The sequence below is a fragment of the Choloepus didactylus genome, chromosome 5, assembly GCF_015220235.1.
Source record: "Choloepus didactylus isolate mChoDid1 chromosome 5, mChoDid1.pri, whole genome shotgun sequence".
NCBI classification, from domain to species: domain Eukaryota; kingdom Metazoa; phylum Chordata; class Mammalia; order Pilosa; family Megalonychidae; genus Choloepus; species Choloepus didactylus.
Window position 1 is genome coordinate 74274003 of NC_051311.1, and position 72089 is coordinate 74346091.

The window sequence follows — 72089 nt, forward strand, 5'->3', positions numbered from 1 at the left end:
TTCCCTGAAGAGCTCTGTAGTTGCCCTTCTCTGTAGGTCAAATATTACTGTGGGAACTGCTGTCACTGAACTGGAATCCTTAAACACAATGGGGATCCCAAGTTGGCAGAAGTCATGTGGCAGCTGTTAATCACCAAAGACAAGGCATAGATACCATAATGGACAGTAGGCTCAAAGGAGCAGTCAAAATTATCTGACTCAAAGAGATGTATGACATTGGCTAGTAGATCATGGAGTAACTAGAAGTAAAATAGATGGGCAGTCTACTAAATTCTTGTTTGCTCTGTATAAGAAGAAGGATTCTAAGTCAAGTGAACGAGTCTAACTTGAATTACAAAAAACAGAGAGTCATGGCCCTTTAATCAAGTCCCAGATTTGAGACAGTTTATGAACCTAAAGCCCCTTGAATGAGGGGAAGGCTAGGTACCCTTGGGGTAGGACCTTGTTACACTGCCAAAAATTTATACTGTTAATCTTCCTCCCAGCATTCCCCAGGGGGACCTATGGCCTTTTACTAGGGTAACTGCATTGGGGAAAAGGAAATGATCAGATATTTTGGGGATTATCAGACACTGGCTCAGAAGTGACATTAATTCTAAGATACCCAAAGCATCACTCTAGTCCACCAGTCAGAGTAGAGGTTTATTGAGGTCAAGTGATTGATGGAGTTTTAGCTCAGGTCCATCACACAGTGGGTCCAGGGTGTCCCCAGCCCCATTATGTGGTTATTTACCCAGTTCTGGAATGCATAACTGGAATGGACATACTCAGCAACTGGCAGAATCCCCATGTTGGTTCTCTGACTCATGGAGTGAGGGCTTTTATGGTAGGAAAGACCAACTAGAATCTACCAGAACTGCCCCCACCTAGCAAAATAGTAAATCAGAAGCAATACTGGATTCCTGGAGGGATTGCAAACATTAATGCCACTGTTAAGGACTTGAAGGATTCAGGGGTGGTGATTCCCATCATATCCCCATTAAACTTTCCTGTTTGGCCTGGGCAGAAAGCAGATGGGTCTTGGAGGATGACAGTGGATCACTGCCATTACAGCTGCTGTTCCAGATGTGATATTATTACTTGAGCAAATAAACACATTCTCTGTTCCCTGGTAAGCGCTTATTGATCTGGCAAATGCTTTTTTTCTCAGAGCTGTTAGTAAAGACCACCAGAAACAGTTTGCTTTCAGTTGGCAAGGCCAACAGTATACCTTCACTCTACCACTTCAGGGGTGTATCAACTCTCCAGCCCTACATCATAACATTGCCCTCAGGGAACTTGATCATTTCTCCTTCATACAAGACATCACACTGGTCCATTATATTGATGATATTTTGTTGACTGAACCTAGTGAACAAGAAGAAGCAACTACTCTAGACTTACTGGTGAGGTATTTGCATATCAGAGAATGGGAGATAGATCCAGCAAAAATACAGGGGCCTTCCACCTCAGGAAATTTTCTAGGTGTCCAGTGGTGTGGAGCATGTTGAGATATCCCTTCCAAGGTAAAGGATAATCTGTAGTATCTGGCTCCTCCTATGACCAAAAAAGAGGCACAATGCTTAGTTGGCCTCTTAGGATTTTGGAGATAACATGTTCCTTATTTGGGTGTGCTATTCTGGCTCATTTACTGAGTGACCAAAAAACTTCTAGTTTTGAGTGGGAACCAGAACAAGATGAGGCTCTGCGACAGGTCCAGGCTGTTGTGCAAGCTGCTCTGCCACTTGGACCATGTGATCCAGCTGATCCAATGGTGCTGGAAGTGCCAGTGGCAAATAGACATGCTATTTCAGCCTTTGGCAGGCTTCTATAGGAGAATCACAACACAGGCCCTTAGGATTTTGGAGTAAAGCTTTACCATCCTCTGCAGGTAATTACTCTTCTTTGAGAAATAGTTTTTGGCCTGATATTGGGCCTTAGTAGAGACAGAATGCTTAACCATGGGCCATCAAGTTGTCAATAAGTCCTGAGTTGCCTATCATGAGCTGGGTGTTTCTGACCCACCGAACCATAAAGTTGGGCATACACAGTAGCACGCCATCATAAAATGTAAATGGTATATACATGACAAGGCTTGAGTGGGTCCTGAGGGCACAAGTAAGTTACATGAAGAAGTAGCTCAAATGCTCATGAACCCCAGTCCTTCCACATTACCTTCTCTTTCCAAGCACAGGGCTATGGCCTCTTGGGGAGTTCCTTATAATCAGTTGACTTAGGAGGAGATCACTCAGGCCTGGTTTACAGATGGCTCTGCAAGATATGCAGACACCACCTGAAAGAGGACAGCTGCAGCACTGCAGCCCCTTTCTGGGATGTCCCTGAAGGACAGTGGTGAGGGGAAATCCTCCCAGTGGGCAGAACTTCAAGCAGTGCACCTGGTTGTTCATTTTGCTTAGAAGGAGAACTGGCCAGAGGTGCATTTGTATCCTGATGCATGGTCTGTTGCTAATGGTTTGGCTGGATGATCAGAGACTTGGAAGGAGCATGATTGGAAAATTGGTGACAAAGAAGTCTGGGGAAGAGGTATGTGGATGGACCTTTCTGAGTGAACAAAAACATGAAGCTATTTGTGTCCCATGTGAATGCTCACTCAAGGGTGACTTCAGCAGAGGAAGATTTTAATGAATAAGTGGATAAGATGGTCCATTCTGTGGATGCCCGTCAGCCTCTTTCCCCATCTACTCCTGTCATTACCCAATGAGTTCATGAACAAAGTGGTCATTGTGGTAGGTATGGAGGTTATGCATGGGCTCGGCAACATGGACTTCCAGTCACCAAGGCTGACCTGGCCACAGCCCCTGCTGAGTGTCCAATCTGCCAGCAGCAGAGACCCACACTCAGTCCCCAATATGACACTATTCCCCAAAATGATCAGTCTGCTACCTGGTGGCAGGTTGATTACATTGGACCTCTTCCATCACAGAAAGGGCAGTGATTTGTTCTCACTGGAATAGACACATACTCTGGATATGGGTTTGCCTTCCCTGCATGCAATGCTTCTGCCAAAACTACCATCCATGGATTTACAGAATGCCTTATCATTCATCATGGTATTCCACACAGTGTTGCTTCTGATCAAGGAAACCACTTCACAGTAAATGAAGTGAGGCGATGGGCACAAGCTCATGGAATTTTCTGGTCTTACCATGTTCCCCATCATCTAGTGGCAGCTGGGTTGATAGAATGGTGGAATGGCCTTTTGAAGACTCAATTACAGCACAAACTAGGTGGCAATACCTTTCAGGGCTGGGGCAGTGTTTTCTAGGAAGCTATGTAGGCTCTGAATCACTGTCCATTCTATGGGACTGTTTCTCCCACAGCCAGAATTCATGGGTCCAGGAATCAAGGGGTGGAAAGTGCAAATGCCTGATATTCTATTGAAGGGGGGCTCTCCTTCCAAGCAACACTCCATGTAACCTCTCCTCCTCATCACTCTCCTCTCACCATTCCATTAGGCCATGGACTCCTCAGTACAAGAAAAGTGAAGGTTTTTTTTTTTTATTCAATCTAAGTATTTATTAATTTTGATGTTTATTTCTCATGTAAAGTAATGATATGCAACCATATCTTTTTACATATTGCCTTAAAGTGTGCATTGTCTTTGCTGGGGAATGCATTAAATTTATTTTCATTATTCCTTATGGGAAAAATTTGGTATTCATCATTTTTGGTACTCATCCTGCCTTCTGGAACCAATTAATGGTGAGTACCAATTAACAATGAGCACCAAGTTACAGAACATCAAGTTTAAGTGTGAATGTTACCTAAGGACTTGCACCCTATTCTGGAGAGATTTAGTGCATTTCTGGTTGTACACAGGACAGCAGAGTATTGGTAGGTGAAACATATGTCTGTTATTGTGTTTATTTAGAGATTAAGAATGGTTTAAGATTATGCACATAGCTGCCAAGTTGACAAGGGGTGGACCGTGATAGTTGGGTTCATGTGTTACTTTGGCCAAGTGATGGTGCCACAGTGTCTGGTCAAGAAAGCACTGGGCTAACCATTACTGTAAGGATATTTGTGGCTGGTAATAAACCAGAAGGCTGGTTTATTAAATCATCAGTAAATTGATTGCATCTGTGACTGATTACATCAATGAAAGGTGTATCTTCCACAATGAGAGAATTCAACCAGCTGTATTTAATACAATCAGTTGAAGACTTTTAAGGGAGAAGAGAGAGAAATTTCATCTCTTCTTCAGCCTGTCAGCCTCTCCTGGGGAGTTCATCAGAGACCTTCATTGGAGTTGCTAGTTCGCTGCCTGACCTATGGAATTTGGACTTGTGCATCCCTACAGTTGTGTGAGACACTTATAAAATCTCATATTTACAGATATCTCCTGTTTGTTCTGTTTCCCTAGAGAACCCTAACAAATACAAGCCCTTTTCCCAGAGAGTTGAGCATCTTTCTGATAGAGTTGGCAAGGATTCCAGGAAAAACTCTCATTGGCCTATCTGTCTCGAAAACAATTAATTTAGAAATCAATTGAAACTCTCATGCATTGCTGTTGGCCATGTAAGTGTTTCAGCCCTTCTGGAAAATTGTAGTCATTTCTACTAAGGTTGAAGAGATGTATACTTTATATTCCAGAAAAGCCATTTCCATCAGAAATGCATGCATATATACACCAATGGACATGAACAAGTATATTCATAGGAGCACTATTTGCAATAGCACAGAGCTGGAAACAACCCAAAAATTCATCAGAAGTCTAAAATAATCTCCAGTTCATTAAAACCAATGGAATCTGATGCTTTGAGAAAGAATGAACTACAGCTACTAAACTTGGATGAATCTTATAAAAATAATGTTGAGAGAAAGTAGCCAGACAGAAAAAAGTAATTTCTCTATGAATTGATCTATATAAATGTCACAAATATGAAAAACATAGATTAGTTTAAGAAGTCATTGTCCCAGTAGGATGGCATAATTAAAAAAAAGCATCATCAAGGTTGTGGAGAAATAGAAAGATTTGTACATTGCTGGTAGAAATGTGAAATGGTTCAGCCATTGTGGAAAACAATTTGGCAGCTCCTCAAAAAGTTAACATAGAATTACCATGTGACCTAGATATTATACACCCAGGTATATATAAAAAATAATTGAAACCAGTACACAACCAAATACTTGTACATGAATGCCCATAGTGGCTACTATTCACAATAGACAAAATATGGAAACAATCCAAATGTCCATCAACAGATAAATGGATATATACAAATATATAAAGAAACATATATATTTAAATATATACAAAATATATTATAGGTGTATATATATACACCCACACACACAATGGAGTATTATTCAGCCTTATAAAAGAATGAAGCATTGATACATGCTGCATCATGGATGAACCGCAAAAACACTATGCTAAGTGAAAGAAGCCATATAGAAAAGGTCACATATTATATGATTCCATTTATGTGGCATATCCAGAATAAGTAAATCTATAAAACAAATATAACTTGGTGGTTTGTAGGGCCTGGATGGAGATCAGGAATGAGGATGAGCTGCTCGATGGGTACAGGTTTCTTTTTGTTGTTGTTGTTTTGTTTTTTTCTTCATTTTTATTGAGATTGTTCAGATACCATACAATTATCCAAAGATCCAAAGTGTACAATCACTTGCCCCTGGGTACCCTCATACAGGTGTGAATCCATCACACTTAATTTTTCTTCAATTTTTAGAAACTTTTCATTACTCCAGACAAGAAATAAAGTGAAAGATGAAAAAAGAAAAAAAGAAAAGGAAACTCTAATCCTCCCTATCCCTAACCAACCCCCCTCAATTGTTGACTCCTAGTATTGATATAGTACGTTTGTTACTGTTTATGAAAAAATGTTGAAATACTACTAACTATAGTATATAGTTTGTAATAGGTATATAGTTCTTCCCTATATGCCCCTCTATTATTAACTTCTAATTGTATTGTCATACATTTGTTCTGGTTCATGAAGTGATTTCTAGTATTTGTACAGTTGATCGTGGACATTGACCACCATAGGATTCAGTTTTATACATTTCCATCTTTTGACCTCCAACTTTCCTTCTGGTGACATATATGACTCTGAGCTTCCCCTTTCCACCTCATTCACACACCATTCGGCGCTTAGTTATTCTCACATCTTGCTACCAACACCCCTATTCATTTCCAAACATTTAAGTTCACCCTAATTGAACATTCTGCTCATACTAAGCAACCACTCCCCATTCTTAAGCCTCATCCTATATCTTGGTACCTTATATTTCATGTCTTTGAGTTTACATATTGTAATTAGTTACTATCAGTGAGACCCTGCAATAATTGTCCTAATGTGTCTGGCTTATTTCACTCAGTATATTGTCCTCGAGGTTTTGTTATCAACCCATTTTTTTTAATATGGTTTTGTTCACTCACCATACATTCCATCCCAAGTAAATAATCGATGGTTTTCTGCATGGTCATACATTTATGTATTCATCGATGGGTACAGGTTTTTATTTTAGGATGATGAAAGTGTTTTGAAATTAGATATGAACATAGAAGTGGTTGTTGTACAACAGTATGAATGAACTAAGTGTCACTGAATGTTTCACTTTATTTTCTTAAATGAATTTCACCTCAATTAAAAAAAACACCATGGTAGTGATAATCTTTGCAATGGATGGTGATTGGAAAGTAGCATGAGAGGGGCCTTCTAAGGTGGTTATATTCTATTATTTGACCTGTATGGTTGTTGCAGTGTAGAATTCACTGAAAATTTGTTATGCTGAAGCCTTATGATTTATGCTCATGTTCTCTCTCTTTGCATGTGTGTATATATATATAAAATATATTCACATATATATTTATGTCATTCTCATGGGTATATATGGTTATCATATTTTAATATTAATTTGAATTTCCCTGTTGACAAATAAAGTTATGGAATATAGGGAGCATATTTTTGTGTTTATGCAAAGCTGGGGCTCTCTGAGTAAATTTTGCTGAAAACTAGACATGCAAGGCTAAAACAAGTCTTGGAAAGATCATTTACAACTGTTGTGTAGCAAGAACTCTGGAGAGTTTCTCCTTGACATGTATTTAAATTTCAAGGGAGAATGAGGCCTGGGACCTTGGAAACAACCCTAGATTGCAAAACCAGAGACACAGAAGAGTATCTATCCCCTGAAGAGATGTATTTGCATTTCAAAAGGTTAGATTGAAAACCCGGGATCCTTTCCATCCCGCCTCCAAGGACTGAAGGTTTAGTGTATGTTTTCCAGAGAGGAGAGGGATGTTAGCTGCATATTTCTCCTGTATATAAACAAAGACAATCCATTTTTTTCCATCCTTTGCTGATGGAGGGTCAGGCCACTCATGTGGGATGTTTTACCATCTGATTTTCATTCAACATCTCATGGTTAAGCACTTGGGCAAGGAAAACTAGTTTCTCTGATCCAGAAAATCATATGGACATGTTTTGGATAAAATTAATAAAGATGAATATTAAAAACTCAACACAATTTAAATATCTTTTCATACATATATTAAACATTTAAAATTAAAATTTTTTGAAGTGCCTGCTAAAGTGTTTTTCTCATTTTTCTATTGGGTTGGTATCTTACAGATTTTAGACATATGGGTAGCATTTTCATAGCAGGATAGAAATTCATCAGAAGGGGAACAATGACAAAGATAAAAAGACACAAAAGCATTAGAGCCATAAAGGGGAAAATTTAAAAAGACAATTCAAAAAACTTATAGTTTTACTACAAGGCATGTCAATAACAGTTAATGATTCTTTCTTGTTTTAGCGTTTGAGGAAAGAATAATGGTTTCAAAGTTCAAAATCACTACCTGAAATTTCTGTTATAGAAGACCAATGATTTTACAAATAGAGAACAATTAATATCTTTCTTCAGTTATCAATGGATAGATGAATCATCAAAAGTAGCCAATAGACAATATTTCTGCAATGCTTGGCATTTCTCTCAATTTCTTTCTTATACATCTTTGCTCTACATATTCAGGATCCTTCTGGATGGATTAAATACATAAAATCAACTATTGTTTTAAATCTACTATTTTTAAAGAAAAGTAAACTTGCTTTCATTATGTGAGATTCACTGTACTGTTGCAATTTTATCTCTCTGAGGAAAAAAAATCCTGCTGTTATATAGGACAGAGGCTGCAAATAAACTGAAGGGATGGCAATTCCCTAGAAAGCAAATATTTCAATAGGAAACTTAACAGCATGATTGAAAAGAGCACAGCAGTCCATTAAATTTGTTTTATTATTGTGAACTCTTTCATTCCAAACAGAAGCAATTGCCACCATTCCCCACACAGTGAAGTGGTCTTATCTAAGTAATTCCCCTTTCCTCTCTCTGCAGAACCATGAACTCCACTTTGATTACATAGATTTACTCATAGTAAAAGTCAGCTGGGCAGTTGACATTCTTCAACTAATGCATCTGAAATCCTGTTCTTTATGTGAAAATCATGATCCTTTTCTGTGAATTGCATTCAACTATATTTGATGTAACTACTTTATTTTTATGTTTTTGAAATTTTCAAATAATCCTATTATCTTATCCAGTTTTTAATTGGGCAGTCATTTTATAATTAATTTGAACTTTCTTCAGATATTTAGAATGACTACTTTATTAGATACACGTATTGCTAATATCATCTTCCTTATATTCTCTCTTGGTAGAGTTTTCTTGATGAACAGAAGTTCTTAATTTTAATGAAGTCCAATTTTTTAATCTTTTCTTTTATGGTTAGCATTTTTTTGCATTTTATATAAGGCTTCTTTCCTATTCTAAATCAGGAAGACAGTCTTAAATTTTTATCTAAAGTCTTTTTGTTGTATCTTTCATGTTGAGGTAAATGATCAAGCCCAAATTAATTTTTGTGCTTGGTGTGAGGTAGAATTCAAGGTTGTTTGTTTGTTGTTTTTCTTATGGCCATTCAATTTACCCAAAGCCTTTCTTTGAAACATCAATTCTTTCCTCACTGGATTGCCTTGATACCTTTGTATGCATGGGTCTATTTTTGGACTTTTTAAATGTCTCTTTGGTCACTTTATCTATCTTTGCACCACACATTAGGATACTCTCCTGAAAAAAAGAAAAATGAGAAGACTTGATAAGATATCAAAAGTTATTATAAAACTACTGAAATTAAGAAAGACACTAGAGTGTTAGTAATAATTTATTTATTTAATTGGGTGAGATTCTGGAATCAGACTGGACATTTAAAATAACTATGAATAATATGCTGATGGATGTAATGGAAAAAGTGGATACCATTCAAGAACAGAGGGGTTACAAAAACAGCGAGATAGAAACTCCAGGAATGAATCAAAAGGAAATGCTAGAAATAAAAATACTGTAAAAGAAATGAAGAATGCCTCTGACAGGCTCTTCTGGAGTCTGGACATGGCCAAGCAAAGAATTAAGATAAAAGGAACTGAGGTAAATAATCTTCTAGTGTGAGGTACTATGTTTATATGGCTAGGAATTAGGCTGTGTTTATTGTTTGCCGTAGCCATAGGTCAAAGGCTGAAAATTTCCTCTGATGTGCTTGTTTTTGTCTGCCATTTTCTTTGAGTTTCCTTAGAGACCTTCTCCAGTAATACTCTGGTATTTTACAGAAGTCCTACAGATGTGGTGTAAAAATGTAGAGGAGGGAAGTAGTGAGCCTGAGCCTGTGAGCTGTGACCCAACTAGTGCTCCTCATGATTTTTTTTTCCATTCCCTAAGAGATACAGGAAAACTAAAGAGGGCTGGAGTCTGCTACTTCCCTTTCTCCACGTCAGTTAGGCTCTGGTAAAATCCACATGGTTAGGCTCTGGTACACTAGTTTCTCTTAAGGACAGGCATTTACAAAGGAGAACAGAATATTTGGGGCATACTTCCTACTGTAAGCACAAGGAGATTTTTCTCCAGTCTTATATAGATGGAGCTATATAAATGGGAATTTAATAGTGGGAACCTGTTGGAACTCCTAGAAGTAAGATTTATGGAAGTGTAGGGGCCCCCTGAAAGCTGGACCTCCAAATGTTTTTCCTTCTCAGATTAGTCCATGTCTAGCAATTATCTGATTACCATAATTGCCTTTTATATATTCCTATCCAATACTGGCTCCAGCAGCAGTTTCTACTCCAAGTAGGAAAACTTTTATTCTCTCTATTTACCTCTCTCTCTATTTTGGGGAGGGTGGTTTGCCCTTGGAGTACAATTTGCTGATGGATCTAAGAAGAGTTGTTGATTTTCAAATTTTCAGCCTTTTTCTTTTGTGAGGATGGCAGTGATGATTTCCAAACTCTTTACATACCAGACTGGAAGCTAGAAGCCCAGCCGCACATTTTAATGAGTAAGAAGTTTTCATTTGTTGAGTCAAAATGTTAAGCTCTCAAAATATTTCCTTTTTATAAAAGAGGCAAAATATTTAAATTCTTCATGAAGCACAAAGTGGATAGAGTATTGATAGAAAATGCCATTGGACTGATAGATTAGGGTTAGATTGGGAAAAGCCTTATCCACATAGAGATACATCACATTCTTCATTCATTCTGTACTATTACAGAGATCTCTCCCATTTGTTCAGTTCTCCTATCAGTCTGCCATACTGAACGCCTACTATGTGCTAGAGACACTTCTGATTTAACACTCAAAATCCTTAGGGAAAACAAAACAAAACAAAAAACTATTGATCCCCCCAAAATTTCCATGTTAAAGTCCTCTTCTCTTTGTTGCCCTCTTTTTCCTCTTCCTGTTCATCTACCTCTTCCCCTTCTCATTCTGTTTCTCTTTCTTCTTCTTTATTTTATTGTATTGTATTTTATTTTAGCTAAGGCTTATGTCCATCTGTCACATTTAATCCCCACAAAAGTCTAAATGTCACAAGCCCCAAATTACAGATGTGAAGACTGAGACCCAGAAAGATGAAGAAACTTGACCAACATACTGTAGCCAGTAAGGTTGGAATAACAAACTTGGTTTCTCTGACTATAGTAAACTGTACTTCCTCCTTTCAAACAGATATGAATGAATGAAAAATAAAGAAGTGAATTCATTTCATGAGTCTTGTGTTAGTTAAAGTGTATACTTGGCATAATACATAATTAAATAAAATAAAACAGCATTTTTTAGCCATATTATTTTAGACTTTTCTCCCCTCATGAAAATTTTTCAAATTTTACTTTTTCTAAACATACCAATCATCCCTATACCATTTCTAACTGCTGAGTAAATTCTTACATATCAATAAATGCATAACTAAGTAATAATAATAATAGCAACTGTAATAATAGAGCTGTTTTGGTTTGCTAAAGCTACCGAAACGCAATATTACCAGAAATGGACTGGCTTTTAACAATGTATGTTTATTAGCTTACAAATTTACATTTCTAAGCCCATGAAAATGTCCAAATTAAGCCATCAAGAAGATACATTTTCTGAAGAAAGGCTGCTGGCATCCAAGGCTCCTCTGTCAGATAGCAAAGCACATGGACAGTGTCTGCTGGTCCTTCGCTCCCAGGTTTCGTTGCTTTCAGCTCCTGTTTCCAGTGGCCTCCTCTCTGAGCTTCTATGGGTCCTCTCTTAGCATCTCCAGGGCTTTTTTCCCTGAGCTCCCTCTCAATTTCTCTGAGTGTCTCTTTCTGAGTTTTCTAGGCTTTTTCTGTTTTTTATGCTCTTACAAAGGACTCCAGTAAAGGATTAAAACCCACCTTGAGTGGGCTGAGTCACATCTCAATTGAAATAACTTAATCATAAGGTCCCACCCACAATAGGTCTGCACCCACTGGAATGGATTAAAAGAACATGGCTTTTCCTGGGGTATATAACAGCTTCAAACCAGCACAAGAGTTTACCATATATTGGTAGATTAACTCATTTAATCATTTTTAATAACCTTAGATGTAGGCAAAATTATTACCCTTGATTTGCAGATGAGGAAATTGAGCCCAAAATGGTTAAATATCTTCTCAAGATCACAAAGCTGATAAACAACACACTGTGATCCCATTTAGGCAGTTTGATACTCTCAAGAGAATGCTGGCTCTCTATTATAAGATTCATGTCTACAATACATATGTTTCTTCATAAGAACTTATGTGCCACTTTGGATGTATTATGTCCCTCAAAATGACATGTTCTGTGATGCAGTCTTTTGGAGGCAGATGTATTAGGGTTGATTAGGCTGGAACCTATTGACTGAGTGCTTCTGTGGAGATGTGACTCAATCAACTGTGGGCCAGACTTTCATTGGATAATTTCCATGGAGGTGTTACCCCACCTATTTGTGGTGGGTCTGAATTAAATCACTGGAACCATATAAATGAGCTGACAAACAGAAGGAACAGAGAGCAACTGAGAGTGACATTTTGAAGAGGAGTTGCAGCTAAGAGATGACAAGAGCAAGATTTTGGAGAATACCATTTTGAAATGCAACCTGGGAGCAAGCAGATGCCAGCCATGTGCCTTCTGAGCTAACAGAGGTTTTTGGACACCAATGGCCTTTCTCCAGTGAAGGTACCCTATTGTATATGCCTTACCTTGGACACTTTATGGCCTTAAGACTGTAACTTTGTAACCAAATACCATTTATGGTATTTTGCAAAATGGCAGCATTAGCAAACTGGAATAACTTACCTTCTGTGAACTACATTCATACTTTAAGAAATATAGTTTATTGAGGATTTCTCTTATTAAGTATATATTAAAATTATACCAATAGCCATCTCTAGATTGAATATTCTACCTCAGATGGCCAATAAGGTAATGTTGCTCACCATGACTTTACTCCCAATGACATTATCACAAATGATTTTAAACTTCTGAGTATTCAAGGAGTCAGGCACACTAGATGACATTACCTCTATTTGAAATACAAGAAAAATTACACACATGGAAGGAAATATTGAGCAGAGATGAATTAAAACATGGCAGAGACATGATTAAATCCAAGATATTCTGATATTCTGAATGCTAGAGTGACCACTGTCTACTATAATATTTTGCTGTGAGAGTGCTATGCATCTTTATGTTAGATGTGCAAAAAATGCCATTTTTTACCAAAGAAGTGCCTATGGTGAGGCAGGTGCACTTTCTCTATGTTCCATGAAATGAACATCTCAGTGACTCATTTTTCTTCTATAGTCTCAGCTGTTGCATGTAAATAACAATTATGTGATGATTTGAAATGAAAAGGATATCCTTTCCAATGGTCTCCAATTGGTATTTTAGAACTCTATAAAGAGAATATTTAAAAGACATTCATCTATGCAGATGTCTAAAGTGGAGGCCATAAACTCTAAAATCATTGACATTCTGTTCATAAAACAAAAATCTGCTAAAGTCCATTCAAAAATGGACTCATTTTGAATTTCTCATTGGCAAATACAAGTAGTAATATACGAGGCATTTATTCTACTGACATTTTTGGAAACTTTAAGATAAGTTACAGAAGTTCAATAGCAATCAGAAAAGAAAGAGGAAGCATACCCACCTCCCAATGAATTGAATTTTAGAGTAGATTTAATAAACTGAAAAGGATGGACTATATTCCCAATAATTACACAAATCCCCATCTCATTATTCAGGTTAATTTCCTGTTCTTTATAAAAAAGATAATATTTGTAATAGGGATATATTGGATAAATTAGAAGGCTGTTAGTTGAATATTGGCAAATTAAAGTGAATGGCCATCAATCAATAATGGAAGGTTTCTGAATCACATCAACAGAAGCATTAAAAAATTGTCAGAGAAGCAAAAGCACGATATACTAATCAAATCTATAATAGAAGTGAAGATGTGATTTTCCACGTTAAAGGCTATGTACCACTGCAGCTGAGCCAAAAAAAAAAATTACCAAGCACAAAAAATACACCTTTTGTTCCATTTTTTAATAAGTGATTTTTATAACTGAGAAGAATTTATTGCAATTCATGTCCAACTAGCACTACTTTAAACAGCATGTGATTAAGTAAATCCAATGCAAATTATTCAACCAAGTCACAAAGAGATGTTTAGGCAATTATGGCATCCAGGTGAAAGTCTTTTTGTGATGCAGCATTAGAGATAAAAATTGGGTTATCCAGCCCATTTTATCATTCCTGTTACAATTCCCATAAATACAATAAATATTACTCCATTTCTTGTTGCCCATGACAATATTGGGTAATGTTTTTATTACACAGTGTGCACTTTCAAGGCCTATCTAAAGTAGTTGTCATAATGTGAAAATTTGTGATGAATATGGACCACATTTACTTCACCTGACCACAGCCTCTATGGAAAAGAAGGTGTTTTGCTGCTGACATTTTCCACAAAATATATGAACTTCAGACAATTTCCATATTCACACAACTATTGAAATATCATAAGCTAAAGTTCAGGAAAAAGTTGTGTTTATCATGTAAAATTTATCTACTTAATTAATGATAACAAGCATTTATGTTCCTTAGCTATTCTCCTTCCTCTCAGCTAAAAAAAGTAATAGTAATAACAGGTTGTGAAAATGGATGTAGCTTGAGCATCAGATATCTTTGAATATTATATTCAGCCTGTCTGCTCCCAAATGCATAATGAACTTTGCACAAGTCAAATGCTCTTGATGAAAACATGCCCAAGTTGGTTTGTGGAACTCTGCACAGCCAAGTGGATGCAAAAGATGGCACAGTTATCTAAATACCTTTGCCCGTTACTGAGGCAAACAGGGATTTTAACAGACAACCACACAATAAATTTCAGGAAATAAAAAATAACCTCCATGTTTTTTTAAATAAACTTGGCTCAAGAAGCTGACATTAATATTGCCCTATGAATAAAGAAATTGCTTCCATCTTGAGTGCTGTCATATACTTCACTGTATCCACTAGGCTACATAGGAATCTGATATTTTCCAACTTAGATTCTGAAGACATCAAGAAAGTCTCCACTGGCTACAACTCATCCATCAGGGTGAAAGAAAGAAAGAAATAGGATCATTAGTTGGTTTTCTACCCTTTTTGAGACTGTAATGACTATGACAGAATAAAAGTTCAGAGGTGAGTGGGGGGGTGGTAGGAGAAAGGAAATGTTCCTTTTATTTCCACAAAGATCATTTGCATTTCCTTCTCAGTGTGCACTTAAGTGAAGTTTCCTTCATATAATGTAAATTTTGGTAGAGCATCTATCTATCTGTCTATCTATATATTTCATTATGACCAAGTAGGCTTTACCTAATTCCATTTGATTCAAAAAGAAAGAGTTTGATTATATGAAAAGCTTATTATACAAAAAAACCACAAACAAAAATGATGAAATTTTTTTTTTAAGTTATAAAGCAGCAAAAATATACCTAAATAGAACTAGACTAGGTGTCAGAAAGTCCCTATTCTGATGTTACACCTGTCACTCTTTTACTGTGTGGTTTGGCTGAGTGATTAAACTTCTCCGATAATCACTTCTGTCATCTGTACATAAAAGAGTTGAACTCAGCCTTAAAGTTCCCTTCCAGCTTCATAATTGTTTATAATATTTCTCAATCCATGTTTGTGAGAACACTATTCCTGTAAGATATTCCTCCTCAAAAACAATTTCATGATCTAATTTATTTGGGAATTGCCACATGCCATTCATTGAATGTATAGATACAGTAATTTTATGATGGTGTGACCTGAGAATGCCTTGAGATGTCAGAGCATATGAAACATCAGGGAGAAAGACATCAGTATAGAAACAAAAATGCTTAAAATAGCAAGTGTAATGTATCATGTAAATAAAAGTTACTTGATAATGTGAGATTTGAGTAGGAGGGTTTGACCTAGAGTGGGAAGTCAATAAAATAGATCTTTAGGAAGTTACAATTGAAATGAAACATGACAAATGTGTAAGAGTTAACTAGAAAAAGAAAAGCAATGATAAAACATGATAAATGCTCTGTAGTGGCAGAGAGAATGACACTATATGAGAAACATAAAGTAGATCTGTATTACTGGGACAAAGTAAGCCCATGGAATGTGAGAAGTATGCAGGACTAGAATGTGCAAATCCTCATAGGCTAATTTTAAAAGGTGCCTTTAGCTAAGAAAGGAAGCCATTCTTGGACTCATGAAATGAAATATCTGTGTTTCAAAAACACACTTTGTTTGAGGAAAATGTGGAGAGGAACCAGAGTTGATAAGTATACACCAAACTGAAGAAACTACAGAAGTCTAAATAACAAATATTCTTAGATTGACCCAGATTTATAGTGGTAGAAATTGAGTACAGGAGACCTCTTTGTGTGATTCTCTGAAAATGGATTAAATACAGATAGAAGGAATAAGAAAGTGACAGCGATAAACCTTGGGTTGCTGGCTTGCATAACTGGAAGGAAATGGTAAAGTATATTAAAATAGACGATCTGGAATGGGGAGAGATTATGAGATCAGTTTTACATATTTTCAATTTAAACGCATTTGGAACTTTCAAGAGAATATACGTGCCTGAGAACTCAAAGGTGAAATCCAGCTTGGTGTTAAAAATTGACAAATTGTCTTTCTTTTAGGTAATAAATTACATTAATTGCAAGGGTGATATGCATTAATTACCACTCTTAAAGGGGATCTGAGAAATAGTATCTGGGTTGGTTTGAATGTTATGTACTCCATAAAAGATTATGTTCTTTGAATCCAGTCTTGTGGGGGCAGACTTGTTGTAAACAGCATCTTTTGATTAGGTTGTTTCCATGGAGATGTGGCCCCTCCCACTCAAGGTGGGTTTTAATTAGTTTATTGGAGTCCTTAAGAGAGCTCAGGGAGAGAGAGAGCTCAGAGCTGACACAGACTCAGACACTTGCAGATGTAGACAGAAACACATTTGGAGATGCTAAAACTAAGAGATGAAGCCCAGTGTGCTCTCCAGAGAAGCTAAGAGAGGCCCCCCAGATGCTTAGAGAGACACCCTGGGAGAAACAAGCAAGGATGCAGAGGAGCCAAGAGAAAAGAAGCTAAGACAGAAGCCCAGAGACATTTTGGAGAAAGCAACAGAAACAAGAAACTAACTAACTCCAGGAAAGGCCCAGCAGACTCCAGCCATGTGTCTTTCCATGTGACAGAGGAACCCCAGATGCCATTGGCCTTTCTTCAGAGAAGGTAATATCCTATTGATGCATTAATAGGAACATTTTCTGGCCTTAGAACTATAAATTTGTGAACTAATAAACCCCCATTGTAAAGACCAATCCATTTCTGGTATTCTGCATTCCAGAAGCTTTAGCAAAATGAAACAGTATCTAAGTTAATAGAGAATTAAAGGTATTAGTATGAATATGATTACAAAAGAATTCTCTAGAACAAAAATGTAAACCTTTTTATATATCAGAAGCACACACTCATAAACATACATTAAAACATAAAAACTCAAAAAGATTATAAGTTGAAAGTCTTCTTTAAAAAGCATAACTCAAAACTAAGAAAAAATTCTGCCATTCACCCAAGTAAGAGAAAAAAAAATTCAGATTGACTCACGAGCAGAACTCAAGTCTGTGTTGTATATAAGAAACATGACTGAAAACAAATTGATTCAGAAAACATAAAAATAAAATTATGGGCAAATGTATATCAGGCAAGGAAAGAAAGGAAGGGAAAGAGAGGAAGGAGGAAAGGAAGAAAATGAGAGGATGGGAGGAAAGAAATAGGAAGGAACAAAAGGATTAAGATCTTAAAATCAAACAAGGTGAAATTCAGACCTAAAAATCATTAGACAAGGTAAGGAAGGACAATTTACAATGCTAAAGAACATAATTGATGGGAAATATTTGACTATCACAAATGTATTTGCAACAAATACATAGAGGGAAATTTACAATACAGTAATTAGAGGAGATAAAACAAAGAGAAGGAGACTGGAAATACTAGAAGCAGGAAACCTTTATTCACATCTCTAAGGCCACAAGAGATAGAACAGATAAATTAAGTAGTGAGGTAGAGAAATGAATGTCATAGTCAATGACTTAGGTCTCACAGCCAAGTTGTATGTGTGCGTGTGGGGGGTGGTGAGGTACTCTGTACTCTGAATATTTTTAAAAAGCATGTTGAAATGCAAAAGGCCTTACATCTATTTAAACCTTGAAGGAACCTCAATAATATTAAACATAGGGAAAAAGTGCTTTCAGCATCTTCCAACCTCAATGCAACAATTGAAATTAGTAGTAATATCAGAAAATAAAAGGTTCCTTCCAACTGGATATTCAAAAACTAACTTCTAAAAACTCTTTGGTCAACTAAAATTCAAATAAAATAATTATGTTATCTAGAAAACAATAAAAGAAGAAATATTTTATTTTGGAGCCCACCTAAATCAGGTAAAAATTGTAGGTAAGAAAGTTCATACCTGAGTATGATTATGTTAATTAAAATAGGCAATACAAATAATTGGTTTATGTTTTAACCATCTCACAAAGTTAAAACATGAGAAAGTATTCTGAAAGAAAAGGAAACAAATTAGGATACATAAAATCTGAAACAGACAAGTAAGAACAAAAAGAAAAACATTTAATAGATTTATCTAGAAAGTTTTCTTTGAAAAAAATGATAAAAGATAAACCAAGAGAAAAAGGGAGAATGTGCAAATGTTTAAAATTATAAGGGTGGGGGGAATAACTACAGAAAAGATGAAATATAAAATATTTTTTTTCAATCATTTGCTAATATATTTTAAGCCTTCATGAAGTGGATAATATTTAGAAATCTGTACATAGTCTTATTGAGCTTCCCTTATATGTGATGCAATCAGAAATGGGAAAGGAAACATAACTACTGTCCCTGCAGAAATAAAGGAGATAATGAGAAGATGCTATGAGTAACTATATGCTAATACACTAGACAACTTATATGAAATGGACAACTTCCTAGAAAAGCATAAACAACCAACATTGACCTGAGAAGAAATAGATGACATCAACAAACCAATCACAAGTTAAGAGATTGAGTTAGTCATCAAAAGGCTCCCCAAAAAGAAAAGCCCAGGACCAGATCCTGCTCAAAGTCTTCAAAAAAATTGAAGAGGAAGGAAAGCTACCCTATGAAGCCAACATCACCCTAATGTGAAAATCAGACAAAGATACTACAAAAAAAAGAAAATTATAGACCAATCTCTTTAATGAATATAGATGCAGAAATCCTCAACAAAATGTTTGCAAATTTAATCCAGCAGCACATTAAAAGAATTATTCACCACCACCAGGTGAAATTTATTGCAGGTATGCAGGGCTGGCATAACACAAGAAAACCAATTAATGTAATACACCACATCAATATATCAAAGCAGAAGAACCACATGATCAACTTGATCAATGCAGAAAAGGCATTTGACAAAATCCAACATCCTTTCTTGATGAAAATATTTCAAAGGATAGGAATATAAGGGATTCTTTCTCAATATGATAAAGTCAGTATGAAAAACCCACAGCTAACATAGTACTCAATGGGGAGAGACTGAAAGCTTTCCCTCTAAGATCAGGAACAAGACAGGGATGCCCACTGTCACCATTGTTATTCAACATTATACTAAATATTCTAGCTAGAGCAATCAGGCAAGAAAAAGAAATAAAAGGCATCCAAATTGGAGAGGAAGAAGTAAAACTTTCACTGTTTGCAGATGACATGATTCTATATGTAGAAAATCCAGAAAAATCTACAGCAAAGCTATGAGAGCTAATCAATGAATACAGCAAAGTGATAGGCTACAAGATCAACATGCAAAAATTTGTAGTGTTCTTATGCACAAGTAATAGGCAAAAAGAGGAAGAAATCAAGAAAAAAATTCCATTTCCTTTAGCAACCAAAAGAATGATGTATATAACAATAAAGTTAATGAAGGCCACAAAAGACCTATACAAAGAAAATTACAAGAAACTGTTAAAATAAATCAAATAGGACCTGAAAAAAATGGAAGAATATACCGTGTTCATGGATTGGAAGACTAAATATAATTAAGATGTCAACTCTACCTAAACTGATTTATAGATTCAATGCAATACCAATTAAAATCCCAACAACTTACTTTGCAGAAATAGAAAAATGAATAACCAAATTTATTTGGAAGGGCAAGTTGCTCTGAATAGCAAAAAAATATTTTGAGAAAGAGGAACAAAGTGGGAGGTCTCTCACTACCTGACTTTTAAGCATATTACAAAGCTACAGTGCACAAAACAGCATGGTACTGGCAAAAGGATAGAGATACTGACCACTGGAATCAAACTGAGTGTTCAGAAATAGAGTCCTGCATCTATGGACAACCGATTTTTCATAAGGCAGTCAAGTCAAAGCAACTGGGACAGAGCAGCCTCTTCAATAAATGGTGTTTGAAGAACTGGATATCCATTTCCAAAAGAATGAAAGAGGACCCCTTTCTCACACCTTATACAAAAATTAACTTGAAATATATCAAAGACCTAAACATTAATGCAAAGACTGTAAGACCCTTAGAAGAAAATGTAGGGCAATTTCTTAAAGATCTTGTGATAGGAGGTGGTTTCCTAAACCTTACATCCAAAGCACGAGCAACCAAAAAACAAATAGACAAATGGGATCTCCTCAAAATCAAACATTTTTGTACATCAAAGGACTTTGTTTTAAAAGTAAAAAGGCCACCTACACAATGGAATATCAGATAAGGGTTTAATATCCCAAATATATAAAGCAATCCTACAACTCAACAACAGAAAGACAAACAACCCAATTAAAAAATGGGCAAAAGACATGGACAGACACTTTTCTGAAGAGGAAATACAAATGGCTAAAAACATATGAAGAAATGCTCAACTTCGCTGGCTATTAGGGAAATGCAAATTAAAACCACAATGACATATCATCTCACACCTACCAGAATGGCCATTATCCAAAAAACAGAAAATTACAAGTGCTAGAGAGGATGTAGAGAAAGAGGCACACTTATTCATTGATGGTGGGAAGTAGAAAGGTGCAACCACTCTGGAAGACAGTGTGGAGGTTCCTCAGGAAGCTAAGTATAGATCTGCCATATGACCCAGCTATTCCATTGCTAGGTATATACTCAAAGGAACTGAAAGTGAAGACACAGACAGTTGTAAACCAAAGTTTATTGTGGCATTATTCATGATTGCCAAGAGATGGAAACAGCCCAAATGTCCATCAATGGACCCGTGGATAAACAAACTCTGGTATATACACATGATGGAATATTATGCAGCTGTAAGACAGAGCAAAGACGTGGAACATATAATAACATAGATGAACCTTGAGGATATTATGTTGAGTGAAGTTAGCCAGAAACAAAAGGACAAATACTGTATGGTATCACTAATATGAACTAACATTAATGAGCAAACTTTGAGAGTTCAAAGCTGATAACACACATATAGTAACATGGATGAACCTTGAGGACATTATGTTGAGTGAAGTTAACCAGATACGAAAGGACGGATTCTGTATGGTCTCACTAATATGAACAGACATTAATGAACAAATTTGGGAGTTAAAGGCTGACAACACAGGCGACCAGGAGATAGAAAGATGGTAGAGATCAGGCATTTGATGTTGAAGGACCACAGAATGTTTAGCAGGATTGATTGTATAGATCCAGAAATAGATAGCATAATACTGTGTGATGGTAGCATAGTATTATAAGTACACCGAACAAAGATGTCTGTGAGTAAAGCTGAAAGAGGTGGGATAGGAGAATGTATGACACCAGAGGTAAAGATAGATAATAAAGACTGGGACTGTATAACGTGGCAAAAACTGGAGTGGCCAATGACTGTTACTAAATATACAAATATAAAAACGTTTTTGCATGTTGGAGAGCAAATGAATGTCAACCATGTAGAGTGTTGAAAATGGGATGGTATTTGGGAAAAAACATAATCAAAGCAAACTGGAGTCTATGGTCAACAGTAACATTGTAATATACCTCCATTAAATGTAACAAAGGCAATATGCCAATGCTAAGTGTATACGAGAGAGGGATATAGGGGAGGAATATGGGATTCTTGGTAGTGGTGTTATTTTCTGTCCGTACTACTATATTGTATTGTATGACATGTTATTTTTCTTTTTATCATTTTTTTCTTATTGCTAAAAAAAAAAACAATTTTTCTTTTAGTAATCAATATGTTCAAGTGCTGATTGTGGTGATAAATGTACAACTTTATGATGATACCATGAACAACTGATTGTGCACTGTGGATGAATGTATAGTATGTGAATATAATTCTATAAAATTGTAAGAAAAAATATATATAGGAATAAAAGTGTTGGAGAAAACATGATGAGAGGGATTTACCTATCTACTGTTGATGACCAGGTAGAATGGTATAGCCCTTCTGAAGGTCAGTGTGGTTGTTCCACAAAAAGTTAAGTATGTGGGGACCATAAGGTCCTGCAACCTCATTATGGGGTATGTCATTTGAAGACTGAGAGCAGAGACATGAATGGACATTTGCAAACTGGAGTTCACAGAGGCAGCAATCATGATTTGCAATGGGTGGAGGTGACCTAAGGGTACATAGACTGAGGAACAGAATGGTGAACTGTGGTATATGCATACAATGGAATATTGAGCAACTACAAGAAGGAGTGAAGCTGTGAGACACACAACGAAGTGAATGGATCCTGTACACAGTATTTGAGTGAAGTATGCCAGAAATAAAGGCAGACTCTATAATGCCTCACCAACATGGACTAACGACAATGTGTAAACTCAGAATTGAATCTTAGAACATAGCCTAACACGGACTTGATTATTGTAATGATCCCTAGATTGTAAGCTCTTATGCAGTCAACTCTATTCCTGAATTGTAATGCCTGTCTCTAAACTTTGAGATGCTGATCCCTTTGTGTATGACCTAATTGGTCTCTGGAACAATGCATATCTCTGAGATACTTGAAACTCAGAGCTAGAGCTTGACAGATATGAATGTCAGTATTAGTGCATACAGCAACTGCTAAAAAATAGCTAAAAAAGAGCCCAGACTTTAATTAGTGATATGAATGAAGCAGATCTGGTTAAGACTAGGGCAAACCAGGCCAAAGGGTAAAGGTCGAAACTGACTGTGTTTTAAAACTTCAACTTCCATGTTAGACCAAGGGAAGAGATGTCTATTTGGTGCAGGATCTATATATTCTAAACAGTATAACTCTACAGTCAGTTTGTTCAAACACCACGATTGCATGGAGCTTTGAATAGGAAGTAAGATACGGTGGGTTGGTATAGGTCAGGGTGAAATAGTGACACATCCCAAAGTAATTTGGGCAGAGAATAAAAAATATATTTACAGCCACCATCCCCCCCCACCCCGAAGAGCTGGGGGAAGGTGCAAAGGTGTTGGACTTCCTCACCTGGACTGGTGTTGATGTTGTCACAAATTGGGACTGGCGGTTTGATGTGGCGAGCCCTCTATCATGGGACTTGCTCTTGTGGGGCTCGTTACTGCAAAGGAGAGGCTAAACCTGCATATAATGGTGCCTAAGAGTCTCCCCCTGAGTACCTCTTTTTTGCTCAGATGTGGCCCTCTCTCTCTTTAACTGAGCCACCTTGGCAAGTGAACTCACTGCCCTCCCCTCTATGTGGGACCCGACTCCCAGGGGTGTAAATCTCCCTAGCAACGCAGGATATGACTCCCGGGGGTGAATCTGGACCTGGCATCATGGGATTGAGAATATCTTCTTGACCAAAAGGGGGATGTAAAATGAGACGAAATACTTTCAGTGGCTGAGAGATTTCAAGTGGAGTCAAGAGGTCACTCTGGTGGACATTCTTATGCACTATACACCTCTTAGGTTTTAATGTATTGGAATAGCTAGAAGTAAATACCTGAAACTACCAAACTCCAACCCAGTAGTCTGGACTCCTGAAGATGATTATATAATAATGTAAGTTACAAGGGCTGACAGTGTGATTGTGAAGGCCTTGTGGATCACATTCCCTTTGTTTAGTGTGTGGATGGATGGGTAGAAAAGTGGGGACAAAAACTAAATGATTAATAGGATGGGATGGGGGGATGGTTTGGGTGTTCTTTTTTTTACTTTTATTTTTTATTCTTATTCTGATTCTTCTGATGTAAGGAAAATGTTCAGAAATAGATTGTGGTGATGAATGCATAACTATATGATCATACTGTGAACAGTTGATGGTATATGATGGATGACTGTATGGTATGTGAATATATTTCAGTAAAACTGAATTTAAAAAAAAAAAAGCTGATAACACAGCCTACCAAGAGATAGAAAGAAGGTAGAGAGCGGGCATTTGATGCTGAAGGACTGCAGAATGCTCAGCAGGATTGATTGTATAGATCCAGAAATAGATAACATAATACTGTGTGTTGGTAGCACAATATTGTAACTACAGTGAACAATGATGTCTGTGAGTAAAGCTGAAAGAGGTGTGATAGGGAAATGTACGACACTAGAGGTAAAAATAGATGATAAAGACTGGGATTGTATAATTTGGAAAAACTGGAGTGGCCAATGACTGTTACTAAATATACAAACATAAAAATTTTTTTGCATGTTGGAGAGCAAATGAATGTCAACCATGTAGAGTGTTGAAAATGGGATGGTATTTGGGAAAAAACATAATCAAAGCAAACTGGAGTCTATGGTCAACAGTCACATTGTAATATGCTTTCATTAAATGTAACAAAGGAAATATACCAAAGCTAATTGTGTATGAGAGGGGGATATAAGGGAAGGATATGGGATTCTTGGTAGTGGTGTTGTTTTCTGTCCTTACTATTGTATTGTATGACACTTTATTTTTCTTTTTATTATCTTTTTTAATATTCACTAAAATTTTTTTTTCATAGTAATCAATATATTCAAGTGCTGACTGTGGTGATAAATGTGTAACTATATGATGATACTGTGAACAACTGACTGTACACTGTGGATAATTGTATGGTATGTGAATATATCTATAAAATTGTAGGAAAAATATAAATAAAATTGCTGGAGAAAACATGGAGAGAGGGATGTGCCTATTTACTGTTGATGAGGAGGCAGAATGGTGTAGCCCTTCTTGAGGTCACTGTGGTGGTTCCACAAGAAGTTAAATATGTGGGGGATAAAAGGTCTGAAATGTCTTTATGGGGTATGTGCTTGGAAGATCTAAGAGCAGAGACATGAATGGACATTTGCACACTGGTGTTCATGGAGGCAGCAATCATGATTTGCAGTGGGTGGAGATGGGCTAAGAGTACATTGACTGAAGAACAGAATGGTGAACAGAAGTGTATGCATACAATGGAATATTGAGCAACTATGAGGAGGAGTGAAGCTGTGAGATACACAACAAGGTGAATGGATCCTGTAGACAGAATTTTGAGTGAAGTACACTAGAAACAAAGGCAAACACTATAATGCCTCACCAACGTGGACTAAGTACAATGTGTAAATTCAGAACTGAATCTTAGAGCACAGCCTAACAGGGAAATGATTATTGTAATGGTCCCTAGATTGTAAGCTCTTACAGCAGTCAAATCTATTCCTGAATTGTAATGGCTATCTCCAAGCTCTGAGATGCTGATCCCTTTGTGTATAACCTGATTGGTCTCTGGAATGTTGGGTATCTGTGTGACACCTGAAACTCAGAGCTAGAGCTCAGCAGATATGAATGTCAGTATTAGTGCATACAGCAGCTGTTAAAAAAAAAAAAAAAAAAAGCTGAAAAGGAGCTCAGACCTCAATTAGAGATATGAATGAAGCAGATTTGGTTAAGACTGGGCCAATAGGACCAAAGGGTAAAGGTTGAAACTGACTGTGTTTCTTTTTGTTTGTTTGTTTGTTTTAGTTAAATTCAGTTTTATTGAAATATATTCACATACCATACAATCATCCATGGTATACAATCAACTGTTCACAGTATGATCATATAGTTATGCTTACATCACTACGATCTATTTCTGAACATTTTCCTTACATCAGAAAGAATCAGAATAAGAATAAAAAATAAAAGGAAAAAAAGAACACTCAAACCATCCCCCCCATCCCACCCTGTTTTTCATTTAGTTTTTGTCCCCATTTTTCTACTCATCCATCCATACACTAGATAAAGGGAGTGTGATCCACAAGGTTTTCACAATCACACTGTCACCCCTTGTAATCTACATTGTTACACAATCATCTCCAGGAGTCCAGACTGCTGGGTTGGAGTTTGATAGTTTCAGGTATTTACTTCTAGCTAGTCTAATACATTAAAACCTAAGAGGTGTTATCTATATAGTGCATAAGAATGTCCACCAGAGTGACCTCTCGACTCCATTTGAAATCTCTCAGCCACTGAAACTATTTTATCTAATTTTGTATCCCCCTTTTGGTCAAGAAGATATTCTCAATCCCATGATGCCTGGTCCAGATTCATCCCCAGGAATCATATCCTGCGTTGCCAGGGAGATTTACACCCCTGGGAGTCGGGTCCCACATAGGGAGAGGGCAGTGAGTTCACCTGTCGAGGTGGCTCAGTTAGAGACAGAGAGAGGGCCACATCTGAGCAACAAAGAGGTACTCAGGGGGGACACTTAGGCACCATTATATGCAAGTTTAGCCTCTCCTTTGCCGTAACAAGCTTCTTTGTAAGGGCAAGTCCCATGATAGAGGGCTTGGCACATCAAACTGCCAGTCCCAATGTTTGTGACAACACCCACATCAGTCCAGGTGAGGAAGTCCAACACTTCCGCACCTTCCCCCGGCTCCTCAGGGGTAGGTGGGTAGGGGTCTGTAAATATATTTTTTATTCTCTGCCCAAATTACTTTGGGATGTTTCACTATTTCACTCTAACCTATACTAACCTACCATATCTCACTTCCTATTCAAAGTTCCATGTAATTGTGGTGTTTGAACAAACTGCCTGTAGAATTACACTGTTTAGAAAATATAGATTCTGACCCAAATAGTTTCAGTGGCTGAGAGATTGCAAAAGGAGAGAGGTCACTCTGGTGGGCACTCTTATGCACCATATAGATAACACATTTTAGGTTTTAATGAATTGAAATAGCTGGTAGTAAATACCTGAAACTATCAAACTACAACCTAGAAGCCTTGAATATTGAAGATGATTGTATAACAATGGCGCTTACAAGGGATGACAATGTGATTGTTAAAGCCATGTGGATCACACTCCCCTATCCAGTGTATGGATGGATGATTAGAAAAATGGCGGGGGGGGGGGAAGACTAAAGGAAAAATGGGGGGGGTGGATTTGGGTTTTTTGCTTTTACTCTTAACTTCCTATTCTTTCACTTTTTTCTGGTACAAGAAAAATGTTAAAAAAAAATAGATAGGGGTGATGAATGGACAACTATATGATGGCATGTGATCAATGAATTATATACTTTGGATGATTATATGGTATGTGAATAAATCTTAATAAAAAAAATTAAAAAAATTAAGAGATTACTCAATTTATCTCAAGGCCTTTAAAGCCTTGAGATAATTTACAAAGATGATTTTCTCCAGTTATTTGATAATGCTTGTATGCCTATTCTGTACTTCAGAAGTAAATTTACTGTCCATATTAAAAAACATTACTTTAGTATTAGAAAAATCTATCATGATTTTTTCAAGAAATTAGCATAGATTTTTTTATTTCAAACTATGATTTTTTTTTTTTTTTGATGAAGCTGTCAAAAGCTCTGCTGTATAAAGGAAAGCTAAAAGATAGAGTCCTGTATTTTAAGAGGTCAGCCTTCAGTGCACCTGTGAATCCAGGTCAGTTCTGTGGCCTCCAAAGGACCATGGTAGATTGTGCAGACAGAGAGAGCGAAAAGGAACGATTCTGTGCAAGTTGTATATTTTGGTAATAAAACTGCTTAACTAGAAAAAAAAAATAAATGACAACATTCCAATCTTTAAAAGGAAAATTACAGAAATTCCACTCTTCCTACAAATTTCAAAGGCAGACATTTTTAAGAAAAATAATATCAGTTTCATTCTTAAATGATCAAAACAAGCATTCTCTGATCTTTTGGGGAAAAATTCTCCATATAAGAATTCTTAGAGTTGTATTGTATACAGATGGTAGTGCTCTAGAAGCAACTTTCGTTATGAAACAGACTGCTCCAAAGAGAGATTAAATTTGTTTTCCTTTCAACTTTATTGAAAAAAAAAACCAGCTAAAGAGAAAAACACTCCTATGGCCATAACGGCATTTAGGAAAACTTTTAAAAAGAAAGGGAAATAAAATGTTAATGTTTTTCTTAGGTGAAATACACTCCTAAAAACTTACACATTGTCAGTGACTTGAGGTTTTACTGACTCACAAACAAAAGACTACTTTGTGTATCACACCTTGAAAATTATACAACTAGTTGAAGAAGTCAGCCCAAGTTAGAGAATTAACAAGTAAATGCTTAATCTGTCAGAGTCCATCTCATTTGGACTAACTCCATTTCCAGTGCTCAATAGCACTCATGTCTATAGAAGTGGATACCAAATCAGGCAGCACAGCTCTGGGCCTTCTATTTATACCAAATTGTCAACTGCTACTGAAAAATCACTTGAGTAAAAATTCATGAGTTAAATTCTATACAAGCATATATATGCAGAGAAATGGAAGAATATAAATGTAGGAAAATGGAAGACTTTCTGAAAAACAATTAAGTCTTAAACTTTCAGAAAATGACTTCAGTAAACAAGAGATGCCATTTTTCACAAAATTCAATAACCATATTTTACTGTATTTCCAACTTATAACATGCTTGATGCCACTCTGGTTCTCCATTAAGATTATCTTCCTTAAAAAGGTAATTTGATTTGTCTTAACAAGTGTTCTTTAAATACGCTAGATTTCTGGAATCACCACAATAAAAATAACTATCATTCTAAAGCAAAGTTCAGGACTATGTTTAAAATAGACAGACTTTGTAATAAATAGAGAAAATAATATAATATTTATTTCACAGAGGATCATCCTTTTAATTAGAAAGCCTTAACAAGTTTAGATAATGATTGTCAAAAAGAAAGTGAACAATATACTGACTACTTAGAGTAATCTAGAAATCTGTGTATTAAAGCAGTTTGGTTGATTTATTCCTACCAGTCCCTATAGATTTGCTGACTTCCAGCAGATCTCAGGATTCCTGAGAACTTATTTTTTTGCTTTTTTACATTTATACTCATTAAGAGATTTGAACTAATGTTTGTTTTTTTTTAATTGTAAAAGCACTGAAACTTTACTAATCTTTTATTTTTCCTATTTGACTTCTCAAAAAGGGTGGCATAGCCAAGAATTTTTTTGGATATGGTTTTATCACTGTATATTCTTCGTCTCTATTCTGAGGCTTTTCCATAAGAATATTCACTTTAATCTGACTTCTACGGTGTGGCTGGAAAAGAGGATATGCAATAACCATCTCAAACTCCTTCTTCTCTTTCTTATGCTTCATACATGCAGATGGCAGGCTCTGTTTTTTCTCCAAGAGCCTTTCCTTGAGTCTGCTCTATAAGTTCTCGCCCTCGAATCATGCGTTCCTAGTGATCTTTAATTTGCATCTGTTCCCTCTCTGTTACCTGCTTTCTTCTCTGTGCCTTCTGGATGCCATGTTCTTCTGTCATAATTTTTGGTAGTGTTATTTCACTGGGGACTTGTGGTTGTTTAAATGTTTTATTCGTAAATTCTCTGGCCTGGCCTGTTCGATGTATGTGCCTCTCTATGTGTTTCAGCTCTCTCTCAGGTACTAAGTAGTAAAGTCTTTCTCTCTCTATGCTTTGGGTTTTTTTCTCCGCTACCTTCTCCTTAATTTCACTGCCTGACTTTTGTTCTTTCATCATTTCCACTATTCTTTTATTATAAGACTCTGCTTTAGCAAGCCAGTAATCAAGAGAAAGAGACTGCTCCCTACAGTGTTTCATACTCCTCTTGATATTTTTGAGCTATCAGTGTTCTTGCTGCTGTTGTGCGCACACCACCTAGATTCTGTCAAAGTGAGGTATAGAATTTTAAAATGTGACCACCATCTTTTTACTTAGAATACATTTAAAGGGACTCTACTCTCCACTTTTGACACCAAGAAAAGATACATGGTCTTTTATTTACTTTAATGTAATAATTGTGATTTTACTCCCATTGCACCTAAGTAAGCCTGTGAGCTCTGTAAGTATGAAGTATCTACCCATCACTGCATATCAAAAGTTAGTTTAAAAATACATGCAGTGTTGGGAGTTTTCAAAATGATACTTTGTTTTGCAACTGTGGATAAAGCTGAGTGTAGGCTTACTACCTGAAGGTGTCATTTGGGGGAAAGAATTTTAAACCTAATATTCCTTCTCATAGTAACTCCAAACTGTATGATGTGAAGATAATTTATTTACCAATATCTTTTTCTCCAGTGGGGACTCTTGGCCTGCAGCAATCCTAGAGTCTTTAGAGGCTATAGCCCAGGCCAATCTTGTTTTCTTATCCGATGTCACAATACCAATCAGAAAGGCAGCTTGCGGACATTCCGTTCTCACCAGAAGGCTCTTGGTAACTCTGAACTAATCTTTAATATTGGTGTCCAGCTTGTGTATAACTGTCATAGATAAGCCCAGAATTTCTGAGTACATGCAGACTACATTACTGAAATGCCGTGTCCTAAATTCTATGACTCAGTTATTCAATGCTTTAAATATTATTGGTTAGGGATTCAGTCCAATTAGATGAATTGTAAATTAGTAAAAAGGCAGCACTTGATAGTAAGGTATATTATATTATATATATACACACATGTATATATATATATATATATATATCAAAGGACAATGAAATTTTAAAAACCTCTGAAATATATAGTATATGGCTAAGAGAAGTGTAGCCCATTCAAGTATATGAAGCTGAACACTATAATATTCTAATATTTTTAGTTAAGTAGCATTATTTTACATGATTAAATGACTGATAAAATATTTTTATGCCCTTTATTAAAAGCTAAAACATTGGAAACATCCTGACACATGGTGTGATTTGTGCCTTTCGATGCTAAGTATACACAGGCCTTTTCTTGACCACACAAGATATGACACTTATTTTTATCATGCAATATCATTTTTTTTCACTTTTTTTTTTCTCAAAACATCATTTAACTTCAAAATGATGGAGCACACTATAACTTGAATGGACATAACTAACATACAAATTTAGACATGAGCTGTAACTCAAAGTGCTTCAAATGCTAGGTTTTAAGATTTTTCTGAGCATTTCTTTTACTTTCCACCTCTTTTCCTTTGGGGATCTCTATAAATTCAGTTATTTATAAAACTCCCAAGTCCAAATTTACATTGTGTTGATTTTCACCTACCCATTCATCCTTACATCGTAGTCTCCTCCTTTCTTCAGCAACGATGAGCTGGTTGTCATTCCCTGTACACATTTGGCTATTGCTCCTTTGTGTGCCTGTGTACTGGGTCATGGAATGGCTTCACCAGCCCTCTGCACCTGGCTGACTCTAGTCAAGCATTGACTGAGCTCAGGTGTCACCAATTAAAGACAACTTCCCTGATCCCCTGCTTGAATTAGATGCCCACCCCTCCTGCAACACCTCCTTACAGCTCCTTACAGCAGGCAGGGTCTGTGGCTGAACTTTATCTGTATTTCCAGTGCTGACACCACATCACAGTAGTATTTGTTGGCAAAATCAATCAATGGACCAGTGGCTAGCTGGATGTTGAATGAATAAAGCACACGTGGCATGCTTTGCTAGACTAGACTTCATCTCATCAACTTTGAATACAAGTGATATCAAGATTAGAAGCAGCAGCAAAAAGAGACATATAATTGGGACTTAATTTCCATACTAATTCCAGGTTTAATAACTGTTGCCCAAATGCTTTTTTTTTCTGACAAACGTCTGCAGGGAAAATGTAACCCATTTGATTTAGCTTACATTCTGGACAAGATAAAACAACAAATCATTAATATGAGATTCATCAGAGGTTTTTTCCCTGTTATGCCACACTACCTGGATAAATCTGAGTTCTTATTCAGCTATCAGATGTTCAGATGTATTAGGCTAACGTATTAAGGTTTGCTATCCCTGATCACAATTGCTTTAAAGAAAACTCACCGTTGATTAAGAAGAATCTTCTGGTTGAATATATGTGCTTAGTTTATAAACATGTATGTTTATGCCCCATCCCAAACCAGAAAAGACCCTTTTGTCTTTTACCACCATTAGTTTTCTCACAGGGCCATTGTTTTCTTAATAGTTGACGACACATTCCAAGAAATGTTAAAACTGTCTCTGTAATCATTGCATTGAATGATTCTCCGAGGAGTTCTACATTTGTTTGAAAATAACTAACGATATTGGCCTTCTTCCAGGCATCATACACATTTAGAATACTTATTTTTATTCAGGAAAACAGTATAAACATATGTCCCCTTTCTTTCTGAAAGAAAAACTGTCTTAGTTCATCTCGTGCATGGACTTAATAAACTCTACACAATAAAGTAGTGTTGATTATTGCTTTACACAGTTGTAGCAGCCTCATTAGTTTCACTACATATCTTGAAATGGTTTCACGCCAAATTAAAAATGTAGGGCATTCAAAGGACTAACAGTGCTGGTTCAGCATGAAGTGATTTCAAGCTCACTCATATCTGGCAGTCCTTTTTCATGTTCTATTGCAAACCACTTCTCCCAATGGTTTTAATTATATATGTCATTTTTATGAAGGCATTTGTAATTATATTGTTAGTAATACATGTCACAGATGTCCATCAGATTTTTGAATATTTAAGGAAGTTAATTACTGGTGCCTAAGAAGGTATTTGGTGGTTGTTTTTCCTTTAATTTCATAGATCAATGCTTTCTAAAAATGCCTTCCTTAGAATGCTAACATTATTGGCTATTAGTATATGCTATTTGAAAGAGGAACCAATGATCAATTAAACTGGAAAACTCTGAGATAAATTAGGGTATGTGAGTTTCAGTGCTGCAAGACCTCTTAAAGCTCAATATATGCATTGACAGACTAATACATCATTAACAATAAAAATATTTCACCATTCACATTCCTCAGTTTAATTGACTTCTCTGCAGTATACAGTGTTGTTGATTGCTCCTGCTATTTTTTCAAATTCAAGTTAATTTATTTAATAGTTGAAGAAGTAATGCATTTATATATTTCAAGTATCAAAAGGGATAAGCATATATAAAAGTAAAAAGTTTTCCTCCAGCCCTCTTCATGCTCCATCCCTTCTCTCCACTCAGGTATTCGTTTTCATTATATATTGGCTACTTATATATTGACAAACATATCCACATTTATGTATGTATGTATCCATGTATGTATGCATGCATATATGTACATGCATTTTTTAATTTTTATACAAGATTAATAAGTTCACAGTATTTCACTCTTTGATTTTTCACTTTATGGTGTACACTAGAGTTTTTTTCCACATAGGTAGCTTTTTGAAAAAAAAAACAAAACAGATGCATAATATTCTGTTCTTTGGATGTAACAATTTATTGATTAGATGGGCATTTTAGTTGTTTTCAATATATTACCACTATAAAAATGCAATAATCTTGTTATATATTAATTCACATGTGTGCTAGTACATGTCTGGGATGAGTTTCCCAAAGCAGGGTTACTGAGCATAAAAGTATTGCATTTGTAATTTTGATAGGTATTACAATATTGTCACACATAGGGCTTATGCCAAATATTAGTAACAGAGTGCCCAATTCTCAGAGACTGACCCAGAGAGTTTATTGTCAAGTTAAAAAAAAAATCTAATCTGATATACAGAAGACGGCATTGCAGTTTATTTTAATATGCATTTCTTTATGATCAAGGTTGAGCAGTTTTCCATATGCTTAAGAGAAATTTATATTTTCTGTTTTGTGGACTGTCTGTTCATTTCTTTGCCCATTTTTCTTTTGGATTTACCATGATGTTTCTATATTAGAGAGGCTTGCAATTCATAATTCAGAGAAAGGGCTACTGTCCCAAATATATGTGTGAGCACAAAACCCACTTCTATGTGTGTTCATGTGTGTGCGCACATGTATGTGTGAATTGCTTTTGTTTTAACTAAATTCAGTTTTATTGAGACATATTCACATACCATACAGTTATCTATGGTATACAATCAACTGTTCACAGCACCATCTTATAGATATGCATTCATCACCCCAATCTATTTTGAACATTTTCCTTAAACTATAAACATCAGAATAAGAATAAAAAATAAAAGTAAAAAAGAATTCCCAAATCATCTCCCCCATCCCATCCTATTTTTATTTAGTTTTTGTTCCCATTTTTCTACTCATCATCCACACACTGGATAAAGGGAGTGCAATCCACAAGGTTTTCACAATCACACTGTCACCCCTTGTAAGCTACATTGTTATACAACTGTCTTCAAGAGTCCAGGCTACTGGGTTGGAGTTTGATAGTTTCAGGTATTTACTTGTAGCTATTCCAATACATTAAAACCTAAAGAGGGTTATCTATATAGTGTGTAAGAGTGTCCACCAGGGTGAACTCTTGACTCCATTTGAAAATCTCTCAGCCACCGAAGCTTCACTTCGCTTCATTTTGCATCCCCCTTTTGGTCAAGAAGGTATTCTCAATCCCACAATGCTGGGTTCAGACTTGTCCCTGGGAGTCATGTCCCGCTTTGCCAGGGAGATTTCCACCCCTGGGAGAAGGTCCCACTTAGGGGGAAGAGCAGTGAGTTCACTGCAGAGGTGGCTTAGCTAGAGAGATAGGGCCACATCTGATCAACAAAGAGGCACTCAGGGGGAGACTCTTAGGCACAATTATAAGCAGATTTAGCCTCTCCTTTGCAGCAACAAGCTTCATAAGGGTAGGCTCCAAATAGAGTGTTTGGCATACCAAGCCATCAGTCCTCAATGTCTGTGAGAACATCAGCAACAATCCAGGTGAGGAAGTCTAACACTTCTACATTTTCCCCAGCTCCTCAGGGGAGCCCTGCATATATATTTTTATTCTCCCCCCAAATTACTTTGGGATGTGTTGCTATTTCACTCTAACCTATACAAAACTACCATATCTCACTACCTATTCAATGTCCTTTATGAAGTTTCACTTTTAACTAAGAAGTATGCAAACTAAGTAGTTCAGTTTCTAGTGCCATTGATCTTTAAGTCCCCAAACCTTACTTCTAATGAAGATGAATTAACCATGATTTAATTCATAATTGATTACGCATATGGCAATGTTCCAATTTTCAGTTACTACATTGAAATTTTGAAATTAAATAAATTGAAAGTGGAGATTAGAAAGTCATTTTGATAAAGTCTAAGGCATACATGTATCTGGAATTCATAACAGCAGGCAAACAAGATATATTTATTCATGTAAATTTAAATTTAAATTTAAAAAACATAAATTTAATAATCTTTAAAAGTAGGATGATGATACATCAACTGGTTGAAAAATACTTTTAGCTTCCACAATCCATTCCCAAAAAATACAGTCATATTTAAGTAGTGGATTGAATGTCTTTCCATTATACCAGGCTCCATGAAAACTGACCTCTATTTTATTCTTTTTAAAATCATCATCCCATGATACTATGGTCAGTGTTGTGTAAATGCTCAAATGTTGACTACAAATATTTCACTGCTCCATTTCTCAAGTTAGTCCCACATGTTTGCTACAGTTCAGCAAACTTTCCATTTCACCCCACTGTCTTTTAACTGCAATCAAGGCTAAAAATAATGACTATAAATTTCAACCATCATATCCATTCTTTTTGAATTCCTAAAATTTCACCTGTAGCTTTTGAGGTACAGAAAAGATAGAAAATAATAACTGTCAAATTCCCTCAGTAATTGGACCTGGATTGCTACCTCTATTTAATTTCAGGTAGGAAGCATTTTACTCAGTAAAAATGCAGTATTCAAACATATATATATTTGAGCAAAGTTTTCATTAATATTTGAAAACTTTAGCGAGGGACAAATACATTTTGTTAAAGTATAATAATAACTGAATCAGTAGGTCTTTGATGGAGGCTGATGGCCTGCATTTCTAACAAACTCCCAGATGCAAATAATGTTGCATATCACATTTTGAGAATCTAGGATGTACAGACATTCAATTTGGGTGTGAAAAGTTATTGTTAACATATAATAATAACAGTATATTTTCAATTCTTCAATGTCAACAATTTGGATCCTTCCCTGAGACTGAATACTGGATATACAAATGGACAATGGCTGCATATATATATGCAGGGACCTACAGAACATCAGTGAAATGGCTCCCAGGTTGTAGCTGAAGATTAAACCAAAAACCCAATGAAAATCTGCAGCAGCTAAAAATTTATCATTCATATATATATAAGCAACCAGCCGAGAAAGCCAAAACTACAACTTCTGCAGCAACTGGCCCACAAGAGTGAGGACTTGGTCAATGACTTTAGCTTCCTTAGTTTTTGAACCTGCTTAAAACCAGGGAAGGCAAAATATTTTCCCTACACCAATCACACACGTTCCTACTTCTAGTTAGCCCACCTCTAGCTTCCCTATGACAACAACCTCCAATCAGGGTGTGCCGGTTTGAATGTATTATGTCCCCCAGAAAAAGCCATATTCTTTGATGCAATCTTGTGGGGCAGACAGAATAGTGGGGATTAAGTTGGAATGTTTGAATTAGGTTGTTTGCATGGAGATGTGCCCCACCCAACTGTGGATGATAACTGATGGGATATTTCCATGGAGGCGTGGCCCCACCCATTGAGGGTGGGCATTGATCAGTGGAGCCATATAAATGTGCTGACTCAGAGATGGAACTCAGTGCAGCTGTGAGTGATGTTTTGAAGAGGAGCAAGCTTGCTAGAGAGGAACGTCCTGAGACAAAGCCATTTTGAAACCAGAACTTTGGAGCAGACGCCAGCCACGTGCCTTCCCAGCTGACAGAGGTTTTCCGGACGCCATTTGCCATCCTCCAGTGAAGGTACATGATTACTGATGTGTTACCTTGGACACTTCATGGACTTAAGACTGTAACTGTGTAGCCAAATAAACCCCCTTTTTATAAAAGCCAGTCCATCTCTGGTGTTTTGCATTCTGCAGCATTAGCAAACTAGAACACAGGGCTTGCCTGAAGCCTTCCTTTTTTCCCACCATAAAACTTTCCCACTCCACTAGCTGTTGCGTTTGAGCTTCTGCCAAACACAACTGATGGTCCCTTGCTATAGCAGACTCTGAATAAATAGCCTCTGCTTGTTCTCTTCTGGGTTGTTTTCATTCATTCTAATAGCCCTAAAGCTGTTTCATGTTTTCTATGTCCCACTATCATCAGAATTAAGACCAGGTTCTGGACTGTGTTTTTACAATGTAAAGATTATCAAAGAGTTGTTTTTTTTTTTTTCCTATCCCATAATTTTATGTTTCTCAGCATCATACTATATTTTAAAAAATAATGTTGTATCCCTAACAGGATGATTCACACTATATTTTAAAAAATAGTATTGTATTACCAACAGGATGATTTGCATCAATCCAGTCACTGATTTAATGTGTGTGGAAATTTAGCATTATTGTGAAACAAAAATGTTATTGGTATTCCAGGTACTCTTCTAATCAACAGAGTAACTGCAAGAGTCACAACTTTCTCCAGCCAAATCTGATCCATAAACATATATCATAAAACTTTGCAAAATCTTTCAAAAATCATAGAATCAAGTAAGAAAGGTATCAGATCAAATTTGAGCTAAATTGCTTTCAAAAGATCCCCAAAACTGGATAGTTAGCATGTACTTATATTCTACATCTGAACTTATTTTTCAGAGACTCAAGTAAAAGAAAATGCAGACTGTGGAAATGTAAGATTTTTTTTTCTGTTTAACACTATTCCAGAGCTTAAGTGCCATGTACTTGTCTCTTTGTTTTAAAAGGCAGTTTGGAAAGAAAATCTATTAGGAGAGAAATTCAGCTCAATTAAAGAAATTTTCCTCCTGCTTAAACCTTCACCTTTATTCCTTTTCTTTTTACATTCCTTCATTTTAAGTACAGGCACTGAATGTAAGTGAAATGGCTCCCAGGTTGTAATTGAAGATTAAACCAAAAACTTCAATGAAAATCTGCAACAGCTAAAATGTAATTATTTTGAAATCATGGCAGAAGTCCTTGACAAAATGACATGAGAAAGACTCATCTAAAACTGGCTAGAATGGGGTTCCTCAAACTTGAATCAAAATATAATTCCCTCCAGGAATTTGATAAAATGTAGATTCTGAATCAGTAGGTCTTTGATAGAGGCTGATGGCCTGCATTTCTAACAAATTCCCAGATGCAAATAATGTTGCATACCACATTTTGAGAATCTGGGGTATACAGATGTTCAATTTGGGGGTGAAAAGTTACATGCAATTTTGTTTTATACAGACCAAACATATGGTTTAGAAAGACAAATTGAGGACTCTAGGCTTAATCTCTTCCACATTTGTGGAAATTCTCCTCTCTACTCATAGGGTTGATTATGAAAATTAGAGAAGAAAATTCTCATAAAGTGTTTGGCTTAGTACCGGACACCTACTAAGTACATGATCAATGTCAGCTATTACTGTAACCCTGTTTTTTAAGTTGAATCTTAATATATAACATTAAATTCATATTTAATGTGCATTAGGCACTGTTCTACATTTTACATGAACTAATTCAAAATTGAAACTATTCTTAATCTCTGTTTATGAGAAGTCAAACTAAATCATTGAGAGGTTAGGTAAACTGCCTGAAACCCACAGATAACAATTTGGAGAACAGGGATTCAAATCCATGTAGTTCCATGCTAGAGCCAAAAATCTTGAGCTAATACACAAGATCAAGTTATCAAACCAGACTTACATGAACCAGAGATCTTAACTAGTGTCCATAAATAATGTCAGGGACACAGACAATTAAAGAACTCATGCAGGGGATTCTGGGAAGACGGTGGCATAGAAAGAAGTGGAAGACTTAGTCTCCCCCAGAACAATTCATAAATGAACAAAAAAACAGTAAATAACCTGGAATGGTAGTGGGGAGACAAGCGTGACTGTACATTCAACATTCATCGACATGAATTGGGAGGAATGCCTGAGACCACAGCATAAAATCTGTAAGTAAAATTGCGGACCCGCGCTGAGAACCGAGAACCTAGAGCCGGGAGCCCCTCCCTCACGGAAGCCGCACCGTGCACTTTCTCAGCCCAGCTCCAAGTGAGGTTTTAATAATAACTGTTCAATACAGACAGCGAATCCTCAACAAGCAGACAGAGGCTTTTGGTGGCAACTGACCTTGGGAGAATCGGGGGAAATATTCTGTCTCTCGCTCTCTGTGGAGAAAACCTCAGCTGCTCTCAGCCCACAAGGCATTGCAGTAAAGACAGCCTCACACATTCTGCATTCTGAAATGAGCTGAGAGCCCCGTGGCACAGCCAAGTGGCCCAGGGCTTCCCTAGAGGGACGGTGCACACTGATGATGTAGCATGGCATCCCCCTTGGCTGAGGGAGGATCGTGGCTGGGAGGGGGGATCCACTTGGAGAACCCAGGGGCGCTACGCCAAGTCTGGTGGTTTATGGGACACCGAGAGAGAACTGCACTTCCTCCCTGGCCACTTGTGCGCATGCCCCACATTCAGGGTGGGCGACTCCAGTGGCGCACCCAGGCTGAGCTCTCCAACTGAACACACAATAATCATTTCCCCACACTACATGGGAAAAAAGGTTGAGAACTGACTGGAGGGATATAAGTGATTCACAGATGCTATCTGCTGGTTAGTTAAAGAAAGTGTACGTCACCAAACTGTCTCTCTGAAAAATTAGATCAATATCTTTTTTTTTCTTTTTGATACAACTTGAAAGAACCCTATCAAACAAAACAAATGCCAAGAGGCCAAAAACAACAGAAAATCTTAATGCATATGATAAAACCAGATGATATGGAGAATCCAGCTCCAAACACACAAATCAAGATTTCGGAAGAAACATTATACTTGCAAAATTAATTAAAGAACTACAATCAAAGAACGAAAACATGGCAAAGGATTTAAAGGACATCAAGAGGACCATGGCCTAGAATATAAGCATCATAAAAAAGACCGTAGAAGAGCATAAAGAAGACATTGCAAGAGCAAATAAAAAAATAGAAGATCTTATGGAAATAAAAGAAACTGTTGTCCAAATTAAAAAGACTCTGGATATTCACAATACAAGACTAGAGGAAGCTGAACAACATCTCAGTGTCCTAGAAATCCACAGAACAGAAAATGAAAGAACAAAAGAAATAATGGAGAAAAAAATTGAAAAAATCAAAATGGATCTCAGGGATACGATAGATAAAATAAAACATCCAAACTTAAGACTCATTGGTGTCCCAGAAGAGGAAGAGAAAGGTAAAGGTCTAGAAAGAGTATTCAAAGAAATTGATTATACACAATACACAATATAAACACACAAAGCATAAATGCCCAGCGAACTCCAAATAGAATAAATCCAAATAAACCCACCCGAAGACGTATTCTGATCAGACTCTCAAATACTGAAGAGAAGGAGCAAGTTCTGAAAGCAGCAAGAGAAAAGCAATTCACCACATACAAAGGAAACAATATAAGACTAAGTAGTGACTACTCAGTGGCCACTATGGAGGCGAGAAGGCAGTGGCATGACATATTTAAAATTCTGAGAGAGAAAAATTTCCAGCCAAGAATACTTTATCCAGCAAAACTCTCCTTCAAATTCGAGGGAGAGCTTAAATTTTTCAGACAAACAAATGCTGAGAGACTTTGCCAATAAAAGACCTGCCCTACTTCAGATTCTAAAGGAAGCCCTACCAACAGAGAGACAAAGAAAGGAGAAAGAGATACAGAGAATTTTAACAGACATATATAGTACCTTACATCCCAAATCACCAGGACACTCATTTTTCTCTAGTGATCACAGATCTTTCTCCAGAAGGGACCAGAAGCTGGGACATAAAACAAGCCTCAAGAAATTTAAAAAAAAAAAAAAAAAAAAAAAAAAAATTGAATATACTCAAAGAACATTCTCCAAACACAATGGAATACAAATAGAAGTCAATAATTTTTGAACTATAACTCCACTATTTACTTCCTACATGATAAAAAATACACAAACTCTAAGGACAAATCAGTGGTTTTGAACTCAATGTAAAATATGTAATTTTAGACAACTATATAAAGGTGGGGGAATGAAGGAGTATAGGAACATAGTTTATGTGCCCTAATGAAGTGAAGGTGGTATCAAAGAAAAACAACATTGATAGGGATTTAAGAGGTTAGTTTTAAGCCCCACAGTAAACACAAAGAAAGTATCAGAGAATATAACCATAGAGATGAAAAGTAGAGTTTGGGTTAAGAGAAATGGGGGAAGGAGCAATGGGAAGTTAAGAAAGGAGTGTAGGGTTGCTGTTTGAGGTGAAGGGAAATTTCTAGTAATGGATGATGGGAAAGAGCATAACATCGTTCTAAATGTGATTAATCCCACTAATGGAAGGCTAGGAAAGGGGTGGAATGGGAAGATTTGGGCTGTATATATGTTTCCACAATTGAAAAAAGAAAAAAAAAAAAAGACAGTCTAACTAGACGACAATTGAATGCTAAGGATGAACTTGGATGGGATTGGAGGGTGGAGGACAGGTGGCTCGAAGGGACACAGTTGAGACATAAGGAAGAGGAAATATAGAATGTAAGCATTGTGTCATTGTTGAATCTCTTATACTTCTTAGCTGTGCTTAATGGAATTACATAAAAGAATGTTCTTGTTCATGGGAAGTACATACGTGAATTATAGTGTATGTTCAAGGATGTGTGCAGCTAACTCTCATATGTTCAGAAGACAGAGAAATATATGATGGATGATAGATAGGGAGGGAGGGAGGGAAAGAAATAGTGATATGACAGCATGTTAAAGTTGGTGGATTGAGCTATCGGGGGAGGGGGGTCAGGGTATGATGGAATTCTGTGTATGGGGCTAGTATTGTTTTTGCAACTATTCATGTAACTTTGAATTTATTTCAAAATAAAAAAAATGAAAAAAAAAAAATGAACTCATGCAAAGTAGGGATATCAATGGCTGCTCCCAAGGTTTTTCTCTTCCTGGACAAATACATGAAATTTCTAAGTGAGGTTCACAGGATCATCTTCAGAAGGGGAGCAGAGAGTTATATCACCTATATGACATTCTCCAGAAAGCCATGCTCATATACTCTGAGCAGCCCTTACCAGCGACAACCTGCTAAAAGCATTTCAGAGATAAAGTCTCTTCCTGGGCAAATATCATTAGTATCTTTATACAGAGATCAAGTAAAAAGGAGATTAGCATACGTGATGTGCTTATTCCCCACCCACTAACTTCTTCACCCCCAACTCCACACCCAACAGTAAAAGGAATGAATGGATCAGAGCCAGCTGCTTTACTTCTTCCAAATCTTAAATAAATAGGCAACACAACCACTCAGTAGTAGATAAGATATCATTATACTTAGGCACAAACTGAGTCCCTAATAAATAATGATGATAATAAAATTGGAAAATGTAGCCACAGTTTGGGGGGTTATTTACTTATTTGTCTGGAGGGCTTCCACCAACAGAGAAGGTTGGAACTTAGAAAATGGACAGCAATATCAAGGCAGCAATCACCAGATGGGAGAGCAGGGCATGCGGTCCACAGTATAGGAGAGTGGGGACATGCACCAAAAAGAAAAAATGGAGAATTCAAAAGGGCAATGTAGCATGCAACAGCTAAGAGGGATACAGGAGAAAAGAGATCAGTCATAGGACAGCAACAAAGCTCTGACATACAATATTACTAAAAACTGCAGCAGCTATTTGACTCAGGCCTAAGCTTTTAAAATGATTTTTGATAAATACAGTGTACACTCCCAGTGCACCTTAACTGGGTCTTACAGGTGGAAGCAGCTAATTGGTAGCAGCTGCCTAGAAACAAGAAGCCTAAACTGTGGAAAGCAATAGCACCATGCCAGGTTAGACCCATTGAATCTGGAAGAAGGAAAAACTGAGGCCATTCCTGAGATCAATTGAAATTACCTGATGTTTCAAAGGAAAAATTTCTAATTCCATTCTGACAAACTGCTTCATTTATACATTCTATTTTTGCCTAATATTTTGGCTCAAGTAGTCAATCCTGTTTCATTATCACTTCATTTTACCCAAAGTGTTTCTATTAATGCTCATTTGCCAGAGTAGAAGTATGAGCTAGTCCAGGATAAAACCCCTGAGTTGAAAAACACAGCATCCAGAAAATTGCTCTTATATGTGCTGATTAATTTAAATTTAATACTCTTGATGTATCAACACATTTTAAATCATAATCTGCAATCGCAAAGATGCGTGACACTTCTATGTTTCTTGTTTGTTTTGACATGATGGGAAATAAATGAGGTTGGGTTGATTTTAAAGGCTAAGTGTGTTTGGGAATTTGTCAGGAACCAGTGTCAAGAGAGGTATGCTATGTCTTATTGGGACCAAGAAGAGTAAAACTCAGCATTTCCTGGAATCCTATAAATACATTTTTAAAATATGTAGATAAATGAAAACATTTAATGAAATGGTAGCAAGGATTTCTTTCAAAAGAGCTCCCATAAATCCAGTATCAAAGCTCATCAAAAAAATGTAGAGAATGATGTTGTCTTCAACAAATAAATTGCTATTTCTAATACCACTGTGTGATGGATGGGAAAAAAAAAACAAACAAACATGCACATTTGCTATCGATTTAGGACACTGAGCTTTTTTCCAGATCTTTCAGTATTTTGTGATAAATTATGCCTACTAGCTCTCCAGGATTGTGTGTGTGTGTGTGTGTGTGTGTGTGTGTTTCCTGAGACCATCACCCAGCAGATTTATGAGATGATGAAGAGTTCCCATTCTTGTGAATGAGTTTATAGTTAATTGCTTCAAACAATGAACTTTCTTATTTTGTCGCATATTTCTAAAACTACTGAATACTCATTGTAGATCACCCATTTCTCTTCCTATGAGTTTGTGCAAGCCACTTTTGTGGGTCTCAGTTTTCTATGCTCTAAAAAAAGGCCACTGTTTCGTGTCCTAAAAAAATGAGATTGACTGCAAAAATATCTTTAAAAAGGCTAATGCGGTAACACTAAGCTATTATAACATTAAACTATAACATTATAACATTAAACTATTATACTTATGAAAATTCTGCTTGGCCCATGAGTATTTTTTGTAACCCAGTTATTTTACCAGTCACATTTGTTCTTATTTTTCACTCCATCCTAACGCCCTGTGTCACTAGGCTAAGAGAACACAATCAGTGCTTATAGCAACTTAGATGGGTGCTACCTAGACTTCCTGTGACATAAAAACAACGAGGCAAAAGTGATATAGTCTATAAGTTCTTTTAAGCCCATCTCTGTTTATTTCTTCTTGTTCCTGGATTTAATTACAGTGCCTAAGCATGTCAGCACATGCTTCTTTTACTGGCAGTTCTAATCTATTGCAAAATTTTACATCCTCAGAAATCTGCCGTGCTGTTTTCTCACTTTTCTTTTAAAGTTTAGGATTTTAAAAAAGAGGTCAGTGGAAGTAGAACAAAAGCAAAACACACTTTCTCTGAAGGTCAAGAATATTGATGCCCTAATCCATTTGATTCATTTAATATATATAGCACCTGCAATTTCTTATTCTGTCCCCTTGTAAATTTAAGCAACTTAAGGGCAGAGTCATGTCATATTCTTCTTTTAAATCATCTATAATTGCAAGCTTGCCACATATAAAACTAATGACTATATGGAGAATTATATTAGGCAAACTTGTTTTATTTTAGAGTAGTTTAGGAGACGTGAGATAATGACCTCCCCTCTGGAATGAGTCATACCATGTCTATAGGCACACAAAAACACAGGTGAATTACTAGCAGAAACAAGATCATTTCCTTTAACGGCAAAACATATTGTCCTAATCCCCTGTGTTAATAGGGTTCAGGGTAAGCTGAAATAATTTTCAGGATTTGTGAATTTACAGAAGGTATAACCCTTGATCAAGAGTGGAAAAATATCTTGATATCTTCTCTTGCAAGTAGACCAGCCATAAAGAAAAAGGAGAGAAATGTTTCCACACACTGTGCCTTTCTGTGACAAGCACATGTTTTTCAAATCAGCAGCAGAAAAAGGTTATATTCCTCTTCATAGCCACAGAATGCTGCTATACTATCTGTGACAGAAAGGTCCTAATACAAACCGTTCCTTGACATAACAAATGGAAGTATTTTTGTTCTTGTTTTGGTATAATTCAGGGAGCTTAATCAAAAGCTCTAAACTCATTGTTAGAATATCTTACATGCTGCCATCACAAATAACATGGCTAAATGTATAACTTAACTACTATTCCACATATTAGCAATTACTAAATCTTGATAAAGCTGAAGTATAGCAAATAAAAACTAATGGTAATTGTAATGTACATATATTGACATTCTGGCTTTAAAAGGTTCATTGCTTACTTTCCACAATCCAAGCTTTACCTACATTACCTCATTAATTTAATAGGGACCATTACTCCTATTTTCATCTTACTAAAAAAATTTAGATTTGAAATATGACTTGTCCAAAATAATATTAGAAACAAGTCAGATTCAAATCCAAGTCTTCTGCTACAAAAATATTCTTTTCATTATACAAGTTACAACATGCAAATACTAATTATTACTAAAATGATATTTTCATATACTTATTATAAATTGATATATATAAAATCACACTTAATCTTAACAATTGCAACTTACTGACTCTGGGATATTGCGTTGAAACTAGTGTAACTCAGGAAGTGTTTCTTCTTTCTTACTCTTACTTTTCATTAAAATCTTATCCTTAAAATGTAGTGGTCACAAACACTTCATCATATTCCACACACATATTTGGCATATTTGTTGTGGATTTTTCTTTTATGGTGGCAGAAATATAATGAGTATTCTTGTAGCTCACCAATATATAATCTGAAAATATTAGGACTTTGCCAGCTGAAGTGTTTGAAAGATATTTAGGGTCGTAGCATCTTTTTATCTGATTACAAAACATAAATGAGTTTTCTTTACTTCCTAAATTGAAAATCCCAGTGACTCATGTATAGAAGAGCTGGGAGAACAGATGTGCTTTGTTTCAGCAAAGAAATGAAACCCCACTTATGATTAATGTTCAGTTGTCTGTTTAGTGTTTTTGAGCTATTTTTTACATTAAAACTATTTTGATTTTAAAACAAAGTTCATAACCATTGAAGAACCGATTCCTCAACTCTGTCAATTATACATAAAGTTCAAATCACTAAATCTACAGCATTTTTGTACTTGTATGTTCCAAAAAAACACTCAGAACTCACCAATTCCTTACTTTCTTGAGAAAATCAAGCAGATTTGCTCTAAGGCTTTGAATATCAAGGGTACAAGAAGTTTAGGATACTTTGCATACCTGTTTCTGAGTTTGGGTGCAAAAATAATGTGCAAAACTGAAGGAGGATATAGTAGGAAGAAACTACAAATCAAACAGTTATAAAGTAATCCATTTTTGACACAGTTTTATTTATCATAGATCATATCCTTTTAGCTTTTTCATGGCACAGTGGGAAAAAAGTCCATCATGGCTCTACCATTATTTTCTACTCTGCCATTCATTACTTATGTATGTATTTTTTATAAAGAAGTTGTAGGTTTACAGAAAAATCATGCAGAAAATAAAGAGTTCCCATATCCCTTCCCATCCCCCACCTTGTTAACACCTTGCATTAGTGTGGAACATCTCTTACAATTCCTTAAAAAATATGATTATAATTGCAATATTAACTATAGTCTATAGTTTACATTAGGGTTCACTGTTTGTGTTATACAGTCCTATGCTTTGTTTCTTAAAAAATTTTATTCTAGTAATATATATATACAACCTAAAATTTCTCTTTTTAGCTACATTCAAATATATAATTGTCATTAACTATTTTCACAATATTGTGCTACCACCCATTAAAAAATAAAGAAGGAATAAATTTTTGAATTAGTTTTACATATTACATGGGGTTTTATGTTCACTCTTGGTTTAATACATCTGGTAGACTAGTAAATCTAAGAAGCATTCTTTTTAAGACAGTAAGGCACTTGGTCAATTCAATTGAGGTGCTGAAGTTACCTTAATATTACAATTTTCTGATTTTTCTCTAATGAATATTCACTAATATATAGTAAACAAATTTTAATCTTTGACCATTGGAGGTCTAGCCTATCTGAAGGGTTAGGATACTTAGATCTAGAAATCTAGGCAAAGTTTAAGTCACCTGTGAATATAATGTGTAATTTAGAAGGCGAGTCAGCTTCACCTCAGTAGGATCCAAACATGAAATTGTTTCTTTTTCACTAGACACAGACATGAATTACACTCGGAGGAATCTCCTTTTTCTGACCCAAAATGATAATTTGAAGGAATATAATATAATTTTCACCCTTTTGGTGTTTATCATTTTGATATTTCCTTTATAATTTTATAACTCCTTCAAAATTTGGAGCTGTTTAAAATTTCACTTTTTAGAAATTTTGCTTCCAAGAGGTCAATGTTATTAAGAAATAATTGATGACCTAAAATGCATATTTATTGATTGTATATGTTTTTGGAATAGGATCAGGAATTGTATCAGTCTTAAAATAACCTATTCTTAAATGCCAAATATATAATTTTGATTAAAAACAAAGACACCTTTGACTGTTAAGAATTTGTAACTAATATAGTTTGGATACTTTTAACATTTTCTTTTTGATTGTTTTATTTAATATTTATTAATTCACTTAAATAAATGGTATTTTAAAAATATAATAACATTGGAATCACAATTCTGCACAACTATTGATTAACATTTAGAATTGAACTGAGAAATTTGAAACATTGCCAATATATTTTCCTTTTCAAATGACTTCTTTCACTATTGAACAGCGGATTAGCAAAGCTATTTTTTCTGCTGCATAGCATAATACAATGGATACAGATACAGCCAAAAAGAAATAAATTCATATAAGAGTTAACTTATAAATTCTTTTTAATTATATCATATATAGAACTGAGATTAAAATAGATTAAACCATTCCTCAAAAGGAAACAAAAGTCTAGTAAATACAGCCACTAAGCTAGAAGATGAAAAATCACAACTGTAAAAGTATCAAATAGATGGAAAATTTACAGCAAAGTATTTGAAGGGCACTGGAAAGAAAGAGAAACTGCCTTCAGTCTTTGACTTCAAAGTATGAAACTTGTTTGTTAGTTTTTCAAATTGAGTAAATCATAACATTGAGTAATAACAAAAAATGAGAGCAAATAGGAGTAAACATAATCCTATCAATATATATGATATGTAATATTATGTATTTATTTAAAAGTCAGTCCAGAGAAAGAAGTATGAGCATTCAGTATTACAAATGGCATAGAGAATGCACACAACAGGGCAGCTGAACTTCAGAGCCCCATCCAATCCCCAACCCCAGTTCACAACCTGCACCCCTACAAATTTTCAAGTAAAGAACAACTGATGTCTAGCTAGATTTAATCATATGTGCTTTAAATCTCCACGGCTTCTGGGCCATAGCCCCAAAGACATGATATTTGTGAACCTCTTCCATTGCCAATGCTTTGGTTGAAGATATGCCAGAGGTTACCTGAAAAGTATTTTATTAATTATTTTTACTAAAAAATTTTTTGATCTGTCCCTTACCTACTGTTTTAGTTTCCTAAGCTGCTTAAAGCAAATACCATGAAATGGTTTGACTTAAACAATGGGAATTTATCAGCTTATAATTTTGAGGCTGAGAAAATGTCCAAATCAACGTCTCATCAAGGCAATGCTTTCTCCCAGAAGACTGGGCATTCTAGGGCTGGCTGCTGGTGATCTCGGCTCCTCTGTCACATGGCAAGGCACAGGGAGTTGTCTGTTGGTCTCTCCCTTCTCTTCTCGGTTTCCTTGATTTCGGCTTCTTGTTTCCATGGCGTGTGGTGTGCTCTCTCTCTCTCTCTCTCTCTCTCTCTGTCTTTCTCTACCTCCCCTCCCCCACCCTCTCTCCATTTATAAAGGACTCCAGTAATAGTTTTATTCCCATCCTGACTGAGGTGGGACACAATTTAACTGAAGTAACCTCATCAAAAGTTCCTATTTGTACCCACAGGAATGGACTAACTTTTAAGAACATGCTTCTAAGAACATGTTTTTCTGAGGTACAAAACTACCATATCCCCAAAATGAGATTACATTGACATTACAAACAAAATTGACCACAGTAAGCTGCCAACCAGGGGAGTCTGAAGGCTGATTTTTAGTGGAAGGCATGTCAGTCCTCTGCATAATTTCCCTTGTACTTAGGTGAAAGTTTCTAATAGCTACTAAAGTAGAAAAGGGCACAGAAGTGTATTTGATAATGACTAGTTGTGAGGGTCTACAAAGTATGTCCTCTGTTTACCCACAGAATTCATTTGCCTCCACATAGATTGTGTCACAATAGCTGAATTGCAACTGAATCACTGACATTCCCTTTCTGTTCCTATATCACCTTAGTGTCCAAATTACATCCTGAGCGCTTTCCAGTCCCTTTCCCTTCCTAAACGGGGTTGGATCTATCTTTTATATTCTAAAAGTATAAAAGTATGCTATTATTTTATATACCATCAGTTTATATAATACATTGAAATTTTACCGTTAATACTATAAATAAATCTCAGATATACTAAAGGTATATCTTTATAGTTTTTATTCTATAAAATAAATGTCACATTTATTTCAGTATAATCTTATGTGTTAAAAGTTTTTTTTTTTTTTCTTTTTTTGGTTGTTGCATACATAGTCTTATGTAACTAAAAAGGTAGAAATATTTTACTTCAGTAAAAGGGTCTTTTAATGAATGCTAGTATTCACTCACACTTTGCGATAGCAGATAAGAGGAAATGGATTCATCTTCTTAACTCTTCTTTTTAATCCTTCCCTTACATGTGTTGTCTGAAGGACTCTAAATCAAAAGAAACCAGAACAGCAGGCCTTCCTTTGCCTGCCCTTAGAACTCACCACCAGAGACTCCTTTCCCCCCATTTCTTCACACCACACCCTGATTGCAATTAGACTTCTGCAAGGAGAATTGGAGGGGCCCAGGGAAAAAATGCATAGTTGTAAAAGATGGGCTTCCAATCTGGAATCTGGCAGAAAGGGCTGAGTTCAAGAGAACCCTACATATTAAGACTCCCACTCTTGGATTTGTGTGAGTGCCCACATGGCTGTGAATATGTGTTCTCAATGACTAATAATGATTATGATTAAATGGAACATAGTTTGGGGAGAAACTGACCATATAGATTGATTATATATGTTCCCCACCTAATGCATTAAACACTTTAAAATTAGAACAAAACAACTTTGTGCAAAATTAACAAGTTTACACCAATGTGGGTAAAGTGCTTACCTTTTAGATCAACTTCCATGGTGCAAAATAATTCCTACATGCAAAAATAAATGAATATTGGATGAAATTAGCTACTTAATATTATTAAAAATATAAAAATTAATATGAAAGTGGCATTGAATCTTATTTGTGTAGAATAACCATTGTATTTAGAGGTAACTTGTCTGCTCACAACTTTAAAAAGAAAAAAAAAAGGCAGAAACACTACTTTCAATCCAATTCTTAAAAGACTCAGAGTGACATGCTCTGATACTATATCAGCACTAAGAGGAAAGTGGCAAAATGTTTTTTAAAAGTTTGTGACTCTAATTGCAGAGAAAGTCTGCTCTAAGTAGGAAGAGTGTTCAAATAAACCATCTGAGACAATCATTCTGGACCTTTGAATGCTACTAATTTAAACTATAGACATTGTCAAAGAAAGTCTTTAAATTTCATCTGAAATGGGTCACATAGAAATGTTTTAACCACAAGAAGGAGCTCTCTATCCACCACAATCACTGAAGTTCTCATAGAAAATCTAACACTTTTATTTTTTTCGTCTAATAAACTGTTTGGGTTTGCTAGAGCTGCCCTGATGCAAAATACCAGAAATGGATTGGCTTTTATAAAGGGGATTTATTAGGTTTCAAATTTACAGTTCTAAGGCCATAACGTGTCCAAACTAAGGCATCAACAAGAGGACACCTTCACTGAAGAATGGCCAATGGTATCCAGAACGCCTCTGTCAGCTGGGGAGGCACGTGGCTAGCATTTGCTGGTCCTTTGCTCTTGGGTTGTATTTCAAAATGGCTTTCTCCAAAATGTCTCTGGCCTTCTGTCTTAGCTCCTCTCTCTCAGCTCCTGTGTTTAATTGCTTCTTTCTCCCAGGGTATTTCTCTCTAAGCATCTGGGGTATTCTCTTAGCTTCTCCAGGGTGAACACTGAGCTTCATCTCTTAGCCTAGCATCTCCAAACATCCTTCTGTCGGCATCTCCAAGTGTCTCCAAGCATCAGTGTCTGTGTCAGCTCTTTTTTATTTGTTTGTTATTTTTTTTTTAACATTGTCAAAATTACTTATTAGACTTCTTTTGAGATACCAGGGCATTCATTTATATTTCCAGAACTACATTACTTCTAAAATGGAGATACAGAATGTTTGAAATGCACCTCATCATTAGTCTATTCTCCTTTAGCTTTCTTTGTAATGGCAATAAGTAGGGCTATGCACTATTTTCATTCAAAAGCATTCTAGGACAAACCTTTCATCACAATCACAGCATCCATTCACATTCAGAATACCAGTTAGTAATTGCTGAACCATCACTGGGATACTGGTTAGAAAAGAGACAACTAGAAATTAGAAATATGGGAAGTGTTCTAGTTTGCTAATGCTGCTGGAATGCAAAACAACAGAGATGGATTGGCTTTTATAAATGGGGGGTTATTTGGTTACACAGTTACAGTATTAAGGCCATGAAGTGTCCAAGATAACATATCAGCAATCAGGTTCCTTCACTGGAGGATGGCCAATGGTGTCTGGAAAATCTCTGTTGGCTGGGAAGGTACGTGGCTGGCATCTGCTCCAAAGTTCTGGTTTCAAAATGGCTTTCTCCTAGGACTTTCCTCTCCAGGCTGCAGTTCCTCAAAAATGTCACTCTTAGTTGCACTTGGGGTATTTGTTCTCTCTTAGCTTTTCCGGAGCAAGAGTCTGCTTCCAATGGCCGTCTTCAAAATTTCTCTCATCTGCAGCTCCTGTGCTTTCTTCAAAGTGTCCCTCTTGGCTGTAGTAAGCTTGCTCCTTCTGTCTGAGCTTATATAGTGCTCCAGTAATTTAATTCTGACCCACCCTGAATGGGCAGGCCAACACCTCCATGGAAGTTATCCAATCAGAGTCATCATCCACAGTTGGGTGGGGCACATCTCCATGGAAACACTCAAAGAATTACAATCTAATTAACACTGATAGGTCTGCCCATACAAGATTACATCAAAGATAATGGCATTTGGGGGAACATGATACATTCAAACTGGCACAGGAAGCAACAATGCAATATTTAAAAAGCTTTACTTTAACATCACTACTCTGAAAATGAATTTGCTCGTCTGATATGCCTTTAACAAACTGCAAATACATCAGTAAAATTCAAGCCCTGTGGGGAAATAATAATCAATGTCTCTTAATCCTGATGTCTTAAAAATACCATCTATCTCTAATCTTCCATCAGAATATTTTTGAGGAGGCTGAAGAGTTAAGTAACAATTATATTTGTAGGAATCATTTTCATTAGCCTGTTTATATATTTACTTATTTTTAAGACTCAGTTTTATTAAGATATATTCACATACCATACAGTCCTCCACAGTGTATGATCAACTGTTCACAGTACCATCATATATTTCTGGATTCATCACCACAATCAAATTTTGAACATTTTCCTTACTCCAAAAAATAAAATAAAATAAAATAAAATAAAATAAAAGTGAAAAAGAACACCCAAAGCATCCCACCCCCCCATCCCACCCTATTTTTCATTTAGTTTTTGTCCCCATTTTCCTACTCATCTGTCCATACACTGGATAAAGGGAGTGTGAGCCACAAGTTTTTCACAATCACACAGTCACACCGTGTAAGCTACATAGTCATGCAATTGCCTTCAAGAGTCAAGGCTACTGGGTTGCAGTTTGACGGTTTCAGGTATTTCCTTCTAGCTCTTCCAGTGCACTGAAAACTAAAAACGGATACCTATATAGCACATAAAAATGCCCTCCAGAGTCACCTCCAGACTTGAAAACTCTCAGCCACTGAAACTTTATTTACTTTTATTTTGCTGCCCCCTTTTGGTCAAGATGATTTTCTCAATCCCACAATGCCAGATCCAGGCTCATCCCCGGGAGTCATGTCCTGTGTTGTCAGGAAGATTTTACCCCTGGGAGTCATGTCCCATGTAGGGGGGAGGGCAGTAGGCTCACCTACTGAGCGGGCTAAGAGAGAGAGCGCCACATCTGAGCAACAAAGAGGCCCTCTGTGGAAGACTCTTAGGCACAGTTATAAGTAGACTTAGCCTCTCCTTTGCAGTGACAAGCTTCATGAGGGCAATCCCCAAAATCAAGGACTTGGCCTATTAAATTGGTAGCCCTCAATGTTCGTGAGAATTACTGGTAATACCCCAGTGGGGAAGTCCAACATTTCTGCATTTTTCCCCAGTTCCTCAGGGGGATCCTGCAAATTATGTTTGCTCTTGAGCTCTCTTAAGTAGTCCAGTCAACTAATCAAGACCCACCTTGAATGGGCGGGTTCCACACCTCCATGGAAATAATTCAATCAGAGTTCTCACCCACAGTTGAGTGGGTCACATCTCCATGGAAACAACCTAATCCAAATATCCCACAAGACTGGAATTAAAAAACATATCTTTTGTGGGGGGCATAATATATCCAAAATGGAACAAATGCTTAACAACTTATGAAAAGCCAACAAAGACAGCAATTTGTTTTATAACAAAACTTGAAGGGATTCTATTTCTCTAGTGGCCCATATCATCCTACTCTAACCTGCAAGACAGTTCAGAGACAAAACACAAAGAACAGCTGTGTACGCAGCACATTAAAGTTACCTTACAACAGACAAAAATATAAAAATTGATTTCAACACCTACTTCCACATCTTCCATAGGAACCACCCCACACTGTTCATACTCAGGAGGGAAACAAGTACATTTTAATAAAATAAAGATAATAAACACAGTATTCATTATGACAAGTAGTAATTCTGCTATACTTCCCCATGATCTCATTTAATCCTCACAACCGACAGGCTGGTATTTTTATTACTTCACAGATGAGGAAAGTGAGGCATGAATTTAGTGATTTGCTTAAGTTCACACAGCTAACATAGAAAGAGCCAGAGTTTGAACCATGGTGTGTGTGACTTCAAAGTCTGTGTTCTTAAGTATTTCAACATACTACTTGAGGAAATACCATGTAATTAAGGACTGTCTAACTAACAATTCCCAGTAAAGTAATATAACTTATTTACCCAACTCCCTGTCTACCCACTGGCATGCAGAAATCCACAAATATCCAAAAGTGATGAATACTTTTTGAAAAGCAATAATAACCTGATTTGGCCTCAAGCATCAATTATCAGGTGAAGGAAAGATAATGCAAAATAGGTAAGACACTTTTGAACTTCACGATCAATACACATATTGGTTGTTATTGCATGAATGTTAAGGAATATGTACATTTCCAAGGCAATAGAAATAATAACAGCTGAAAATTCTCAATGCACACCTTTGAAAGGCACTCTACTGTGTTATCTAAATGCCTCATTAATTCCTCTTTTTTCATGTATGTATTACTTTATTTTATTTACAGGTTTTTGGTTTTTACAAAACGGCATACAAACAGATGGTTGATTTTGAAAGTTTTGCTTAATGCAGTAAATGTGTCTCTGTCCAGATGGACAACAGCCTTCAGTGCCAATATTGTACCTTTACCATATGGACAAAAAGATTTATAGCAGGAGACACTATGTTCAGCTTTGTATCTTAGCATGGATAATGTTTGATTAATTGTTACACATCATTAATTTTTATGGTCAGGGAATCAGGGAGCAAGAGACTATTTAAATAAAATATTAAAAACATTATCTTCAAGATTTCTAGGCATGTATTTTTGCAAAGACTTGTTCAACACTATAAATTTCATTTTGATAAAAGTATTTTTTTAGTTGGATTTATTAAGGTAAAATTAAAAGAGTAAAAGTCACCCTATTTAGGGATAAAGTTCACAGATTTTGACAAAGGCATACATACAGCCATGAAAAGACTACCTCAGTGAAGAAAGAGAACATTTCTATCACCCCAAAGAGTTTGCCCATACCCTTTGTTAATATGGTGAATTGCACTTTGTTTGATTTTCAGATGTTAAACCAACTTTGTTTCTCAGGATAAATTTTACCTGGACATAAGATATTATACTTCTTGTATAATATATTGTTGGATTTTACCATTCTAAAATTTTGTTTAGAATTTCCATATCTGTGTTCACGGGAGAAATTGGTATGTAATTTTCTTCTCTTCCCATGTTGAAATGCTGACTCCATAGAATAAGTTAGAGAGAACTCCCTTTTCTCTAGGTTTGCATAGAAATGTAGCTCCCACCTCCCCTTAAATGTTTTGGTTGGGTTCACCAGTGAAACCTACTTTCTTGTAGTATTCTTTATGGGATGGTTTTAAGTACATATCCAAATTTGTTAATAAATAAAGGACTACTCAGGTTATCTATTTCTTCTTGAATTAACTTTGATAATTAATTCCCTTCAAGAAATTTGTTTCAAAGTTGTCAAATCTAATAGCATGGAATTCTTTTATAATATTCTCTATTATTCTTTAAATAACTATAGTGTTGGTAGTTATGCCACCTCTCTAATTCTTGATATTAGTAATTTCTTCTTTTACTTATTTTGGTTTTCCCATGATTAGTTTGGCTAGCAGTTTACCAAGTTTATTGCTCTTCTCAAAGAACCAGACTTTGGGTTTCAGTGATTTCTATTTTTTTTTTACTTCTCTTTCATTAATTTCTGCTGTGGTTGTTATTACCTTCTTTCTTCTACAATTTGTGGGTTTGAATTCCTTAAGATGTAAGCTGAGATCATTGGTTTGAGATCTTACTTTTCAAATATAGGCTTTTAGAGAAAAACAATTCTCCATAAGCATTGCATAAGGAATATTTTGAACCATTTGATAGATTGTCTTTTATGTTTAATTCTGTTTGAAAAACTTTCTAATTTATCTTCTAACATTGCTTTTGATGCAAAGATTATTTAGAAGTGTGCTAGTTAGTTTCCAAATATCTGGGGATTTTCCAGATGTGGTTTATATTCATGCACTAGAAAATATATGCATTCAAGTACTGTTGGGTGTTGTGTTTTATAAATGGCAACTGGGTCAGACTGTTTGATAGTGGTGTTAAAATCTTCTCCTGCCTTAGTGATTTTCTCTTTCTTTGTTCTATCAGTTATTGAGACAAGTGTTTAGAAATTTCAAACTATAATTGTGGGTGTGTCTATTACTCCTTAAATTTCCATCAATTTTAATTTCATGTATTTTAAAGTGCTGTCATGGTCATTATATATTCTTAATGAATTAATTAGTTGATCATTATGAAAAGACCTTCATTATTTATAGTGATAATATTTTTACTGAAGTCTACTTTGTACAATATCAACAGAGCCACTCCAGCTTTCTTATGATTAATGTTAGCATGTGGTGTGGAATTGACTGCATTCCTCAGTTTGGACATGTTCTTGGTCTTGGTCCTCATTCTGGTGCATAGGGACCCATTATAAATAAAAGTTCTTTAACATGTTACTTCAGTTAAGGCATGGCCCAACTAAATCATGTTGGGCTTTAATCACGATAACTGGAGTCCTTTATAAATAGACTGAAAGTCAAGCAGAGAGAAGCCATGGGGAGCAGCCAGAAGCTAGAAGTCAACCCAGAAAAACCCAAAGGAACCCAGGAAAAAAAAAAAAAAAAGAGAGAAGGTGCTGCCATGTGCATTGCCATGTGACGGAAAAACCAAAGACCAAGATTTGTCTGCAGGCAACCTTAGACTGTCAGTCTTCCGGGTGAAAGCAGCATTTTGCTGATGCCTCAATTTTGGAACTCTCCTAGCTTGAAAACAGTGGGCCAAACAAACTCCTATTGTTTAAGCCAACCCATTGTGTAGTATGTCTTTTAGCAACTGGGAAACTATGACATCATGGTATATAGTTTACCATCCTTTACTTATGACTTTCTGTGTCTTTATAGTTGAATTGTACTTCTTGTTGGCAGCACATAGTTGGGTCTGTTTTTTAATCCAATTTGATGATTTCTGCCATTTTATAAGTTTATAGACCATTTATATTTAATCTGATTGTTGATATGGTTAAGCTTAAATTTATTATAGGGTATTTATTTTCTATTCATCCTTCTGTCCTCTGTTACTTTTCATCTTTCTCTGGCTCCTTTCAGAACAGTTGAATATTTTTATTATGTTTTAATTCTTTTCCTGGCTCATTACTTATAAACCTTTGTTTTGTTATTTTTGGTGGTATTTTGAGATTTATCTAATATAGCATATTTTAAGACTAAAATATTTATTTGTGTGTAATCTGAAATGTCTCTGAAAACTCTACTGTGGAATGTTGATTCCAATGTATGCTGGTGTTTGGAAAAAAAAATGATCTGAGGTTAGTTTATTCCTATTTACATCTATGAAACCTAGCTACCACTACTTCCTCTCCCCTCCATAAATGCACCAGAGGAGATGCCCAGACAGCCAATTGGATTTCTCCAATACCCTGCTATTTTCCACCACTGTTGAAGTTGCCACCTCTAGAGAAACTCTGAATAACACATCCTACACAGAGGTTGAGGGACTTTTACTTGTGAAAATGAGTAAGTAGATGAAGATCACAAACCATTTAAAGAGGATACAGCACACTGATTTGGACAGGTGTAAACTACAGAGATACAATAAATAAGGGAAAAAATAGAGAAAAAATCAATATGATATAAGAACCTTTAAAGAAATATGATTAAAGTCACTCATAAAACATTTCTGTAACTGGAAAACATGTTTGCTAACTATTGACCATTAAAACAAATTGACAATGAGACTGGCTCCTATTGAAGGAATAAGCATTTCCGTCAGTATATGGTTCCATCACATAGTCATAACCTAAGTCTTACTATTCAAAACCATTTGCAAATGTTTTTAACTGCTTGTTTATATTATTGATCCTCTTCAATATGACAGGAATTTCACAAGCAGCTTTTATTTAAGAGATCACCAACAAGGCTGCATTACTGTATAAAATATTTCACTGTGCTAAACTAGAAAGGAATTTGCTACTTGTCAGTTCCTTACAAAAATCATACAATCTTAAACTTTAATTGCTAAAAAATAGATGGCCTTTTTAAAATTAATGAAAAAAATTTACTTTGAGGATTCAAAAATATTCCATTTCAAATCAATATTGAAGTTGTATGTTTATAATAATTATAGGGAAATTAAACATTTTATAAAGGCATACTCAAAAAAAGACATCTATCAACAAAGATTTTTTATTCACAGCATAAGAGGTATACTGAGGCTTGGCTGTAAACAGGAACATTTTTAAAGTGTTGTCAACTATTGGGAAGCAGCAGTTCTAAAATACTAAGTTTGCAGCCCTCAGTATAAAGAGAAGACCACCATGAACAACTGTTATTAAAGGAAATATGAGGCTTAATAACCAAACCAACTAAAACTAAACTAAACTAAACAAAGAATAGGAATTACCAATTATGTATAACATCTCACCTGGAAGAAAATGTTAAAATAATTTTAGACGGTTTTTACTCCTTTTCTATTACTCTCATTCCTGCTCAAAGCCTGGTTTTGCTGAAAGTCAGTATCTGTGCAGGCCAGTTTATTCTGTCACATACAACAACTCATCATTTAGTCACTATAGCCAGGAATCTGATATTTCAAAGTTAAATTTTCAATAAATACCAACACAGTTTAAGCAATCATAGATGGAAGTATTTCTAAAATGTTATGCACACATGACATGCATAAATACATGTGCATGCATTTTTCCTGATGATTTGGATAATTCTTCACAATTATCTTACTTTGCGCTAATATGGTAATGCCTTCAGAAATAATTCTGGTCAATGAAACAGTTTGCCAGTATGTTAAACTAAGCCAGCAGGCTATTCTTTTTAGAATGTTTTCATGGTTTTATACCTTTCCTACTCTGTCCTTTGCTGAAGTTATCATTAGTAACTGATTAAGTGCTACTGGTAAGGGAAAAAATTTTAGATTACCAACTTCATGGAAATCTGTTAATTGTATACCCTGAATCTAGGCCTTGAGAATTCATTTGTAAATAAAGTACATGGTCTTTTCATATGGGATTTGAGGTGTCAAATTTAGTTCTTAAAGGTGACTCAAAAATAGAATTCATTTCTATATTCTTCTCTTTGTTCTGAGAAGGTACTGAATTACCTTTAGATAAACAAGATGTTAAAGAATTTCAAAAGTCCCAAAAATGGATTACACAAATGTCTCTTAGAGATTTCAAGTATGATCAAGAGATAATCAAAATTTGGAATACATATAAATCATTAATAATGTAGAAAATCTGAGTTCAAGTGCTTTCTAATTTGTATAATTTACTATATTCTAAATTCACAGTAAAGCCACAACACAAACTGAGATGAAATTAGAAAAACACACAGACTGGCAATAAAAAATAAAAATTGCAAGTATTCATATCATGTCAATTTTCCCTCCATTCTCTTGAAAGGGCAACAGAGAATAGAATTTGTGTATGATTTTCAACCAGGCTTTCTATGTGACACACACATTGGATACATTATATTAATGTTGTTACACTCCCAGAGATACAAGTATAATAAAACTTGTTTTAATATGTCTGGGCATTTAAGTAACTCATTCATGTTCACCCAGCTAGTAGACGGCAAAGTTGGGAATTAATTTCAAGGCTGTCTCACTTAAAATTCCAGTTTGTTTGTTTGTTTGTTTGTTTTGGGGGGGGGAGCAATACCCTCCCAGATTTCAAGGATTCTCAATATCTAAATCTTCACTGAAACATTTGCAGGTCTATCCAGTTCAAATTAGCACAAGGGGTATTTCCAAACTAATATATGCCCTATGTTTGTGCAAATACATACCCATTTTCTTTTTATGGTTCCTGTACATGCATTCCAAGGATTATCAAAAAGCATAGCTTTTTTAGTTTTAATGCATTCCATTGTCCATTAGCTATAAAGAAAATGAGTTCATGCAAGTCATTTTGCTTCTGTTTGCAATTGTGAACCTTGGGACTGTAAGCTAAAACTTGGTTTGAAAATCATTGGAAATACTTTTTCCTTTGTTTTCTCTGTCTCCAATGAATAGCATACATTTTTTTTCTAAATGCTAAAGATAATGAAAACATTAAGTTCAGTTGTAGTCTGTCCTTTGCTATTTTGCATGAGAAATGCTTTCATTTAAAATCCAGGTAAAGCACAATTACAGTACTTTACTATAAATATTTAAATAAAAGATTTAGTCACTAGTCCCCTTTCTTCAGCCTATTCATTTTTATGCAGACTACACTTACCCTGAGCTCCAAATGAATAAATATGATCACAACACTTTTGCTTTGTGTTAAAAAATAATTGCAGTACAACACGCTTTTTTCAAGAGTCGCTGCAATCTCCAGGTTTAAAAATTGCTGTATGTACCGAGAGATAGGAAAGACAAAGAAAACAGGAGAGAATACAAAAGAAGGAAGAATCCCCTGATGCTCAATGTGGCACAAATAGCTCTTGCAGTTGATTGGGGGCTAATATATCCACTCATTAACTCAAAATAAAATTGGTTATTTGGGAAAAATGAATTGTGCACAAAGACTTGACAATGGGTCTTTCAAAAAAATAACTGAGATAAATAGCATGAAATCTTAAATATTTCTTCATGATACTAAAGGAAAAGAAAAAGGACACTTACTGGTGTTAAGTAAAATATAATGGCCCCTGCACTGGACTTTACAAAAACAATTGAGCATGGGGGCTTTCTGGGGAAACAGAACACACTCTAGAGAAGTGCAGTTAAGCAACACCTGGTGATAAGCCAGTTAGCCTACCAGAATGGAAAAGCATACCATACTACTCATTTTACAGCTGATCCCCATGTTGTAAGCACCCCCACCCCCTTAAGAAACTTTAATGACAGATCGTCATAACCCCCCATTGGAAATTCCCTAAATGCCTTTATAAACAGCTGTGAACAGATAGCTATTGAGACTTTCATTTCTTTTTTTGGTTTGACATCTCCCTGCTCGTCCACAGCCACAGTTCTTCTCTCAACAAACACTTTTAATGATTTAATTTACAGGTGGTAAATTGTTTCTTTTGCCAATGGTCAAAGTCAGAAAGGGGCCTATTTCCAAGTACAGGGGTGTGTTAAAATGATCATAAGGTAGTAAATATTCCACAGAAGCCACTGGTTTATATAGACACACACATAGGAAGAGATGTAGGACATCTGCCTGTGAAAACAGAACATTTAAATTAGCAAAGCATTCAGTCCACTGAAATATTGGTTTAGGATATTAGTCTAAAATCTTTACAAAACAGTCAACTGAGAAATTTCACAGTCCAAGAAAAAGAAAATATCAACTATATTCTAGGTAACACATGGTCTTTGAAGTGTCTAATTAAGCTTCATAAAGGCCACTCAAAAATATCTCCACATTTCTAGATTCTCCTCTTAGTTCTGAGTAGTTTTGTAAATAAGATGTTAAAACATTTCAAAACCCCCCAAATGGATTACACAAATACCTCCTAGAGATTCCAGGAATGATCAGGATATAATCAAACTTATCTTCTTGGCAAAACAAAGGGCATTATTAAAATATTAACTTCAAAATAGAACTGATAATGAATAAAGACTCTAATGAATTAAGACTCTGTTGGCCTTAGGAACATTTTATATAATGCATTTGAATAAAACAGGTTTGGAGAGAGTGGGAGGAGAGCTGTTAAGGAACTACCTATTTAACTGTTAGAATATAATATTGCATATCTCTAAGCATACTCAGAGAGAATGGGGTGCACTGCCAGGGTTTTAAATGTCCTTTCATCCCTTATTTGTACACACACATGCCTCACAGACTCATATACTGATGCTTCAGAGTCTCTTTTGGTTTGAGGTTCAGGTCCATACATAAGTATCTTGTTCTATTACATCGTCTTCAAACACTTAATGTGTTCCTAACTAAATGAAGCATTAAGATTGTGTAAAGGATATCTTGTTTAATTCCTAAAACCACAGATTAAGAATTTATGTTTATCCTATCAATCAAACACATTATTTTTTCTGATCATTGTGTTTTGATATGAAGAGAAGCTGGCCAGGCTTGCCCATCAGCTTGACTGTTACCATTCAAGTCAAGTTTCCTAAGATTTTTATTCTCCCCAAGAAAATCTGCAGAATGCATGTATGAAAACTTGTATGTTGTATTAACCCCTTCTTGAATGTATCGTTTTTCATTACTTTCCTTTTGTATCTAAATTTTGGCTCTCATTTTCAGATCAGCATTTCTGCTGTTTTTGGAAACTTGGTTTCTCCCATTGGTCATTTGGAAGCACTTATTTTTCTATAATTCTTCCCATTATTTTGGGGAAAAACATCTAAGTGTCTATGACTGTGTACAGCAAATCTTTTCATGGTGAAATTCTCATGTACAAAAATGCATAGAAGGACTCTGCTTGTTATAATCCTCTCTTTAAACAAAATTGCACATAAAGTAAAACTAAATGATGGTTACTCTTCCTTAACAAATCTTTGCAATGCAGAACCCACTTCAACTCTTGAAACCACTACCCACTTATCATAAATTACTTAAATGAGCTACCTATTAAAATACTTTCTCTCAGGTACTCTTTTTGTTCAGGTACATATAGATGTAGCCAATTACTAACTTTTACAACTTTGATGGCCATGTCCATCCATGAAGTATAAAACTAAACTTAGAGTTCAAATATTACTAAAATATATTCTGGAATACCTTCTATAACATTAAAAGGCTCCATAGCATGAGATGAAAAACCTCTTTATATCAATTACATAGTAAATACTTCATCCTATTCAAATATTCTTTTTATCTTATCTGCATATTACATAGATTTCTCAGATTAATAGCCATATAATATTAATAGAAGCTTATTCTGGGCTGCAGCATTCTGGATGACTTTCATTTTCTTCTTTTAACTTAACTGCATTGTCTGAATTGCCTTCAATAAACATATAATTTTCTTACTAAAAAAGGGCCATTTTTCTCAAATATGTAAAAGGAAATGCCTCACCCACATAAACAATAATGTACTAATTTAAGATAATAATGTGCCTAATCTATAAATGGAAGCAGATATTTGTACATCGAATCTCAGTAAGCTGTTAGACTAATAATTGCTGTGCCTTTTTTCTGTAGTTTTCAAATACATTTATCATGCTGAATTATTAGCTTCCTGATACTTATCTCCCCTATTAGACTGTGAGCAGAGGGAAGATATCTTATTCATTATGTTATCTGAAAATTTAGCACAATGCCTGTCCAAAGAGAGCTGCCATTAAATGGTAACTAGAAAAGAAATTGGAAAAATTAAACCATACATAGTACCTTAGTAGACTAGGACTGCTACAACTACAGACTCATTGGCTTAAACAAGGAGGCTAGAAGTCCAAAATCAAAGGTGTCGGCACACCACACTCCCTCTGAAATCCGTGGGGGAGAATTGTTCCTTGCCTCTTCTTAGCTTCTAATGGTTTTCTGGCAATCGTTGGCATTCCTTGGTTTGCAGCACTGCCATGTCTACCTCAGTCTTCATAGCCTTCTTCCCTACTCTGTCCCGTAACCAAATTATTATCGCCTCCTTATAAGGACACCAGGCATATTGGATTATGGCCAAACCTAATCCAGTTTGCCCTCATTTTATCTAATCACATCTTCAAAGATGCTATTCCCATATAAGGTCACATTCGCAGGAACAGGGGTTGTGACCTGAACATACCTTTTGGGGGGATACAATTCAACCCACAGCACGTAGAAACAAAGAAATATAGAAGGAAAGAGGAGTAAAAAGACAGGAATAAAAATGAGATTAAAATTTAAATAGAAGAATTGCTCTATTTGAAATATTAGGGAAAGTAGGGGCACCTTTAGCTCAGAGAGCTTTGAATATATCTAGTACACCTATTTGTTCAACTCCACTCAGTTAAATTGCATCTATTCAATAGATGCTTATTTTGAACCTAACCTGTTTCCTACAGGGTGCTAGGTGAGGAAATCAAAATGTTTCATTAAACTCTTTATCCTTGGTAGGTTTAAAATTTTTTTTTTCCTTTCTTAGAAAAGTTATAGATTTACAGAACAATCATGAATAAAATACAGGATTCCCATATACCATTCCATCATCAACACCTTGCATTTGGTGTGCAACATTTGTTACAATTCATGATAGCACATTTTTATAATTATTAATTGTAGTCCATGGTTTAACTTAGGGTTTACAATTTATGTAGTGTAATTCCATGGATTTTTTTTAAATTTTATTCTATTACCATATATACAATACATTTCCCCTTTAAATTGTATTCAGGTATATATTTCAGTACTGTTAATTGCATTCACAATACAATGTTATGCTGCTATCACCACCATCCATTAGCAAACATTTATTCCAAATAGGAACCCTATACATTTTAAGCCTAACTTCCCACTCCTTATCCACACCCTGTCCCCTGGTAAGCTATATTCTAGATTCTGACTCTATGAGTTTGCTTATTCTAATTGTTTCAAATCAATGATATCATACAATATTTGTCCTTCTGTGTCTGGCTTATTTCACTCAAAATGTTTTCTTCAAGGTTCATCCATGTTGTCACATGTATCAGGACTTCATTTGTTTTTATGGCTGAATAATAGTCCATTGAATATATATAAAACATTTTAATTATCCATTCATCATTTAATGGACACTTGGATTGCTTCCATCTCTTGGCAATTGTGAATAATGTTGCTATGCACATCAGGGTGCAAATATTTGTTCAAGCACCTGCTTTCAATGCTTTTGGTTATATATCTATTAGTGGGATTGGTGGGTCATATGGTAGTTCTATACTTAGCTTTCTGAGGAACCAACAAACTCAAGATTTTTCCTAATTTCACTTCTGATTTCCTCTTTAACCCATTAGTCGTTTAAAAGTATGTTGTTCAATTTCCAAATATCTTTGAATTTTCTTTTTTTTCCCCTCTGTTAATGGAGTTTCTAGCTCCATTCCATTGTGGGCAGAAAATATACATTGTATAATTTCAATATTTTTTAATTTATTGAGACTTATCTTCTGACCCAATATATGCCCTATCCTGAAGAATTATCCATGTGCCCTGGAGAAGAATGTGAATTCTGTTTTCATTGGGTACAGTGCTCAATACATGTTTGTTAGGTCTAGTAGATTCAGTGTATCATTCAAATCCTGTAATTCCTTATCTATCTTCTGACTAGATGTTCAACCCATTATTGAGAGTGGTATGTTAAAGTCTCCTATTATCAATGTGGAATCATCAATTTCTTCCTTCAAATCTGTCAGTATTTGCTTCATATATTTTGGGGCTCTGCTGTTAGGTACATATATATTTATAATTGTTACATCTTCCTGTTGAATTGTTCCCTTTATCAGTACGTAATGACCGTCTTTGACCATTGTGACTATTTTTTTCCTTAAAGCCTATTTTATCTGATATTAGTATACTCCAGTTCTCTTTTGGTTACTACTTGCATGGTATATTTAATTCTGTCCTTTCTCTGTCAACCTACTTGTAACTTTGACTTTAAAGTGATTTTCTTGCAGACAGCATATGGTTTGGTAATGCTTTTTTTTTTTTTTTTTTAAATCCATTCTGCCAATCTCTTTCTTTTGGCTAGAGAGTTTAGTCCATTTACATTTAAAGTCACTATTGAGAATACAGGTCTGTCTTCTGTCATTTTGCTATTTAGCCTTTATACATCTTATACCTTTTTGTCCCCCACTTCTGTTCAAGTCTATTTTATATTTATTTTCTTTCTTGTGTTGTACCATATTGAGTGCTTTCTCATTTCTATCAATATATTTTTCAACTGCTTTCCTTGTGGTTTCCATAGGGTTAAAATTTAACCTCCCAAATATATAAAGATTACAGTTGGTTTGATACCAACTTAACTTCAAAAGCAAGCACATATGCTTTTCCTGTACCCCTCTGTTCCCCACCATTTTTTGCGTGTGTGTTTGTTACCACTTATACCTTTGTACGTTGTATGTCTAAAAACATTGATTTATCATTACATTTTATTCATTTGCATTTAAGCAATGGTAGGAAGTAAGAAGTGGAGTTACATACCAAACAATGCAATACAATAATACTGGCATTTATAATTACCCAAATGATTGCCTTTACCACAGGTCTTATTTCTTTATGCCGCTTTGAACCACTGTTTAGTGTCCTTTCATTTTGCTCTCCCTTTACCATTGCTTGTAGGGCAGGTCCAGTGGTGATATACTCCCTCGACTTTTGTTTATGTTAACATGTCATAATCTCTCCCTAATTTTTGAAAAAGAGTATTGCTGGATATAAAATTCTTGGCTGCACTTTACTTATTTTAACCTATTGCCTTCTTGACTCCATGGTTTCTGATGAGAACTTGGCATTCAATCTAATTGTGATTCCCTTGTATATAACACATTGCTTTTCTCTTGCAGCTTTCAGAACACTTTTCTTGTCCTTTGCATTTGATAGTGTAATCAATATAGGACAGGGTATATTTTTCTTCATGTTTATCCTCTTTGGTGTTCTCTGAGCTTCTTTGATGGACATATGCACATCTTTTGCTAAGTTTGGGAAGTTCTCTGTCATTATTTCTTTGATTATTCCTCCTGCCACCTTCTCTTTTCTCCTTCTAGGAGTCCCATAATGCAAATATTGGTGCACTTGTTGGTGTCATCTTTGGCTATTTTTGGTTTAAAATTTTTTTTTTTTTTTCTTTCTGCTTCTCAACCTGACTCATTTCAAGTGTCTTTTCTTCAGGTTCACTGATTCTTTCTGCTGCTGGCTCCATTCTGCTCTTGAACCTTCCCCCCTCCCCAGGCATTTTTCACGTTGGTTATTGTGGTCTTCAACTCCAGCAGTTCTGCTTGGTTCCTTTCTAAAATTCCTATCCCTTTACTTAGACTCTCATATTGTTCATTCATTGTTTTCTTGATGTGCTGTAGTTCTTTCTCTGCACTTCGCTTCATCTCCTTAAGCATTTTTAAGATTATTTTTTCAAAGGCTTTTTTCAGTATGTCCACATTCTCATCTTCTTTGTTGGGGTTTTCTGTATTTTTATCTTCTTCCTTTGAATGGACCATCATTTCCTCTTTGTTTGTCTTGTACTCTTTTCTTATGCACCATACATTTTAATATTTTGCAATGTTAATTCTGGGATTTACTTCCTGGAGTGTCGGTTTCCTGATTTTGTAACCAGCTGGTGATAAGACAGAGATTTTCTTGAGCATCAGCCCTCACATCAGGAAAGTCTGCCCAAGCTGAATGCAGTATGCAGGGTTTTCTCTGTCTTAGAGGGCCTTGTCTTGTCCTGAGTTTTTGTTATTTTGAAGTTCCCCTGTTACAGGAGTTTGGTTTTCCCTTCTGTTTCCCAGGGGACAAATTCCCTCTCCCAGGTATCTGAAGCTGTCAGGCTTTTGTCCCAGACTTTCTGCCACTATAGCTTTTGCACTTTATTTGTTCTCATGTTGCCTTTGCCTAGAGGGCAAATTCTGAGAGGAGGGTCACCCTAGGGAGGACCTTGCCAATTTAGTCTTTCCCAGCTGAAACAGGGCCAGGGACCCATGAAGGGGATGCAGACCAACTCCAAAGTGCCCTGCAGGAAGGGTACGGTAAACTTCTCCCATAGCTTTCTAAAGCTGAGCCTTCCTGGCCTGTCCAGCAAATGCAACCCTTCAGTCAACTTTCCCCCACAGCCTTGAGGAAGCACTGCATCTCTAATTCTCCAGCACATCCCCCCTGTCTGGGGAGAGTTGAAACAATGGCTTCCCTCAGGAGGAGACCCTGCCATCTGAATTCGCTTATCAAAACCTGTGATCAGTGTTTGCCTGTGCCCATCCCTGTTCTTGGGGAAGAAGTTCTGTATGTCCCTTGCTGTCACCAGCAGCTAGTCAGGGACTGGGTCTGGTGCAGCCTGCTGGGAGAGGGAGTGATGGGGGCTAATAGCTGCCACCCAAAGAGAGCAATTTGTAATTTTTACTGTAATTCACCTGTCTCTTTGCCCACTCTTTCTTTTTTGGATGCTGTAGAGGCTCTTCTGGCCTCTGGAGTTTCAGAATAGTTGTTTCAGACAGTTCCTGCCTGTTTAGTAGTTGTTTTGGTGGAAGGACTGAGTACTGGAGCTCCCTACTCCACCATCTACCCTGGATGTCCTCCCTTGGCAGGTTTTGGTTTTATTTTTAAAAGAATTATTGTATTCCCAATAACAGACTTCTTGTACATCTGATCACATCATAAAATGAAGCACTGACAGGAGTTTTCATGAAAAGCATTGACATTTTCATTCCCACATCTGGGGTTCACCTTGGTTTAATAAGTTGTTTCACCCTTCTCAGAAGGCTATGAATGAAAAAATTGAAAAAAGGGAACCAAAACAAAACAAAACAAAAACAAAAACTTATGTAATAGTGAACTGATGTGAAAGAAAAATGTAAAGAGAAGAAAAAAGAAAGGAAGAAAAAAATAAAGATAAAATTTCACCATGAAATAAAGAGAAATTCTGGAATCAAAGATATTCCAGATAGGCACATATTCTGATATGCATGAACCATAAAAATATCCTGTGTCAACTGAAGAAAGATTTAAATGTTTCATAACATGCTTTTATTCAGATTTCAGCAATTTCTTCCCCTAGTCTACAAATGTCAGGTATGGGTGATTGATTACAACACATTTCTTTCCCATTTCCTGTTCTAAGATGGTATTCAGAAAAGCTCTTGCATTTCTTTCCTGGATTAAATGTGAGTGAGAGCAATGTTTTCCTGGCAAACTCAATATATGTGCAGCTCAGCCTTTCAAATAGTGGTTTGTGGGAGGTTTAAGCATCCAGAGGTCAAGTGAACCCACCTGCTCCATAAAGGCATCGTTTGCCACCTGGCAGCTGAGGAAGCTCTGCTCTTCAGTTGTGGGACCAACAGAGAGATAATCTGTGGGCTGCTGCTTTTCAAAATGAAGAAGATGAAGAAAAGGTAATTTTTCAGACTTACAATAAACTATCTCAATTTCCAGGAGGACCTTGGGGTTGGGGTAGGAGGAGGAGAGGGGAGGAGCAGAGAAAAGAATAGAACAAGGAAAAGATAAGCAGGGCAAGAAAAACATTAAACAAGGAATATAACATATGGTCAAGAGAAAAGAAGTTACAACCAACATGATAGAAAATTAGAAGAATGAAAGGGAATAGAAAGAGCAGCATGGAATGAGTACAGACTAAAGCAGCAAGCCAATATTTTATTACTGTTTTTTAAATTCCCTAACAAAATCCATCAGTGTGTTTGTAAGTAGACTGACAATATTCTTTTTCCTGCTCTTCAGTCCTGAAGATTTCAAAGCTTCACACAAAATTGATTCTAAACATTCAATTTAAAAGACAAATAAACATGCCTGAAGTCCAAATTCAAAGAGAAACCAAAAGGGTCATCTCATCATTTCAAAATATCTAAAGTCTTCCAAATTGGAGAATGGTAGGTGAGTCTGCTTAGGTCACTTTACCTCTCTTACTGCAAGGTTATTTGTTTGAATGCTCTATTTTCTGATCCTTTGCCCAGGAATATAGAGTGCAGCCAGTGGAAAGCTCTGTGATGTTAAAAATAAAAAAAAAAAGCTGAAACCTGCTTTAAATTCTTTGGATGCTTATAAGAAACTACACAAATTCATTTTGTAGACATGCTTTTATCTGTTTACAATTGAAATTGAAAATTGCAGTGAGCTACTTAAAAGCAGACCTATTGAATAGAACTTTTTATATAATTGAGCTACTTTTAAATGGGCCATTGTATAACTTGGGGCTACCAACCAGCCTTACAGATAGTATACATGGAATTAGAGGCCAACATATACTGCAGATATTTAAGAATATAGTTACTGAGCACCAATTATGTCAGATACTATACTAGATATCAAGAGTGAAAACAAAGAATATAAAAAGTCTGTGGCCCCAAGGCATTTGAAATTGAATTACTTTACCCACAATGAGAAATATCATCATAATTGCTTTATTTAAAGGATACTGAGAAAATGGAAAAGAAGAAACAGTAATGCTTCATCACTTAACATTTAGAAAAATTCTATGATATGTTGGCCGATGTGTATGATAGAATTACTGTTCCTTCAAGACATACTTAAAAAAACAATTCAGAGACAAAGATATTTTAAGGACCACTGGATTGTGGCCAGGAGGATGAATTTAGATCAAAGGGAGGGAAATTCAAATATCTGTCACTTTCCAGTCATAAGATATAGAATAAGTTTCTTGACCTTCCTAAATCTCAGAATACTCAAATGTGAAACAGTTGTGAATACTTGTCTCAGAAGTTTGTCATAAGTATTATATGAGAGTGGATGTGTAAAGCATTTATCACAGTTACTGACACATATTAGATGCTCAATAAATATCAGTTGGATTTGAATGAATAGTAACTATTTTTAATCGTGAGTGACCCAAAGATTTAACTTCATAATATTCTAACTTTAGGGTGCTTTGGCTTTTTTGTTTGTTTGTTTGTTTTTGAAATTTTCATTGATGTAATACATTTATGAGGGAATACTGGGTAATATTTGTGGGAAAAAGGTGAAAATGGATTTAAAAATAATTTTCCTTTCAAAGATTTTAAATATGTCCATTTGGTTTCATAAAATGGAAAGCAAGTTGGAAATTATGACTTGGGTTCAATTTTATAAGTATAAACTTATCATAGAAAGTAAAATTTACCTAAACTAAACTGAGGTCATTTGTTCTACAAAATGGGCATAACATAATAAGACGGTTTGTCTGACAGGCCAATATTTATATTAACCAGCACTTTCATACATATCTAGTACAACAAAATCTATTGTACATAGTAAGACAGTAGAACATCCAAGAGTAATAGAAGATGTATAAAATGTGTTCTGCGGTAAATAGATTTACTGATTTAACCTGCTAATAACAGATAGTCCCACTTGCAAGAACCAAGGCTTTACTATTTCTATTCCAAAAGTCTTCCACAATGTCAGCACTTAGAACTTGCTCAATGTTTGTTGACTGTATCAATGAAATTAGTTCCATACTACAATTCTAAATTTAACAGAATAGCTCAAGATAGATGATAGCTGTATCAATCTAACTTTCAGATTATGTCCATATAACAAATGTGAGTGTTATTCTTTTAATATACATAATTACCTATGATTTATATAACTTACTTAAAAACCCACGAAACACTTCAATGGGTACGATAAACCTGGAGTTTCAGTATACTCTCCGTAAAAAATATGATCAATGCAACCAAAATTATTGAAGGAAAATGAAAGAATAAGATATTGATATCCCTCCTTATGGAATTTTATTTTTCCAACCCCCCCCCCCCCCCCGCATGCAGACATATCCTTTTTATCCCATCAATTTGGAATGTATAGTTTCTCTCTAACCATTTGTATTATTTTTAGTGGTTACTGGTTACTTGGTCATGCTTTTCATCAACCCATCTAATTTTAGCTAATGTTTTGGCTTCCAGATTCCCCAGAGCCATGCATGAAGTGTGGGCTGGAATGAGCTAGATTATTATTCTGGCACTGGGGTTTTGTGCTTGAACCCAGGTATCGTCGCATAGGACTTTACCCGATATGTCCTTACAGGCTATGTTCCATCTCTTCTGTTGCCACTATCCCATTCAGAGAGTCAGACCATGATGCATAGTCCAGCTGTTGGTGCCTATGGAAATTGACATGGGTTCACGGACTGTAACCATCCAGACAGCTCCTTGCTCAGCCTACTGACTGCTCTGACATTGTCCTTCATCCATTCATATGATATTCATACTTATTTGAACTGCTTT

The 72089-nt window shown here is 35.8% G+C and overlaps 1 pseudogene; it reads right to left on the reverse strand.

Moving 5' to 3' along the window:
• Positions 1 to 29157: 29157 nt before the first annotated feature.
• LOC119535345 lies at positions 29158 to 31329 on the reverse strand (annotated as a pseudogene).
• Positions 31330 to 72089: the final 40760 nt, after the last annotated feature.